A 72,089-nucleotide genomic window follows, 5' to 3' on the forward strand; every position below is an offset into this window, starting at 1 on the left:
TTTAATTTTGAAAATTTGTCTCATCATTTTTAAAATTTTGTATGCTTGCCGGATTCACACAATTTTGTCTAAAACATGCATACAACAATAATATCACATATTATATAGGATGATCGATTCCATTTCTAATCGACCCGTGGTTGCCAATCACGAGTCTTAGTCCAATCCTAGGTAATATGCAGTATGCAATGCAATCCTATTACATTGTGCTTCCAATTTACATTTCTTCTGTCTTTATTGTCTGCTGGGCCCACCTCCGTCTTCAAAACTTCATCTCCCACTAAATCTAATGTATTTACAATAAATAACAATGACAAGTAGGAGATACATTTTTAAGGGGTGGGAACGGGCCATAAACCAAGCCCACTTTTATTACATATGACAATTCATATTGGGCCATAAATCAGGCCCATTAATAAATCCAACAACAATAAAAACAAATGTAAATTCCTAACATACACCTACAAAATTGGTCATGGCAATCGATCATCCTTATCCAATAACATTTAATTCAAAATTAATTTATTGGATAACATGCAATGGCAATTTAAATTTAAAAGGATAAAATCATATTTCATATATAAAATCTTATTTTACATACAAAATCATATTTTATCTTTTTATCAAATAAAATCATATTTTATCTATAAAATCCAATTTTATACATAAAATCATATTTTACTCAATATATCCATAAGATCATATCTTATCATCAATTGTACCAAAAATAATTAATTTCAAAATTCAATTTAACGGATAAAATATTTAAATTTTCCAAAAATTCAAATTTATCCAAAAATCAATTTTAAAATTTTCGGACTCGAACAATTCAATCCGACGCCTCGTGGACCAATCAAAAAAAATTTTCGATCGGACCAAAAATAGAATTTTAACATATTAAAATTTTAATTTAAAAATTAAAAATAATTTTTCGCGGGCCGCCCGGGACACTCCCGGGCTGCCCGCGCCCCAAAGGGCTCGGGCCGGGCAGATCGCTGCCCGGGTTTTGCCCGAAATTTTTTTTTTTTTATTTTAAAATATTTATTTTGTTTCAAAAACCGAGGCTTAAAAATTTTTGTACAATCGATTAATTTAATCGCTTGATCTGAGCAACCTGGCTCTGATACCACTGTTGGAGAACACGGCGATCAGATCAATAAGAATTGATACCCGGTGCAGCGGAAGTTTAAAAATTTTATATGGAACGATTTCATAATGGGTATCAAAACTTAACGATTAAATTGTGTGTGTAAAAATTAAATAACAATTTTAAATTTTTACCTCCAATCTCGAAGCGAGATTATGGACACCAACAGATTGCTCTCCTCTTGTTGTATATCCCTGGAACTGATGGACGAACTGTTCTTCAATCAGGTCCACGAACGGATAATTAATCCCTCTGATAGATTGCACTAGAAAATCTATCAGAAGTTTCTACAAAGAGAATTAACGAATTTGATTCGTTAAACCAGACTGTAATTCAAAATTCACAGACTGGATTTTCCGAGCAGAGGGGAGGGGGGCGGCCACTGTCAGAGAAAAATACTAGGTTTTTTCGATAATTTGTGACCTGTTGTATGTAATTTCTGTACTGCAATAACTTATTTATAATTTAGGCCACTAACAGCTTAGGGCCCATTAGTCATAAGTTCAAGCCCGACAAGCAAAGCCCGCATGTTCAGAAATTAATATAAAATTTATCATGACTCCGATTGATAAACCGATTTCACCAATGTGTACAGAAACCATTTCTGCACCTTTTAAAGTCAAGATAAATTTTTCTGAATCCGAATTCAGTGATTTCCAAAAATGCCCATCCCTATGTCATTTTAGGAAATCTTACTCCTCTACTCTTAAATAAGAAGTCCAACTTCTTTGTTCATTAAATTTAACTCTTTAAATTTAACTATCTCAACGGGGATTAAAAATCCATTACTCTGTGTGACCCTCAATGGTTCAGGGATACAGCTAGCCATGGGCTCACAACTCCTTGTGACTCGGAACAACAATTTCCGACTTGCCCATCGAATCATGGTAAGAGCGCCTAGCAACATCGCCCCATGATTCCCTAGGTATCACTGATAGTGCCTGCAAGAACCAATAGATTTTGGTTAGCGTACAGTACGGTCCCTTCATCCATATATCCCGATCGAATCAACAACCATTGGTAAATCAAGAGTCGTTCGAGATTCGATAACTATGCAATGCATCTTGAAGATCAAATAGTGACATCGCATGTGTTACTAAGAAACCATTTCTTAAAACACATCATGTACTCTGGCCAGAGATTCGTCACACTAATATCTCCTCAGATTGCATAGGATATCCACACTAGAAAGTATGTGGTGAATCCTTGACAACAAAACATCGACTCCTATATGTGTCGTAACTGCACCCAATCCCGACACCTGATGACCCCAATAAAGTCGGTAAACGAGTCAAAGTACAGTACTAGCATATAGAGTCTCAATGATGTTTCAAGTAGTAAGGACTAATGGTGTACAACCAAAACCGCGGACTTTATCCACTCGATAAGTGATAACCACTTGGAAAGTCCGGATAGGGTAGTTCGATCATTCATCGTATGAATATCCATTTGCATACTTTGAACATCTCTATGTTCCATACCAATGAAACATGGTACTCGGCATCGCAAATGCTAGTCTCAATCTCGAGCGATCCTTATCCTTATTATCGGACGGCTCAATCGACTAGGAACAGTTTAGAATATACAGTGACTATAAAATGTGTTTCATGATAGACATCTCCATGTTCTACCACATCTTACATACACTATAGTATATTCAAGGTCTTTATTAAAACAACAATAGTATATCACAATATAACAATATGAAGAAAGATAAAGTCATTGCCATTAATAAAAGTGTAAATTATATTAAACAAAAGATTTTTTATACAAAGAGTCATCAAAGCCCTTAGCCACAAGTTGGCTCACCGGGCACCTACTCTTTCAATAAGGATCGCTCGAGATTGAGACTAGCATTTGCGATGCCGAGTACCACGTTTCATTGGTATGGAACATAGAGATGTTCAAAGTATGCAAATGGATATTCATACGATGAATGATCGAACTACCCTATCCGGACTTTTCAAGTGGTTATCACTTATCGAGTGGATAAAGTCCGCGGTTTTGGTTGTACACCATTAGTCCTTACTACTTGAAACATCATTGAGACTCTATATGCTAGTACTGTACTTTGACTCGTTTACCGACTTTATTGGGGTCATCAGGTGTCGGGATTGGGTGCAGTTACGACACATATAGGAGTCGATGCTTTGTTGTCAAGGATTCACCACATACTTTCTAGTGTGGATATCCTATGCAATCTGAGGAGATATTAGTGTGACGAATATCTGGCCAGAGTACATGATGTGTTTTAAGAAATGGTTTCTTAGTAGCACATGCGATGTCACTATTTGATCTTCAAGATGCATTGCATAGTTATCGAATCTCGAACGACTCTCGATTTACCAATGGTTGTTGATTCGATCGGGATATATGGATGAAGGGACCGTACTGTACGCTAACCAAAATCTATTGGTTCTTGCAGGCACTATCAGTGATACCTAGGGAATCATGGGGCGATGTTGCTAGGCGCTCTTACCATGATTCGATGGGCAAGTCGGAAATTGTTGTTCCGAGTCACAAGGAGTTGTGAGCCCACGACTAGCTGTATCCCTGAACCATTGAGGGTCACACAAGTAATGGATTTTTAATCCCCGTTGAGATAGTTAAATTTAAAGAGTTAAATTTAATGAACAAAGAAGTTGGACTTCTTATTTAAGAGTAGAGGGAGTAAGATTTCCTAAAATGACATAGGGATGGGCATTTTTGGAAATCACTGAATTCGGATTCAGAAAATTTATCTTGACTTTAAAAGATGCAGAAATGGTTTCTGTGCACATTGGTGAAATTGGTTTCTCAATCTGAGTCACGATGAATTTTATATTAATTTCTGAACATGCGGGCTTTGCTTGTCAGGCTTGAACTTATGACTAATGGGCCCTAAGCTGTTAGCAGCCCACATTATAAATAAGTTATTGCAGTACAGAAATTACACAACAGAGGTCACAATTTTTGAATACCCTAGCTGTGTTTTTTTAAAAGTGGCCGGCCCCCCCTTCTCCTCTCTCTGCTCGAAAATTCCAGCCTGTGAATTTTGAATTTGCAGTCTGGTTTAACGGATCAAATTCGTTAATTCTCTTCGTAGAAACTTCTGATAGATTTTCTAGTGCAATCTATCAGAGGGATTAAACTTCTGTTCATGGACCTGATTGAAGAATTGTTCGTCCATCAGTTCCTGGGATATACAACAAGAGCAGAGTAATCTGTTGGTGTCCATAATCTCGTTTCGAGATTTCAAGGTAAAAATTTATAATTGTTATTTAATTTTTACACGCACAATTTAATCGTAAAGTTTTGATACCCATGATATGGAATTGTTCCATATAAAATTTTTAAAAACTTCCGCTGCACCGGGTATCAATTCTGATTGATCTGATCACCGTTTTCCAACAGCTGCTATGGCAATAAGAATTCTTATGGACTTGAACATTGCGACTGGTGAAAAAGTTTCATCATAGTCAACTCCTTGTCTTTGAGTATAACCTTTTTCCACCAATCGTGCCTTGTAGGTCAGTACCTTTCCATCAGGCCCAAGTTTTCTCTTATAGATCCATTTACACCCTATTGGAACAATTCCATCGGGAGGATCTACTAAAGTCCAAACTTGGTTTGTATGCATCGAATCTATTTCCGACTACATAGCTTCAAGCCATAAATTCGAATCTGCATCAGAAATTGCTTCCTTGAAGTTTCTTGGATCACATCCAATGTCGGGTTCACTTTGATCCCCTTCAAGAAGAAAACCATATCTAATAGGAGGCCTAGAAGTCCTCTCAGATCTTCTAGTAATAGGCGTGTCAATCAATGGTTCCTGAGGTGTAGGATCATTATTTTGTATCTTGGGTTCTTCTCGAATTTCTTCGAGTTCCATCATCTTGCCTTTCTTATCCAATAAGAACTCCTTCTCCAAGAAGGTGACATTCCTTGAAACAAACACTTTTGTTTCAGTAGGATGATAGAAATAATATCCGATTGAATTCTTCGGATACCCTACAAAATAACATAAGGTGGATCGACTATCCAACTTATCTCCCACTGTCTGCTTCACGTAAGCAGGACATCCCCAAATCCTCAAGTACGAATACTTAGGAGCTTTGCCATTCCATAACTCGTATGGTGTTTTGTTCACTGCTTTAGTGTGAACGTTGTTCAACAACAATACCGCCGTTTCAAGAGCATAGCCCCAAAACGAAGGTGGAAGCTCAGTGAAGCTCATCATGGATCGAACCATGTCCAACAAAGTTCGATTGCGACGCTCCGAAACACCATTAAGCTGAGGTTTCATAGGAGGAGTCCACTGAGAGAGAATCCCATTCTCTTTTAGATAGCTCAAAAACTCGGTACTCAAGTATTTTCCACCTCGATCTGATCGAAGTGCTTTAATCCTCTTACCTAGTTTGTTTTCTACTTTAGCTTTGAATTCTTTGAACTTTTCAAATGATTCAGACTTATATTTCATCAAATATAAGTACCCATACCTAGAATAATCATCAGTAAAGGTAATGAAGTAGGTGTGACCAAATTTTGTACCAATACTAAATGGTCCGCAAACATCCGTATGGATCAAATCCAATAGATTTTGACTACTCTCAGGTTTTCCTTTGAAAGGAGATTTAGTCATTTTTCCTTTCAGGCAGGACTCACAAGTAGGTAGAGAGTTAATATCAGACATATCAAACATGCCCTCTCCCACTAGCTTGTTCATCCTCCTTGATGAAATATGACCCAGCCTAGCATGCCAAAGGTTTGCCGGGTTTTGACTATCGATTTTCCTTTTGTTTGTTGTTATCGGTTTATCAACATAATTTATTGGAACGTCTTTTAATTTTAAGTTATATAGATCGTTTTCAAGTTGTCCATTTCCAATCAAACATTCATTCTTGTAAATATTGCAAATCCCATTCACAAAATTGCAAGAAAAACCATCTCTATCAAGCATAGAAACAGAAATAATGTTTTTAATCAAGTCTGGAACAAATAAAACATCTCTCCAAAGTAACTTAAAATCGTTCTGCAAAATTAAATAAGCGTCTCCCACAGCTTTGGCTTCAACTCTAGAACCATTTCCGAGCCTCAGCTGGGTCTCACCCATTCTAAGCTTGCGACTTCTTGTCATCACCTGCAAATCATTGCAAATGTGAGATCCACATCCGGTATCCAATACCCAAGAAGTAGTATTAAGTGAAACATTTATTTCAATATAAAACATACCCTTCGCAGTTCGCAACTGCTCTAGATATTCCTTGCAGTTACGTTTCCAATGACCGGGTTTATTGCAGTGATGGCAAACATCCTTGGACTTTTCCATGTTTGAAGCCTTTGTCTTGTTCTTCTTCTCGGGTCCGGTTTTCTTGGATGGGGCAGAACGTTTCTTACCCTTTGTACTTGGCCCCTTCTTAGCAGAAGAAGAGGAGCCCACCAAGAGAACCGGTTTATCCTTCTTTAAAGTGGCTTCATAAGTTACAAGCATATTGACCATCTCTTCAAGGGAGGCCTCTATCTTGTTCATATTGAAATTCACCACAAAACCGTCAAACGATGAAGGAGGAGAGAGAAGTAATAAGTTCACATTGAGTTCATGCTCCAATACCAAATCAAGCGTTACCAACTTCTGAATGAGCCAAATCACGCGTACCCCATGATCACGGACCGAAGTCCCTTCACGCATGCGACACGTCATTAATCTTTTACAGTAGCGAACCTTTCAGCTCTCGATTGAGCCCCAAAAAGTTCCTTGAGTTGTACGTGAATGTCAGCAGCATTCACGGTATCCTCAAATCGCCTCTGGAGTTCATCAGACATCGAAGCTTGCATATAGCATTTGGCCTTGATATCATGGTCCCACCATTTATCAAGTTTGGTCAACTCTTTCGGACTTATATCAGCTGGTGCTTCCTTCGGAGGAGATTTTTCTAACACGTAGAACATCTTCTCCGAGGTCAAGACAATCTTCAACTTACGGAACCATTCCGTATAGTTTGCGCCAGTCAGTTTATTTTGTTCGAGAATAGAGAATAGTGGATTGCGCGAATTCATCTTAATGAAATACTGAAAAGAAACAGACAATAATCAGTGATTGTTTAATTAATTTACTAAGACATAAAATAGGCGAAATTTATTTTATGAATCTCACTCCCACTATTTTAACGATTTCACTACCCTCTAGTGAAAACGAGAAACATTTTCTTTAGTGGGAACATGGAGTCCAATTGACAAACTATAGTCCCGAATAATATCAGCCAACCATAATTTTCAAAAGGTAGAGCCCAATTGCTTCCAAAGCAACCTCCATGTTTTTACCTCATGTCCAATAAGGGCCCAATAATATGACGCCGTTTATTGTGACATGTCAAGATGACCCATCAATATCAAGTTGTGATGGACGGTCGCCATGTGGATCCCCAATAATATGAGCCAATCCCATGGGAGTTCCATCCAACTTACAACATGTGTCGATCCAATGTACAGCTTTCCGACGAACGGGCCCCCCAATAATATGAGCCGGACCGTATCCGCGGGTTGCATCTCATACATTGATCGTTGATGGAAGGTAGGAACATTTAAACAATATTTAAATTTCCTTTATTTATCTTGATATCAATTTTAAATCATATTTAAAATGAGGGATTTTAATTTTGAAAATTTGTCTCATCATTTAAAATTTGTATGCTTGCGGGATTCATACAATTTAGTCTAAACATGCATACAACGATAATATCATATATTATATTTTAGGATGATCGATTCCATTACTAATCGACCCGTGGTTGCCAATCACGAGTCTAAGTCCAATCCTAGGTGATATGCAAGTATGCAATGCAATCCTATTACATTGTGCTTCCAATTTACATTTCTTCAGTCTTTATCATTGCTTGCTGGTCCCACCTCCATCTTCAAAAACTCCCACTATTTCTAGTGAATTTACAATAAATTACTATGACAAATAAAGGGATACATTGTAGGGGTGGGAACGGGCCATAAACCAGACCCACTTTTATTACAAATGATAAGATCAAATTTGGGCCATAAACCAGGCCCATTAATAAAACCCAACAATCAATAATAAAGTCAAATGTAAACAACCTAACATACACCTATAATATTGGTCATGACAATCGATCATCCTTATCCAATAATATTTAATTCAAAAATTAATTTATTGGATATCATGCAATGACAATAAATATAAATAGATAAAATCATATTTCATACATAAAATCTTATTTTATATATAAAATCATATTTTATCTAGTTTATCCATAAAATCATATTTTACATATAAAATCCAATTTTATACATAAAATCATATTTTATTATCAATTGTACCAAAATTAATAATTAAAGATTTAATTTATGGAATTAAATTTACAAATTTCCAAAATTCAAAATTTATCCAAAAATTAATTTTCTTAAAAATTTTGGGCTCAAACAATTTAGACTCATTGCCTCGTGGACCAACTGAAACAATTTTCAATCGGGCCAAAAACTGGGCCCAAAACCATTTTGGGCTAGAATTCATAATTCACGAAAAAATTTAATTTTTAATAAAAAAAATTTCTGGGCAGCCCGGGACAATCCCGGGCTGCCCGCCCGTCGCTGGGCTGGACTCGTCCAGCCCAGCCGCTGGGCCGCTCCATGCGGCCCAGCTGCGCGGGCTAGGGCAACGCTTGCCCTAGCTCGCGCAGGGCTGCTGCGTGCAGCCCATCTGCGCGCAGCTGCACGCGGCGCTGCTCGCTGCCTTCGGGCAGCGGGCAGCCCCGAAATATTTTTTTTTTCTTTTCCGTTTTATTTTTCTGAAAAATCGAGGCTTTGTACAATCGATAAATTTTAATCGTAAAATCCGAGAACAGCCTAGCTCTGATACCACTGTTGGAACACGGTCGTTCTTCGGATTAAAAAAATTGATACCCCGTGCAGCGGAAGTTTTAAAATTTTATATGGAACGATTCCATATGGGTATCAAATTCCTACGATTAAAATTGATAATATAAAATTTAAACAATATAAATTTTACCTTAAAATCTCGAAACGAGATTATGGACACCAACAGATTAAACTGCTCTTGTTGTATATCCCAGGAACTGATGAACGAACAATTCTTCAATCAGGTCCACGAACAGAAGTTTAATCCCTCTGATAGACTGCACTAGAAAGTCTATCAGAAGTTTCTGCGAAGAGATAGAACATATATCATCTGCTAATTCAGACTGCAAATTCGAAATTCGCAGACTGAAAATTCTCTAAGACAGAGAGAGGGGGGCGGCCGAAATTCCTAGACTGGAGGCTAGGGTTTTCGAAAATTTGAGTGTAAGTTGTGTGTGATTTCTGTACTGCAATAACTTATTTATAATGTGGGCTGCTAACAGCTTAGGGCCCATTAGTCCTAAGTTCAAGCCTGACAAGCAAAGCCCGCATGTTCAGAAATTAATATAAAATTCATCGTGACTCAGATTGATAAACCAATTTCACCAATGTGCACAGAAACCATTTCTGCATCTTTTAAAGTCAAGATAAATTTTCTGAATCCGAATTCAGTGGTTTCCAAAAATGTCCATCACTATGTCAATTTAGGAAATCTTACTCCCTCTACTCTTAAATAAGAAGTCCCACTTCTTTATTCACTAAATTTAACTCTTTAAATTTAATTATCTCAACGGGGATTAAAAATCCATTACTTGTGTGACCCTCAATGGTTCAGGGATACAGCTAGCCGTGGGCTCACAACTCCTTGTGACTCGGAACAACAATTTCCGACTTGCCCATCGAATCATGGTAAGAGCGCCTAGCAACATCGCCCCATGATTCCCTAGGTATCACTGATAGTGCCTGCAAGAACCAATAGATTTTGGTTAGCGTACAGTACAGTCCCTTCATCCATATATCCCGATCGAATCAACAACTATTGGTAAATCGAGAGTCGTTCGAGATTCGATAACTATGCAATGCATCTTGAAGATCAAATAGTGACATCGCATGTGCTACTAAGAAACCATTTCTTAAAACACATCATGTACTCTGGCCAGAGATTCGTCACACTAATATCTCCTCAGATTGCATAGGATATCCACACTAGCAAGTATGTGGTGAATCCTTGACAACAAATCATCGACTCCTATATGTGTCGTAACTGTACCCAATCCCGACACCTGATGACCCCAATAGAGTCGGTAAACGAGTCAAAGTACAGTACTAGCATATAGAGTCTCAATGATGTTTCAAGTAGTAAGAACTAATGGTGTACAACCAAAACCGCGGACTTTATCCACTCGATAAGTGATAACCACTTGGAAAGTCCGGATAGGGTAGTTCGATCATTCATCGTATGAATATCCATTTGCATGCTTTGAACATCTCTATGTTCCATACCAATGAAACGTGGTACTCGGCATCGCAAATGCTAGTCTCAATCTTGAGCGATCCTTATCCTTATTAACGGACGACTCAATCGATTAGGAACTATTTAGAATATATAGTGACTATAAGATGTGTTTCATGATAGCCATCCCCATGTGCCACCACATCTTACATACACTATAGTATATTCAAGGTCTTCATCTAAACATCTTATAGTATGTCACAACATAATAATATGATAAAAGATAAAGTAAATGCCATTATAAAAGTGTAAATTATATTAAACAAAAGATTGTTTATACATAGAGTCATAAAAGCCCTTAGCCACAAGTTGGCTCACCGGGCACCCACTCTTTCATGTTTTATATGTCTGATATTAACTCTCTACCTACTTGTGAGTCCTGCCTGAAAGGAAAAATGACTAAATCTCCTTTTAAGGGGAAACCTGAGCGTAGTCAAAATCTGTTGGATTTGATCCATACAGATGTTTGTGGTCCATTTAGAGTTGGTACTCAATATGGCCACACCTACTTCATTATCTTTACTGATGATTATTCTAGGTATGGGTATTTATATTTAATGAAATATAAGTCTGAAGCATTTGAAAAGTTCAAAGAATTCAAGGCTGAAGTAGAAAACAAGCTAGGTAAAAGTATTAAAGCACTTCGATCGGATCGAGGTGGAGAATACTTGAGTACCGAGTTTTTGGACTATCTGAAAGAGAATGGGATTCTCTCTCAGTGGACTCCTCCTATGACACCTCAGCTTAATGGTGTTTCGGAGCGTCGCAATCGAACTTTGTTGGACATGGTTCGATCCATGATGAGCTTCACTGAGCTCCCACCTTCGTTTTGGGGCTATGCTCTTGAAACGGCGGTATTGTTGTTGAACAACGTTCACACTAAAGCAGTGAACAAAACACCATACGAGTTATGGAATGGCAAAGCTCCTAAGTATTCGTACTTGAGGATTTGGGGATGTCCTGCTTACGTGAAGCAGACAGTGGGAGATAAGTTGGATAGTCGATCCACCTTATGTTATTTTGTAGGGTATCCGAAGAATTCAATCGGATATTATTTCTATCATCCTACTGAAACAAAAGTGTTTGTTTCAAGGAATGCCACCTTCTTGGAGAAGGAGTTCTTATTGGATAAGAAAGGCAAGATGATGGAACTCGAAGAAATTCGAGAAGAACCCAAGATACAAAATAATGATCCTACACCTCAGGAACCATTGATTGACATGCCTATTACTAGAAGATCCGAGAAGACTTCTAGGCCTCCTATTAGATATGGTTTTCTTCTTGAAGGGGATCAAAGTGAGCCCGACATTGGATGTGATCCAAGAAACTTCAAGGAAGCAATTTCTGATGCAGATTCGAATTTATGGCTTGAAGCTATGCAGTCGGAAATAGATTCGATGCATACAAACCAAGTTTGGACTTTAGTAGATCCTCCCGATGGAATTGTTCCAATAGGGTGTAAATGGATCTATAAGAGAAAACTTGGGCCTGATGGAAAGGTACTGACCTACAAGGTACGATTGGTGGCAAAAGGTTATACTCAAAGACAAGGAGTTGACTATGATGAAACTTTTTCACCAGTCGCAATGTTCAAGTCCATAAGAATTCTTATTGCCGTAGCAGCATGGTATGACTATGAGATATGACAAATGGATGTGAAGACTGCATTTCTTAATGGAAATATTAAGGAAGAAATCTATATGATGCAGCCCGAGGGATTCACATCCATGGGAAGCGAGCATAAGGTATGCAAGCTTCAGAGATCGATCTATGGTCTCAAACAAGCATCAAGAAGTTGGAACCAGAAATTTGATGAAACAATAAAGGATTTTGGTTTCATCAAGAACCCGGAGGAACCGTGCGTGTACAAGAAAGTAGTTAAGGATGCTGTGACATTCTTAGTACTTTATGTTGATGACATCTTACTCATTGGGAATGATGTAGGGATGTTGCAGTCAACAAAGATATGGTTATCAGGTAGATTCTCGATGAAGGATTTGGGTGAGGCGTCCTATATTCTAGGGATACAGATCTATAGAGATAGATCTAAGAGAATGATAGGACTTACTCAAGCTACCAACATTGACACTATATTGAAAAGGTTTTCAATGGATGAGTCCAAGATAGGACATCTATCTATGTGTCATGGAGTCTCTCTATCCAAGTCTATGTGTCCCAAGACTGACGAAGAGATAGAGAAAATGACACACATACCATATGCGTCAGCCATAGGGAGTATCATGTATGGGATGATATCCACCAGACCGGATGTGGCATTTGCTCTGAGTGTCACGAGCAGATATCAAGCCAATCCCGGTCAAATGCATTGGAAAGCCGTGAAGGATATTCTTAAGTACTTGAGAAGAACTAAGAATGTATTCATGGTTTATGGAGGAAGAGAACTGAAATTGGAAGGCTATACCGACTCTAGCTTCCAAAGTGACGTGGATGACTCGAAGTCAACCTCTGGATTTGTTTTCATGCTCAATGGCGGTGCTGTCTCTTGGAAGAGTTCCAAGCAGGACACCACAGCGGATTCCACCACTGAGGCAGAATACATTGCGGCATCAGCTGCTGCTAAAGAGGCCGTTTGGATGAGGAATTTCGTCCAAGAGTTGGGCGTTATTCCTGAAGCTGTTGGTCCAGTCCCGGTGTACTGTGACAACACGGGTGCCGTTGCTCAGGAAAAGAAACCAAGGTCTCATCAAAGATCCAAACACGTACTGAGGAAATACCACATCATCCGGGAGATCATGGAAAGAGGAGACATCACTGTCGAGAGAGTGACCTCTGCAGACAATATCGCTGATCCACTTACTAAGCCCTTGCCAGGACCATTATTTGATAAACATCGCGAAGCAATGGGACTACGTAGTATGACTAGTTGGCTTTAGGGCAAGTGGGAGATTGAAAGAGTGGGTGCCCGGTGAGCCAACTTGTGGCTAAGGGCTTTTATGACTCTATGTATAAACAATCTTTTGTTTAATATAATTTACACTTTTATAATGGCATTTACTTTATCTTTTATCATATTGTGACATACTATAAGATGTTTAGATGAAGACCTTGAATATACTATAGTGTATGTAAGATGTGGTGGCACATGGGGATGGCTATCATGAAACACATCTTATAGTCACTGTATATTCTAAACAGTTCCTAGTCGATTGAGCCGTCCGTTAATAAGGATAAGGATCGCTCGAGATTGAGACTAGCATTTGCGATGCCGAGTACCACGTTTCATTGGTATGGAACATAGAGATGTTCAAAGCATGCAAATGGATATTCATACGATGAATGATCGAACTACCCTATCCGGACTTTCCAAGTGGTTATCACTTATCGAGTGGATAAAGTCCGCGGTTTTGGTTGTACACCATTAGTCCTTACTACTTGAAACATCATTGAGACTCTATATGCTAGTGCTGTACTTTGACTCGTTTACCGACTCTATTGGGGTCATCAGGTGTCGGGATTGGGTACAGTTACGACACATATAGGAGTCGATGCTTTGTTATCAAGGATTCACCACATACTTGTGAGTGTGGATATCCTATGCAATCTGAGGAGATATTAGTGTGACGAATCTCTGGCCAGAGTACATGATGTGTTTTAAGAAATGGTTTCTTAGTAGCACATGCGATGTCACTATTTGATCTTCAAGATGCATTTCATAGTTATCGAATCTCGAACGAATCTCGATTTACCAATGGTTGTTGATTCGATCGGGATATATGGATGAAGGGACCGTACTGTACGCTAACCAAAATCTATTGGTTCTTGCAGGCACTATCAGTGATACCTAGGGAATCATGGGGCGATGTTGCTAGGCGCTCTTACCATGATTCGATGGGCAAGTCGGAAATTGTTGTTCCGAGTCACAAGGAGTTGTGAGCCCACGGCTAGCTATATCCCTGAACCATTGAGGGTCACACAAGTAATGGATTTTTAATCCCCGTTGAGATAATTAAATTTAAAGAGTTAAATTTAGTGAATAAAGAAGTGGGACTTCTTATTTAAGAGTAGAGGGAGTAAGATTTCCTAAAATGACATAGTGATGGACATTTTTGGAAACCACTGAATTCGAATTCAGAAAATTTATCTTGACTTTAAAAGATGCAGAAATGGTTTCTGTGCACATTGGTGAAATTGGTTTATCAATCTGAGTCACGATGAATTTTATATTAATTTCTGAACATGCGGGCTTTGCTTGTCAGGCTTGAACTTAGGACTAATGGGCCCTAAGCTGTTAGCAGCCCACATTATAAATAAGTTATTGCAGTACAAAAATTACATACAACTTACACTCAGATTTTCGAAAACCCTAGCCTCCAGTCTAGGAATTTCGGCCGCCCCCCTCTCTCTGTCTTAGAGAATTTTCAGTCTGCGAATTTTGAATTTGCAGTCTGAATTAGCAGATCATATCTGTTCTATCTCTTCGTAGAAACTTCTGATAGACTTTTTAGTGCAGTCTATCAGAGGGATTAAACTTCTGTTCGTGGACCAGATTGAAGAATTGTTCGTTCATCAGTTCCTGGGATATACAACAAGAGCAGTTTAATCTGTTGGTGTCCATAATCTCGCTTCGAGATTTTAAGGTAAAATTTACATTGTTTAAATTTTATGTTATCAATTTTAATCGTAGGAATTTGATACCCATATGGAATCGTTCCATATAAAATTTTAAAACTTCCGCTGCACCGGGTATCACTTTCTTTTTCGATCCGGAGAACGACCGTGTTCCAACATCACAACCACGATTAGATCGAGGTAGGTGTGTCACGAAATCCATAGTAATGTGTTCCCAATTCCACTGTGGTACTTCAAGACTAAGTAACATACCACCTGGTCTCATTCTTTCAGCCTTAACTTGTTGACACATCAGACACTTAGCCACAAAGTCAGAAATATCATTCTTCATACCTTCCCACTAGTAATGGGCTTTCAAAATATGATACATCTTTCGAATTCCAGGATGTACACTATGTCGACTACAATGAGCTTCTCGTAGTATATCTTCTTTCAAATCTATCAAATTCGGAACCACAAGTCTACCATTATAACGCAAACATCCATCATAAGCAACAGGGAATTTCCCTGACTGACCAGCTGGAGTTAATTCTTTCAAGTGATGAATATATGGATCAGTCTTTTGTGCTGCTTTGATTTTTGAAATTATTCGTGGTTCAACTTGAATAGATGAAACTATGAAATGATTATCTTTAGCTCGATAAGTCCATCCTGAAGTTCCCAAATGCTCATGAGCTTTAGAAATAGTTAAAGATGCCAACATCTTAGTATGAACTTTTCTGCTCAAAGCATCTGCAACTTGATTCACATTTCCTGGCTGGTATTGAATATCACAGTCAAAATCCTTAAGCAGTTCTAACCATCGACGTTGTCTCATATTCAAATCAGACTGTGTGAATAAATATTTCAGACTCTTATGATCAGAATAAATCAAAAACTGTTCACCGTACAGATAATGACGCCATATTTTCAATGCATGCACAATGGCAGCCAATTCTAAATCATGAACTGGATAACGAGTCTCATGTGGTTTCAATTGATGAGATGCATACGCAATTACGCGTCTATTTTGCATCAAAACACAACCCAGTTCATTCAAAGAAGCATCTGTACAAACAACAAATCCACCTGAGCCTGAAGGTAATGCTAGTACTGGAGCCGTAGTCAATTTCTCTTTCAAAGTCTGGAAACTAGCTTCACATTCTTCAGTCCACACAAAACGTCGATCTTTTTGCGTCAATATAGTCATAGGCCTAGCAATTTCAGAAAATCCCTTGATGAAACGCCTATAATATCCAGCCAAACCCAAAAAGCTACGAATCTCAGAGACATTGGCTGGTCTAGACCAATTAAGAACAACTTCAATTTTACTAGGATCGACAGATACTCCTTGTGCTGATATCACATGTCCTAGAAATAATACTCTGTCCAACCAAAATTCACAATTCGAAAACTTAGCATATAATTGTGATGTTCTGAGTTTCTCAAGTACTAATATCAAATGTTCTTTATGCTCCTTTCTTGACTTAGAATAAATCAAAATGTCATCAATGAACACGATAACAAATCGATCTATAAACTCCCGAAACACACGATTCATTAAATCCATAAAAACTGCTGGAGCATTAGTCAACCCAAAAGGCACAACTAAAAATTCATAATGTTTGTAACGTGTTCGAAATGCTGTCTTGGAAACATCTTCCTCTCGAACTCGAAGTTGATGATATCCGGAACGAAGATCAATTTTAGAATATACAGATGTACCCTGCAACTGATCAAACAAGTCATCAATTCGTGGCAAATGATACTTATTCTTCACAGTAGCCTGGTTCAATTGCCGATAATCGATGCACATTCTCATCGTTCCGTCTTTCTTCTTCACAAATAAGACTGGAGCACCCCAAGGTGACACACTTGGTCTAATATATCCTTTTTCTAGCAAATCTTGCAATTGCGTCTTAAGTTCTTTCAATTCTGCTGGAGCTAATCGATATGGGGCTCGAAAAATTGGACTTGTCCCTGGCATCAACTCAATGCTAAGATCTATTTCCCTCTGAGGCGAAAAACCCGGAATCTCATAAGGAAATACATCAGGAAAATCCTTGACGACAGGAATATCTGAAACTTTCAATTTCTCTTCCTTCGTCGCATCAAGAGCATAAATCATAAATCCTTCATTTCCTATCGACAATAATCTAAACATTTCCATTGCCGATACTAATGGAATGCGAGATTGTGAATCAGTACCATAAAAATTCCACTTATTGCCATAATACGGTCTAAATCTCACAATGCCATGGAAACAATCAACAGTAGCTCTATAATTCATCAGTGTATCCATACCCAGAATACAATCAAAATCAGACATAGCTAGTTTGATTAGATTGGTTATCATGATCTTATCCTCAAATCTAATCACACAATTCAAAACTATCTCATTAGACATCAAGAAAACACCAGCAGGAGTAGCTACAGACACAGTATCCAACAACGGAGTAAAAGCAATCTCATGCTCATCAGCAAATGTAACAGATAAAAATGAATGAGATGCTCCTGTGTCTATCAAGATACGTGCAGGATACTAAAAAATGTAACAAATACCTGCAATAACTCCCCCAGGTGCATCTTGTGCCTGATCCTAAGTCATAGCATGCACTTGAGCCTGCTGTGGACCTAGAAAACGCTGCTGACTCTGAGGAGATGGATACCTAGGCTGCTGCGTTGGCTGTACCGGAACATAAGGCTGTGTTGGAGAAAACTGCGGTACAGGTGCAGATGGCCTGAACGATGGTCGCCGAGGAAACTGGCCAAAATGTTGTGGTTGCACTTGTTGTCTTCCAGCATTTGGACATACTCTAGACGAATGTCCAGCCTGCCCACAAGTATAACAAATTCCTGGAAATTCTGTACAATGTGCACTCAAATTATTACCACCACATCTATCACAGTACACTCTACTAGTCGATCCAACTGAACTTCCACCACGACTACCACTGGAACTCGATGAACTGGACTGCTGTTTCTTTTTAAATTGTTTTCCTCGCAGTTTAAACCAAGGCTTCTTCGCTTGCTGAGAAGACTGAGTAGGCTGGTATGGAGGTAAACCCATTGGTGTCTGTGAACTACTTCCAGCTCCTTGAGGAACAGATGCTGGGATTGATTGTGGTTCACCCCTGAGTAGACTCGCTTCAATCTTCTTTGCATTTTCTACCGCTTTCATATAAGTCGATGGAGTTCCAGTAGTCACCAAAGTATGGATCGTTCGTGTAAGCCCCTTCAGAAAATGTGAAAGCTTTGACCGATCATTCTTTGCAACATGTGGGACATAAGGCAAAAGAGCAGAAAACTGAGAAGCATAGTCAGCAACAGATTTATTGCCTTGCGCCAACAGATTAAATTCATCTTCTTTAGCAGAATAATAAGATGGTGGTGCATATTCTTGTGCAAATTGAGTACAAAATACTTTCCATGTAATCTTTTCACCAGAATCAGAAAGTGTTTCTGCTGTCGTTTCCCACCAAAGTTGCGCTCGGTCTTTAAGTTAAAAAGGAACTAACTTCAGTCGAATTTCATCATGATATTCTAGTCCATTAAACATATTGTTGAGAATTTTCAACCAACTAGCAGCTTTCTCACTTCCTTCATTGCCAAAGAATTTTTGCGGACGCAACTCTTGAAATTGAGAAATTATTAATCGAATTCCTCCCATTTTCTCTGTCAATTGGGCTACTGGATTAGACTCAGCCTGAATCGCTTTTCCTTTGTCAGGATTTACCCGTGGTTGTTGTTCCACCTCTAAATCCACATCTTTCGGAGGATGGACAGCTGGTCGACCACGTCTTTCCCTGACAATATCATCAAGATTTCTAATATTTTCTGCTGCAGACTCTTCTACAACTTCCTTCCCTTTTCTACCTCTTCCTCCTGGTGCTATTCTACAAGACACAAGGATTTAAATAAAGGCAGAAATAACGTAACGAACAGAAAACTATGATAGGAACTCAGAGTTCTAATAAGAATTCATGAACTAAGGTAGAAAGCCAAGAACTACTGAGTTAAGTTCAAATAATAAACACAACAAACAAGTCACGTAATAACAAGTAGTCACACACATACGCAACCATTTTGTTAGTGTCTAAACTCAAGTGTCCTAGACTCTAATTCGAGCATATCCCAGTATACGCTCTGATACCAAATGAAAGGGCCCGTGTTCTGATTTAATATTTAATGATCAAACAACCAGAATTAATTAATGTAAATAGCGAAAACGAGTTAAAAATTTGCGTTTGGGCCTACAGAAATTTTGGCATGACCTATTCGTAAATAGGACATCCCAAAAACCTGTACAACACAACCAGCAATATATACTCGAAAATAGAGTCACAACTCCAATTTACAAACCTATAGCCGCACTGGCCAGGACTAAACACATGCAGAGCTGGCAAGACTCGATCACACAAATAACAATCCAAAACAAAGTCCAAAACTATCGATACAGATACACAGGGCATCACCTCAGCAAATATAAAACTCGCTAAACTAATATATACATATATCTGGGAACTCGACTCCACGCTCGTCTCACTGGGTACCACTAGATGACGCTCCACCAGATGCATCAAATCCTCCTGGATAACCTGCTATTGAATCACAAACAACCACATCATAAAAAGAAAACAGGGGTCGGACCCCAGTACGACGAACTATAAAAAATTACGACAAATATAACTGACATGAATAAAATCAAGTACAATGCAATGTAATGCGTGACAGGTATCAATAGAATAATGGATACCAAATGGAGTCCAAACGAAACGTATCACAATAATCTCAGTGGCCACCCGTGCCAGGAACGCAGCAGACCTCGAATCATCACTGCTAATCCATACACGTAGCATCGGAGGGTGACAGGAGCGACCCGTCCAGCCTCATGCTGTCATCAGGAGTGTCGTACGTAGCATCGGAGGGCGACAGGAGCTACCTGTCCATGCCTCATGCTATCTCAGGAGTGCACTAAACAATGTCACTCGCTCCATGATGACTCAATACATCTCAAGAGATCAATATCAATAGTAATCAAAGGAGTCAAGGCTCAACGTGCTATGAAAAATTGTAAATGAATGAATACAATCATATAATCCACATAAGCACATAAAGCACTTTATCACTCATTACAAAATACTTAATATCATTACATGTTATTATAGACGTCGTAATATAAACAGCTCATACGTACCTCAACCAACACTTAATTTACCACAGAAATATCTCAAGTAATTCTCGAATAGTACAATCCTGTGGAAAACCATTGATATCATATTAATTCCTGTTTCCGTTTACAAATCTGAAAATTATCGGAACTAATTCTAAAAATCAAACTAACATTTCCTTAACTTCACATCTCATAATAAATCATCCTATCAATGTCCAAATATCAAATAAATAACTCGAAAAGTCGAAATACCCAACACTGCATATCTGAATTTTCAAGAAAAATTGTTCAAAAATCCTGAAATTAATCTATAACAATTCTAACACATCTAAACATCCAAAAAAACGATTTAAACATCTCTATAATTTGAAAATCCAACATAATATAATCTGAAATTTTGAAATAATTTCCAAATCTATTCTGAAAAATAACCATACCTCAATTCAACTGAAATATAACACCTACAATCAAGAATTAAACAAATATCAATCACTAGAATTCAAATTAACCAAACAAAGCCCCAAAATTCGAAACCTAATCTCGAAATCTACCTCTGGAAGTTCCGGAATTTTGTGCAAAGCTTCGAGTTTAAGCTCTAAACAACCTAAACCAAGGTTATTTTTCCGAATTCCGGTGAACACGAGCGGCGACAGCAGCAACTGGTCGGACGGAGTTTTTGAGACAACGATGAAACCTTGCGAAATGGGTATCAAAAGAAAGCTTACGTCGCGAGGAATCCAGAACTATACTTATTTTCGAAAATCGATAACCGACGGAAAAGTTACGGCGATTTGAAGCAACGAAGAAACTTTAAAACAAAAGAACAGAGAATGGAACGCGACTTGAGGAGAGAGAGAGCAAGGTAAGGATACGTATCATATATCTATATATCTATATATTGATATATATCCATTAAAATATATTCCAATTTAATTGTGTGTTCTATTTTATTTATTCGGGGTTAAAATTTGACCTGGTTTGAGTTATTTCAACTCTTGTGTGCTCTATAAATTAAATATGCATTTTAATATCGTCTATAAACCGATATTTAGTAATACATATTTTTAACACACGAATTAATTAATATAGTAAAATCGGGTCCTTACACGCCCAGTGCTCGATTTGCGGGGAAAGTCATATTTTTACTTAAAAACACGACGGGTTAGGGTTTTACACTCATTTTCTCTCATAAAATTCGAAAAACAGAAAAACGAAAGATAGGACTGTCCAATTCTCTCCCTCAAATCACCTACAAACATCCATCTCTATCTCTGGTTGAAGGCATAATCGAGTTCTCCATTGAATTTGCAACCTAGATATGTAAGTTTTTTCTCAATTCATAAGTTCTTCCCATGTAAACCAGGAAATATGAATAATTTCGATTTATAGCTTGACAATGATGATATTGATTGAGGTTATTACGTATTTGACATCTAATAACCAAGAAAACTGAGTCAACCATTGTTCTTAAGTTTAGAGTGTAAGTTGGGCTTATCCTTGATGCAATACATAAGTGTAGTATATTGTTTTCATGGTTTCAACGAGATGCTCATTGTTCATGAATGATATATGTAACTATCATATGCATTTCTTGATGATTCATAAACCAAGTATTGTCGTCAATGATACGTATTCATGAATGTTGTAGTCTAGTAAGAGATTAGATTTTTATATGTTTTCAACAAGACATGAGTTATCGAAGGTGTATTCTACAGGTATTTTTGTTAATAGAAGTTAAAATCTTCTTGTGGATTAGATTAGTGATCAATCAGCAGCTTTGTGAATCTTGTTGAGTGTACATTCTCAGGGTTGACTAAGACCTGATTTCAGGGACCAAATCTCTAAAGATGGAGAGAATGTAGTAACTTGATTTCCAAAATAAGCAATTAAATGTTTAAGAATGTTTAGAATGATTAAAACATGATTAAGAAATTCTCGGATGATATTAATAAGTAGAAAATCGGATTCAAGACGTTCAAAAATGGTCCGGAGGGTTCTTAGTGTTTGAACAGTTTGGAAGATCCTAACTTGAGCTAGGATAGATCGGTGGTTCCAATCCATTCGGAACCAAGAATGGAGTTTTGTAGTTCTGAGCAGATCGGAAGTTCCGATCGTGTGACAGTCAGACAGAGTATGGGTTTTGATTGGGTGATTGTATTTGAGAGAGTTCGGAAGTTCCGAACTAGAGATTGGTAGTTCCGAACTGCTGTCGGCAACCGAGTTGTCCAATCAGAGACACTTGTTCGATAGAAGAAGTTCGAAAGGACGATCAGAAGTTCCAAAGTGTGTTCGGTAGTTCCGAACTAGGGATTGGAAGCTCCGATCGTTGTCTATAAATAGGAGGTCGAGGGATTTATTTTATTTTCTAATTTATCTCTTCTCTCTCGTCCCTAGGTGTTTCTAATGAGCTTTTATGCAATTCTGAGTTTCATTTTTGAGGCCGGACGATAGCGAGACGCTAATTGGATTATAGCAAAATTGTGCCTAGGTTTTGAGGTCATCGCCATCAAAGGGCTAACGACGGATGCATGTAAATTACTAGACTCCGATTAGCTTATGTGAATAACTATTAGTCTAGTTAAGACTTTTAGTAAGTTAAAAGTGATATAGTGATTATCTGCTTATAGGCTTGGACTTCAGTACCCGAATGACTAGGTTGCTTGAGTCACTGGATTTGAGGTATGAACGTACTACTGAGATACCCTGGTTGATTATTCGTGTTCTATGTTTGCATTATTTATATGACATTATTTTATGTTCATTGATTATGTCACATATATTATGCTGCATGCATGATCACATTGAGCCTACACCTTGTTATAACCTGTAGAGGGATCACTCAGTCCCATTATATTTTGTGGATGGATGTCATGGTTTTTGATTTGAATAAGTCCACGGTTTATGGTATGTGAGCCACCTCCTGATGCGATGGCCTAGCGTGCTATATACCATGACGCCTTTGATTGAGTAGTGATATTGATAGGTTTTTCGGTACCTTTCATTTGCATGTGCATTCATAGAATGTGTATATTCGTACCTTCGTGCTGAGTGTTGCATCGTTCACGCCCGTGTATTTTCATTGGACACCCATTCGACGGGAAGTTGAAGGTTTTCCAGGTTCGGGGCTCAGTGGGTAGTTTTGGTGACCGAAGAGTTGGGAACTCAGTTGGTGCCAGCAGTTAGGTTTGAGCCTTTTTGTACTTAGGATTTTGATTGGGTTGTATTATAATTTTGGGTTGCAGTTATTTATCGGTTGTATTTTGTCGGGTTAGCATTTGGTTTAAGTTTTCGCAGTTTTTTCTGATTATTGTTATTTAATTATTAATTGCATTCTTAAGGTTTACTAATTAGTGATTCTGGGATGGATCACTACAACATGTATCTCAATGCCCATTAATGACTAGCTAACGTTTTATGATATGTTCAAGTTATGTCACTGCATTAAGTTTCAAGGTTTATATACGAGTTATGTATGCATATTCTTGCTGATCTTTAGACTTACTATAACTGAATGTTGCAGGTAATGATACTCTAGATGAGTTTATCGACAACAAGTATGGAGTCGAACTTGAAGAGGAGCAATCGGTCGGCCGGACAGAAGATGCATGAGCGCGTTTTCGAGAGAAACGTTTTACTGTGCATGTTTTTATGTTATTTGAAAGAAAAACAAGTTTTACTTAATTTAATGTTGGTTTATGTTGGCATTGATGTCGATAATTATTTCACTATACTTGTGGGTGCACATTTTTCCCTTTCAAATATATATTTTATTTCCGCAAATTTTCCCAAAAGTTTAGAGTATGTATGTTAGTAGTGTCCTTGTGTTTTGGGACGTTACAGAAATAAGTTGAGATTCGAGAAGAGTCGGGATTTCGAGAATTTTTTCCACCCCTAAGATTCCTCATTAATGAATCCAGATATGGTTGAGTGCTGCTGAAGGACAAACCTCATCTGCCCTCATTTAATGTATCAGAACCCGTTTTGATTTGAGAAGTTAGAGGATAAAAGTATTATTTTTTTTAAAAAATATTTTTCTTAAAATTGTTGTGTTTGGTTACAAAAGCCATTTTTAAAAAGCACTTAAAAATTTAATTTTTTAAAAACTATAATTTCTAGTTTTTTTTTTGGGTTTTTGCTTCTAAATATTTAAAAATTTAAATAAAAATAGTTTTTTTAATATTTATCCAAACATCAAAATCGCTTATGTAATTTCTTAGTTTATGTATGAATATGCCTCTTATAAAGTAATATGATTATGCAACAAAATTATATTTCCAATGAAAAATGATATTTGTTCATAAACTATATATATTTATATTATTATTATTTACAATCTTAGAATAATATCTTTTTCTAAAAAAATTATAATTTTATAATTTTTAATTAAATTTTAATTTTAACATGTTTAAATATATAAGATGTCAGTTGTTTCCCAACTAAACAAAATATATCCATGTTTGAAACAATTTTTTTAAAAGGAAAAAAAACTTTCTAGAATTTATTATTTACTGAAAAAAATATCATTTCAAAAATCAAAATAGGAAAATTAAAGATTTAAAATAATTGTGACATAAAATTTATTTTAAAATATTATATATTCGACATATTTCAATTTTTATAAAAAATAAAATCAAAATAAAAAAATATGCTTAGTATACTAAGTGATCTAGATCAAATCAAAATGCAACAACCAAAATACAAATTTAAATTTGTTCAAAAAATAAATTAAAATTTATGTGGCATAAAAAATTATCATGTATTTTAAATTATTATAGTTAAATAATGAAGTTATTAGATAAAAAGAAATACAATTAAATGTCATGGTTAATTATGATAGTAGTTAATGTAAAAAAGGAATGGATGGTGTGTTTTGAAAATCAACTAAAAATTAGGAGGTCAACAACTAGATAAAATAATAAGTTGGAGGGTGGGAGGGCAAATAACAATCCCCGATTAAATATCGATCATTCATCAAATCCATAGAGTATATATACATCCTTGTATCAACCTTCGGAATCTGTGCAATGGATGCGGAGACGCCATTGTTGTCGAGCATGCAAGAACCCGCAGAAACGTTGTTGAAGCAATCAAAAGAGTAGATATTCAATCAACACACTGCGATGTGATTTCTTGTCCAAATTGCCCCCACAAGGTCAAGTCGGGCCTTGATCCTGATTCATCGACTTCTCCAAAACACCCGCCTTAGCTCAAGGTACCCACAATCAAAGAAAATTATTTCTTTCTTTGTGGGTTCTTTTGAATTCGTTGAAAAATGGGAATTCTTTCTGTCTGAGATAAATTTGAGCTACATAGCCGGTAAGTTTTCCGCTGGGAAATTGAGAGTTCAACCAGTAGGCATTATCATCTTAATTTGCTGCTATAATGGTCGATCGACTCTTGGTGGGTATATACAGAGGTGTTCTTTTAAGCATTTATGGCTTCATATTTGTGCAGAGGAACCTATATATATATATCGAGTGTTAAGCTTTTTCATAATTTTTTCAGGATTTCAGGTACTGATGCAGGCTTTAGAACAGCTGATTCAAGACAAGCCTACAGAAAAGATGAGTTCAAATCAACTGGTCTGGCTGTATGTCATCATGATTACTGCTACTGGAGTTAATAGGGAGGATTGGTAATAGTAATATGGGTATCCAAATTAGTGAAATAGATAATAATGAAATCATATCCACCTATTTAATTTTGCTTTAAATAGGGTATCCAAATTGGTGAATGCTAATTGATATGCGACGACCTTGAAACATGAAAAGCATCTCATGAACCTTCGATTTTACTAAGTTACACTCAAGATCCATATATAAGGCATGTGTACTTGCAAATAATTGAGATCCCTTCATATAATTGAGATCCCTTGTGTGCGGCAAGTAGCAACCAGAACTTCAGATTTTTTCATTCCATCATTTTTTTTTATTATATATTATTTATGTTGATAACTAACGCTTATTTATTACATTGTATAAAAATTTATTTTAAGTAACATATTTGTCAGTTTATATTATTGGTGTATAAATTTGTAATAAGGTGCTACGTAGAACACATAAATTTCGTGAAAAATCCCGGTTTATTCCTAAATGTTTGGACATATTCTCGATTCACTCTTAAATATTTTTATGTTCTCGGTTTCGTCCCAAATATTTTCCAAAATTTCTCGGTTTAGTCCTAAATATTTTTACATTCTCGGTTTAATCTCAAATGTTTCTCAAAAGTTTCCGTTTCAGTCCTAAATATTTTTACGTTCTCGATTTCGTCCCAAATATTTCCCAAAAGTTCTTGGTTTGGTCCTTCCATCTACTCGTGGGTTAAAACTAACAGAATACATCCCCTGTCATTCACACGTTGTAAAAGCCCCCAAACCCCAAGATTGAAATCCCTGAATTTCGTTTCACTTGTTTTATAGTTTTGTTTCTCACTCTGTTCACAATTCTCTGTGTCATGGTTGTCTTTCTGGCTCCTTCTATACCGCAAATGGCTATCACATGGACATGGTCATCATTCAAAGAATTTCTTCCTCGACCTGTCTTTTAGATTCAAACTCCATAGATGGTTTGTCATAGATGGACACCATGGATGATGGAGGGGCGGGACAAGCATAAACGATGGAATTCCGGTCCATCTTTTCGGAGTTTTTCAATGCCATGTGCAATCTTCTTGGCATTCTTGGCCACCGATTACCGCAAGATTATACTCCAAATCTTAAGATCATCGTACCCTCGCAAGATCCCATGGCCTCCTCGAGCTTCAGAATTCCTTCATTTGACCAATCGACGACAGCATTCGTAGCTCTATCCGCACAAAGCCGAGCCTCTTCAAGCCTTTGATCCATATCATGCCTTTCTCTATCCAAATAACGGATTTTATCTTGCAGTCCTTGAATGTTGTCTTCGAGGGACCACCAATAACCAATATGGCACTTGACGGAAGGCCAAAGGCCATATGTAACCAAAGATTTTTCGACTTCTTTGAGAAAGAAACAAAACTATGAAACAAGCAAAACGAAAGTCAGAGATTTCAATATGGATTTTTGGGGATTTTAAAACGTGTGAATGACATGTGATGTATTATGTTAGTTTTAACCCACAAGTAGATGGAAGAATCAAATCAGAAACTTTTGAGAAACGTTTGGGACGAAAAAGGGAACGCAAAAACATTTAGGATTGAACTGGGAACTTTTGGAAAATATTTGAGATGAAATCGGGAACGTAAAAATATTTAAAACTGAACCGAGAACTTTTGGAAAATATTTGGGATGAAACCAGGAACGTCAAAACATTTAGGATTGAACGATTCACTAGTAGAAAATTTGCAATTTACTTCGCCAGTTTTTACTTCGGCGATCCATATTGCCGAAATAATACATATCTATTTACTGCGGTAATAAAATTAGTAAAGTAAAATGTATTTTAGACTTCATCAATTAGAAAACACGGGCTTCACTTAAATTTTTAAGTCACATTTTAGTTCGGTTTATGAATTTGACGAAGTGAAAAGGGAAAAAATAAAATTCTAATTTTTAATTGGTGAAGTAAAATGGGTAGGACCGGCTTTATTTTTTTCTCTCCCTCCATCGATAACTCTGTTCTCTTTGTAATGTGTATCTTCATTCTCTCGTTAGCTAGGGCTTTCTCTCAATCTCCATTCTCAATCTCTGCTTCCGCCTCTACGTCATCAATTCTACTTTATATGATCCTGAAACTCCCAGGTCCTCTCTGTATTTGGCGCTTCGTCGGAGGATCAAGCATGCCGCTGATAGGAGGTTTTTGGAGCACTCCAATATTCTGAAGAGAAGCAAGTCAGAGCAATCTTCACTGGTAAATCGGAGTGTATTTTATGAATTCTGCAGAATGGTAAGCAATCTTCACTTACCCTATCGATAATATTGAGATTTCGAGGTGTTTTGGTGTAAATCCAGCTTATTTTTGTGGCCAAATGCTTGTAGTTATCCTTTTCTCTTTGTACAGAGTCATCCAACTCATCTTGTGAGTTTTTGATCTGGCTTTCGACATTTTTTCCAAGAATTCGTTCTTGCGAGTTCTTCTGAATTGTTATTGCTTACATACAAGTCGTCAAAGATGGTGAGAACAAGGTGTTCAGTCCTGAGGAGATCAGTGCCATGGTTTTGACAAAGATGAATGAGATGGCGGAAGCTTATCTTGGCAAGAAAGTTAAGGATGATGTTATCACCGTACCTGGTAAGCTTTGGTCTTTGAAGTCTTGTAATGTTAGACGATGGATAACTAGGCATTGTGTCTTTACTGAAATTATTCTACCTTCTTGCAGCTTACTTTAATGATGCCCAGAGACAGGCATTAAAGATGCTGGAACGATTTCCAGATTGAATGTTTTAAGGATTATTAATGAACCAACAGCTGCAGCAATGACATATGGTTTGGGCCAGAAAGGTGAAGAAATATAGTTGTTATTCAAACCCTAATGTGAGTGCTGTTTTGTGTCTTTCTCTTTTGATTTATACAACTAGGTTGAAATATAAACTGAAGTCTCTTATAAACGCATGGTTTGGTTTACAAAAATACATAACATGAGTGATTTTTGAATTTATGTGTTTATATGTTGGAAATTTTGTTTTTAGTGTGAAAATACAACAATACATTTGAAAAAAAAAAATTCCCCTCCCTTCAAATTTTATATTTATGGGTTTATTTCTCTCTCAACTCGTGTTAATTCTATTTTCGTTTTTATGTATTTGCTGAATTTGTCTTGTTTAGAGTAAATATCGAATGTTGTAAATTTTATTGGTTCTTGACTAAATTTGGCAGCTTATAAACGCATGGTTTGGTTTACAAGAATACATAGCATGAGTGATTTTTGAATTTATGTGTTTATATGTTGGAAATTTTGTTTTTAGTGTGAAAATACAACAATACATTTGAAAAATAAATAAATTCCCCTCCCTTCAAATTTTATATTTATGGGTTTATTTCTCTCTCAACTCGTGTTAATTCTATTTCAGTTTTTATGTATTTGCTGAATTTGTCTTGTTTAGAGTAAACACCGAATGTTGTTAATTTATTGGTTCTTGACTAAATTTGACAACTTATGAATCATTGTCTGGTGGGTTAACACTTGTGGAGCAACACGCTCCTGTTATCAAGGTAGAGGCCTTTTGTTTTAGTTATGAATTAATATTGATACCATTTGATTTATTTAATCTTTAAATTTGATTAATCTATGCAAGTGGGTTGTTGATTAAGAATGATCTATTGCATTAATTCTGGAATTTTTTGGACATAACTGTATCCAATGACTTGTCCGACAGGGTTTGGTGATTGAGTACGCGAAGAACCTGGCAAGATTTGCTGCTTCTAATGGAAAGAAGCATGTTATCATACACTTCAACTTGGACTTTGGGAGGTGGAAAAGCATTGACATGTCAAGGTATATACTGTAATTCATTTTTTTCTTTAACATGGCGGTGGATCCTAGCTAGAAGTTAACTTTACAGTCCATAACCGATCTGTACTCTGTATTTTTGTCTTGATTATCTTGAATCATGTTAACTCTATTTTTTCTTGCTGAGGAAATGACCTTGAAAATGCTGTTAAACAAATGTAAATGGCAATGGCATGGTGAATTCCAGTGTTTTGAGAAACCATAGAACACATAGAGGATATATAGTTTTGTGATGGTCATAGTATTTTCGGTGTAACTTAGATAAAATTTATGTGAACAATTTGATGTATTATGTAGATATGATGTTTTGATTTTATTTAAACATGATGATCAAACTTGAAAGAGGACGGCGAGACTCAAAAACTATTGAAACTATTTAACAAAATGTATAGTATTTAAAAATTTTAGCTAAAAGTTTTGTGTTCAGCCTTGATTTATTAAATGACGCAATATTATGTATTCAAAGATGCTGAGTTGGAAATAAGATCAGCTTCATTATTTTAAAGTTCAAATTTCAGGAGGACCCACCTTTTAATGATTTACTGCAAGTGAAGTCATGGTTGGTTTACCTGCTTCATAACCTATTCATGTGGCTATGATGGATCTTTAGATTACATAATTTCCATAAAATTTGGTTTATGTTCCAGCTTTTCCTTTGTAATTGAATTTTACATCATGTCTATGAAATATTGATTTGTAGGCCAAAAAGTTCAGCATGTACTGTTTCTGATTAAAACTTGGTGATACCTAGAATTGCATAAATATGTGATGTTGCTCAACAAAACAATGATGCACAGAATTTTGAATAATAATTAGTTTCATGAACCTTCATAACCTAATTGAAATTTATATATGTGTCGGGAGTCTCTATTTTGTGATATATGTCTTTAAATTTTGGGGGAAGTAACTCTGGATCTGCTGGATTGATTAGGAACTTGATCTGAATGTCAGCACTTGTATCCACTCTCTATTTTCCTTATGTGTTTCGAAGCACTTCTATTGTAGTAAGAATTAAAGATTATCGATGGGACTTTAGCATGTGTTGTGTCTAGTCTTTCTTGAGTTGTCTCTAGTAAGAATGCAAGATTATTTGTTGTTCTAGAAATTTGCTCTTTTAAATTTAGAGTGGTATATTTGTCGTTATGTTTTTGGACTGGAATTGAATTCACATTTTTCATTTTCTTTGGTTTGAATATAGAATTGGTATTTGAAAATGGATGTGCAAGCGACGAGGAAAGCCTTGTTTCGAGCCAAACTGAATGCACAGAAGCAAGAGAGCAGGAGAAACAGAGCATTGATTCTCCTCTCATTAGGTAATTGTTGTGAAAATTGCTCGCAAGCGTACGAGTGTTAAGTTTTAATATAGTGATAAAATCAGATATCGATCCCACAGGGAGTAAAATGAAAATATTCAGTGATTGTAATTAAAATAGTTCAAACTTTATATAAAAAATTAATATTTGAGAATTTTTCAGAATAAAATAATCAATGATTTTTTAATAGCACGCGCACAACTTTCAGATAAAAATCAATCAGAGAAAAAATGGTCTAGAGGTTCAGATTTCACCTGGTTTCAACAACAATCAATTCTAATTAATTAATCTTCATGAATTCCAGTCAATTAATAGCCAAGAACACTTAAGTTTATTATTTCCCTCTCCCGAGCAACAAATAATTTTTATCAACTACAATTCAATTTCAATATCCCTATTAAGAATTTATCGCAGTGATCTATCACAAAACAATGTTCTTTTCAAAAGCTCTGTTAAAATTATACACTCTTCCGAGCTATATAAATAATTAACAGTGTATTTTCTAATGGTCCTATTCAAAATCTCCTCTCCCGAGTGCCAGATTTCAAATAAATATAACAAATCAATTATTGATCAGATAATTGAAAAGACAATCAATTCTAGAAAAAAACAATTAATCTAGAAGAAACTCAATTCAATAAAATCAAAAATTTATGAAAGCGTCTACACCAGGTTCTATCCGACCTCTAGACTCTAAAAAATTAGTTCATAATAAAATTCTAAATAAAACAAAACATGTTCAGAAAATTTAACATAAATTCAGAATTAAATAAAAAGTAAGAAACAAATCCGTCGATGCGACGCCGTGTCCGAACTATCGATCTCCGTATTTGTTCTTCAAGTTAAGCTCCAGAATTTCCTTTAGAAATTTCACACGTTCAAACCCAGAAATCTCTTCTCTGATATATCGTATAATTATTGTGGCGGCTCTCTCCTCTCAAGTCTGATAAAAATCCCTTTTATAACGTACACAAAAGCCCACAAAATCAAGCCCATAAAAATTGCCCGAAATAATTAAAATCTAAGATTACGATCGGGGCAGGCACTCCAAGGACACCGCGCGAGCGCGCTTTTATCTCGCAAATCAATCTTCCACTCTTCTCCAGAGAACAAGCGCGATAGCTCTTCTCTCAGCGCTAAGCTTTAGCGCCAACAAGAGGCCCAATTTGAAAGCCCAATATAGTTTCGATTATTTTCTTCTGACTTCTCTTCTTTTCTTTTCCTTTATTCTTTTTAATTTCTTTCTCCATTTTCTCTTTAACTCTCATTTTTCTTTTCTTCTTCACAATAAATTCAATACTTCACTGTAAGCACAAAAACAACAAAACACAGCATAAATCTGCTCGAAACAAACATTTAACAATTAAAATCATATATAAATTAAGTGTATAAAATACACTTATCAGTAATGCAAATTTCCTGGCAACATATATAATTCCATTGTTAAAGTTGCAGTAATTTTGCCTGTTCAAAACTTACTAATCTGGATTCACAATATGGGTTATGTAAGTGGCGTTTTTCTGTTAGCTTCACAGGAGGTGACACCGGCATTGCGATTTCAAAGAAAGCCGGAATGGTTCCTTTGCAGATGGAGCTAGGCTGAAAAGATGCTTGCATTGTGCTTGAGGATGCTGATGTAGATTTGGTTGCTGCTAACATTGTAAAAGGAGGCTTCTCTTATAGGTATAATAATGAAATAAACTTTCTGCCATTAAGATTTATTAAAAAAATGTAATTTTCTCTCTGTTTTTTTTTTTTTGAGTGGATTTATGTTAAGTTATTTTTTTGAGTGAATTTTTGTTAAGTTCTCTCTTACAGGCTAACTTGGAAAGTGGTGGATCCGATATGACTTATTTATGTTTGAGTATAAATTGGAAGCAATGACATTTGTGATCTTATTCTGACAGTTTCTATAAGGCCCTGAAATTAATTACTTTTCGTGATTATTGGAATTGATTATTATTTATTTTGGAGATTCTTGAGCCGGGATTGAATCGAATTAAATTGGGAGTTTTAGGGACTGGAATGCAAAATTGGATTTATTTATATTATAAGATGCAAGTTGGCCAATCATTCACCATCTCCTTCCTCCCTACCCTCCCTCTCTCGATCTCTCTATCTTCTCCCGGAAGTCATAGCCAACGATTCCTCAAGCTTTTCTTCCGTCTGATTCGCACGATCCGACCGTCAGATTTTGATTCCGAGTTGAGTTTCATGATCACTGCAACGAGGGCTTCGTTCTGACGTAAGTTTTGCTACGATTTTCGAACTTTGATTTTTGTTGGGTTGTCATAATTTGATAATCTTCGAGTATGTTGTTATTGAGTTATCTTAGATCGTGTATTCGAATTCGATTTGAAAAAAGAACGAAGTTTGGATTTTATATGATTTTTGAGGCATATTTCGAAAATGGGGTGTTGGATTTTGGTTGGATTTTGATTGATTTGTTGGTTGAGAAGTTAATATGGATGGTATAGCATGGTTTGATGATGTTGATGATTTTGGTTTGATCGATTTTAGCCGTTATGCCGTCGAAATCGAGTTTTGGTTTATCGGTTGTTTGTTTGGTTCAATTCCGGGTTTGTTTGAGTTGTTGGATTGACACCGAATCCGTATAATCTTCATTTTCATATTTGGATTGGAGTTTCGGGTTTGGATCGAACTTGGGAGTTGATCGAATTGAGAATCGAAGACGGTATATTGATTGAGTTTTCCTTGTTTCGCTTTATTGTGATTCGATTGATTATTTATTTGATTTCGTTGTTATTTTCAGATTTGAATCCTCGACGGACTTGAAAGATAAAAGATGACATTGATTCGAATGGGGTTGAATACTCGAGTTCGATTGATTCTCGAGCCCCGAAAATCACATACTTCATGTTTATTTGCTTGTGTGAATTTGATTGATCAGTTTATTTACACTTGCATCCATATTGAACCGATTTCTCGATTCGTTTTGAAATTAAACGATTTAGGGAGCTATATTGAAGTGGTCTTGGATTTCAAGTTTTTCCAAGTGCCAGAATACTTCTTATAGTTGCTCTGAAGTCTAGGGGTTGAGTTGAACGACTCCACCCCGAATGGGTGTGTCGGTGAGTTGTTGTGAAGACTTGGCCCCGGGATCCCAACAAAATACCGATTGATATTCCGATTATCTGATTTGATAGTCCCGAGTTTTGAAGTCATGCACACATTCATTCTCATTTTGATTTGTTATTGATTATTGCATTTCAATCTGAGGTGTTTATCTGTTATTGCATGCCTGTCTCTTTTACTTAGAAATTATATTTCTAACCGGTTTATCCGGCTGTTGTCTTTGTTTGTATGTGTACTTGGCAACAGGAGGATCAGGAGTTGGACCGAGTCGTCTTGGTTAGCTTGTGGTGAGATTGATAGAAGTGAGACTCCGTGTCGTAAGGTCGAGCCCGTTGAACTTGTATTAGTTTTGTTGAGTCTTTTGAACTATATTCTAGAACTCGACTTTTGGTTGTATTTGTTGGGCAGAACTTAGAACCCGTTGTATGCTCTATATATCGTTTTATATGCGTGCTTGAGTTTGGTTTTGAATCGGGCTACCTTTGGAGCGTTTTTGGTTTAGCCCTGAACCCTGCTGCCCTTTTGGCCTGCGCGCAAGCGAGGCTCGCCCTCGCGCGCGCGCGAGAAGGCTTGGGGTGCTCAAGTTTGGTTGCCCGCGCGCGCGCGAGCCTAGCACCTCGCGCGGGCGTGAGTTTTGTTGAGGGCTCGGGAAGTTTTGCCCGCGCGCGCACGAGCTCTCCCCTCGCGCGAGCGCGAGCCTTTCCGCGAGCCCTCTGGCCGCGTAGCCTGCGCGCGCACGAGATGATGATCTCGCGCGGGCGCAAGGCTCTTTAAAAAAAAAAAAATTGATTCGTTTTTTCGCGGCTATTCGTGTTTGATTTTGATTAATTATTCGAGTTTAGAAGTTTAGAAACGGGGTCTCATATTAAGTGGTATCAGAGCGATAAGATTCTTGGATTTGAACTAGAGTGAGCGGGGTAGATCGAGTCCGCATGAATTGAATTCTCGCATGTGATTGATTTATTTAAATGATTATTTTAAATACGTGCGAGCATGCTTTATTGATTCTTGAATTAATTGAATTACATGATTTGCGATTTAATTTATAAAGCATGAATTACGTGATATATATCTGTAAATGTGCTATTATCTGTCATTGGATATCTTTGAGATTCATGAGTACTCAGAGCAGAGTTTGGACACCGAGGTTTTGAGATTGAGATTGAGTTTGAGATATTTTGTCCTAACTTTTGATATCAGATGACACCTCGTCGATCTTTGAGAAGGAATCCACCACCTTTGACTCCTCCTTCTACTGAGAATCCCCCGCCAGTTATAACTCCTCCGAATGATCAGGATAGTACTGGAGTGGATCAGTTTGATGCAACTGCGACCCCGATGGAGACTCTATTGAAGAGATTTCGATATTTTTAACCGCCTACCTTGACTGGCACCGAGAACTCCATTGATTGTGAGAGTTGGTTAGAGGACATCGATCAGCTCTTTGATTCTCTCGACTATACCGATGACCGCAGAATCAGGTTAGTCATTCACCAGCTTCAGGGTGTTGCCAAGAATTTGTGGACCACAACCAAGAGGGCAAATGAGAATCGAGGCACCATTGTTACTTGGAATTTATTCAAGACTGAGTTCTACAAGCGGTTCTTTTCTGTCTCGTATCGTAAGGAAAAGGGTGCCGAATTTGCGAATTTGAAGCAAGGAAATCTGAGTATCGAGGAGTACGTGAGCAAGTTTGACAGTCTCTTGAGGTTTGCACCTCACATTGCAGATCACGAGGAAGCCAAAGCCGATCATTTCATCAATGGCTTGAATCCTGAGATCTTTACCTTGGTCAATATCGGGAGACCCAACAACTTTGCAGATGCTATGGATCAGGCAAAGGGAGCCGAAGCGGGACTTTTGATGCAACGAGGAAATCAGATAGCTCCTCAGCAGCAGCAGATATCTTTTCAGAATCAGCCTGTTCAGTTTCAGCCTCAGCAATCCCAGTATCAGTACCAACCTTCTCAGTATTCGAATCAGTCTCAGAGGGTTGAGGGAGGCAACAGTGGCAGAAACAGGCAAGATCAGTATAGACCGAAAAGGAAACAGTTCAAGAAGTCTGGGAGCAGTTCATCGAGCTCCAGTGGCTCTAGGCAGTTCAGTTCCGGACAGAATTCTGGGTTTTCAGGAGCATCGTGTAGCAAGTGTGGAGGACGTCACCCAAGTGATCAGTGTCGAGACGTGTTTGGTAGTTGCAATATCTGCCAGCAGCCGGGTCACTTTGTTAGAGTCTGTCCTCAGCGAGGATCCGATAGAGCTCAGAGTGGCAGTTCTTCTAGACCGCCAGCTCAGCCAGAGAGATCAGCTTCTGCATTCCATTCTTTTTAGCCACAGCAGCAGTCTCATCGGGGAGGTAACCAGAATCAGAACCAACCTCCTCGACAGCAGGCGAGGGTGTTTGCCTTGACAAAGGATCAGGCCAATGCAGCTCCGAATGACGTGATAGCAGGTAACTATTCGATCTTTGGTTATCCTGCATTTGTTTTGATTGATACAGGTGCTTCTCACTGTTTTATTTCTGAAAGATTTGTCGTGATGCATGATTTATTTGCTGAGCCATTATCTGATGTCGTTTCTATCACTTCACCTTTGGTGGAGGAATTATTTCGGTGAGAATGGTCCGAAACTGTGTGTTAGAATCCGAGGGGAATTCAATTGAGATTGACTGCATTGTACTTGGATTATCTGATTTTGACTGTATTGTCGGGATTGATGCTCTGACCAAGTATAGGGCAACAGTAGATTGCTTTCAGAAAGTGGTTCGTTTCAGACCTGAGATGGCAGATGATTGGAAGTTTTTCGGTAAAGGTTTTCGATCTAGGATTCCTTTGATTTCTGTGTTGTCCATGTCTCGTTTGCTTCGAGAGGAGCAGAAGGATTCCTGATTTATGCAGTAGATGTGCAAAGGTCTAGTTCTGAGTTGACTGAGATACCGGTGGTTAGCGAGTTTCCGGATGTTTTTCCAAACGAGATTCCTGGTTTGCCGCCGATTCGAGAGATCGAATTCATCATCGAACTTGCACCAGGTACTCAGCCCATTTCGAAAGCACCTTATCGAATGGCTCCGTTAGAATTGAAGGAGTTGAAGGAGCAATTAGAAGATTTGATTGCCAAGGGATACATCCGACCTAGCGTATCACCTTGGGGTGCTCCAGTGCTCTTTGTGAGGAAGAAAGACGGTTCTATGCGACTCTGCATCGACTATCGCCAGTTGAATCAAGCGACGGTCAAGAACAAGTATCCTCTACCTAGGATCGACGATCTTTTTGATCAACTGCAAGGTTCTTCAGTGTATTCGAAGATAGATCTGAGATCAGGGTATCATCAGCTGAGAGTTCGCGACGAAGATGTGACTAAGACAGCTTTCAGAACCAGATATGGGCATTTTGAGTTCGTAGTCATGCCGTTTGGTTTGACAAATGCTCCAGCGGTTTTTATGGATCTGATGAATCGTATCTTTCAGCGGTATTTGGATGAGTTCGTCATTATCTTTATTGACGATATTTTGATCTATTCGAAGAATCTTTCAGATCATGCAGAGCATTTGAGGATTGTATTGCAGGTTTTGCAAGCCGAACAGTTGTATGCTAAGCTATCAAAGTGCGAGTTTTGGTTGGACCGAGTTATTTTTCTAGGCCACATTGTATCAGGAGATGGAATTTCTGTTGACCCCAGTAAGATCGAGGCAGTTATGAATTGGCCGAGACCGACATCAGTGCCAGAAATCCGAAGCTTCATGGGTTTGGCGGGGTATTATCAACGATTTATCGAGGGATTTTCTTCCATTGCAAAGCCGATTATCCAGTTGACCCAGAGGAATGCACCGTTTGTTTGGTCCGAGGAGTGCGAGGCCAGATTCATTGAACTGAAGAAGAGATTGACCAGCGCTCCGATCTTGTCTATTTCATCAGGTTTGGGAGGTTATTCCATTTACTGTGATGCTTATCACCGTGGTCTTGGATGCATTCTTATTCAGAGGAAGCATGTCATAGCTTATGCTTCGAGGCAACTGAAGCCGCACGAGACTCGTTATCCGATCCATGACCTTGAGCTTGCGGCGATTGTGTTTGCTTTGAAGACCTGGCGCCATTATCTTTATGGCGAGTCGTTTGAAATATTTTCGGACCATAAGAGCCTGAAGTACTTGTTTTCCCAGTCTGAGCTTAACATGAGACAGAGGAGATGGATGGATTTGCTTAAGGACTTCGACTGTAAGATCAAGTATTACCCTGGAAAGTCGAATGCAGCTGCAGAAGCTCTTAGTCGGAAGCTTTGTTCATTATCTCTTTCTACGATTGGTGTCTCTCAATTGATTGAAGACTGTTGTACTTCTGGTTTGGAGTTTGAGACCGATAGAAGATCCATCAGAGTATTTGCGATTCAGGCAGAGCCAGAGTTGTTTCAGTCGATCAGAGAGGCTCAGAAATCCGATCCGAGAAGTCGGAGTTTGATTGAGAAGGTTAGATCAGGTCATCAGTCAGAGTTTCAGGTCAGGGATTATATGCTATTCGTGAATAACCGTATTGTTGTGCCCGATGTTTCTGAGTTGAGACAGCATATTCTTCGAGAGGCGCATTGCAGTTGGTTCAGTGTTCATTCAGGAGGCCGGAAGATGTATAACGACTTGAAGACTCAGTTCTGATGGAAGCAGTTGAAAGGAGATATCACGAGGTTTGTATCCCGTTGTCTGAATTGTCAACTAGTGAAAGCCGAGAGGAAGAAACCAGGTGGATTATTGCACAGTTTACCTGTCCCGGAATGGAAGTGGGATCATATCTCTATGGATTTTGTCACGAAGCTATCGCGTTCAGTCAGAGGTTGTGATGTGATAAGTGCATTTTATGCACTTAATTTATATATGATTTGACTTGGATTTTGTGATGTATCGAGTGAATATTATGCGTATTTGTTGTTGTTTTTGTGAGTTGCAAGGATTTGAAGAAAAGTAGCAAGAAGAAGCGGAAAGCAGAATTACAGGACAGCAAACTTCAGAAAATTACTGGAAATGTTACAGAAATCTAAATCCGATCTGCACCGTTCAAATTAAATTTTAGGATGTTTTAAAGTTGCTGTCAAAATTTCAGCTCGATCCGACGTCTAGAACTTAAGTTATGATTTTTACAAAAATGCTGCGCATATGGTGAAATGGAAGAACAAGTAGCGCCCCAGCTCTAGTTTTCCAGCGCTCCAGCGCCCGTAAATTCATGTCCAGAGCGCCCCAGCGCCGTCTTTTGAGCGCTCCAGCGCTATACATCCGTCATTGAAAAATAAAATACGAAACTTGAGCGCCCCAGCACCGAATTAGTAGCGCTCCAGCGCTGCGCAGTCTCCAAAAATATGGAAAGTCTTTAATCAAATTTAAAAGGGTTTTGATAGCTTATTTTTTAGGGATACGAGGGTTTAGAGAGTATTCAGAGTTTTTGAAGGCTAGAGACGGCTAAAGACCAAGGAAAAGAGAGAAGAAGCATTCTTGGCACGAAGACGGACGAAGCGACTACCGGAGACGGAGTGATATGAATTCTTAATGTATGAAAGGCAAACACGACTATATTAAAATCGTACCCTCAATCCAATAACAAAAGAAATCAAGAAATTGTCCGATCTTGAAAACAAGTAAAAAGTTTTGGATTAACCACCTCTAGCTTACAACGAAACTAGCAACAGTAATCACGAAGAAAACAATTGATCACAACAGGACCTTCAGAAAACCTGTTTCTGACAACCCACGAGGATAATCAATCGACAAACGCCACAAAGTTGAAAACTTTGATAAGTTTGATTTTTGGGTAAGCAAAAGCTTAATAAAATTCTAGAGAGAATTTTGTATTGAATAATCAATAATCTGAAATCTTAATTGTTCTCTTTAATAATGAATGTATATGTTGTATTTATAATACAACTACAAAATAATAAAAGATATCGCAAAATAATTCAAAATATAGCTAAAGATATCAAAGATATCTCCTACAAGTTTCCTAGTAGAAATAAAACTCTCAAAAATAGAAAAGAATATCATAAATACTCATAAATTCGAAAATACACACTACACGCCGTACTGTGTGTAAGTGCGGTAGCGCTGGAGCGCTAGGACGTCAGCGCTGGAGCGCTCCGTACAGAGCTGGAGCTCCGATGGACTAGCGCTGGGGCGCTTCAAAATACGAAGGTTTGGCGCTGGAGCGCCTCTTTTGAAGCGCTGGAGCGCTGTCCTGTCGTGAAAATCCTTCATTTTCTTGATCTTTTTGGCCTTCAATAGCATTATAACATCTTCCAAATTGATCTTCAAGTACTCCAACTTGATTGCCATGAATTCCAAACCCTTCAACTCTCGAATGTAAATCATGGAGCAAATCTTGGAACAATATGAATCTTTGAGCGCCTTCTAGATTCATATCAGACTTCCCTTCTTCAAAAAGATTTGTCCTCAAATCTTGCCCTTTATCTACAAAAACCACGCAAGAATTAGAAACTTTAAAATTATTTTTCACATGCATTAATGTACCTTGCATACTCATAACCATATCAAATAACACAAAATTCTTCATGCTTAAAATAAACACCCTATAACCACTAACACACATAAACATAATTAAAATTCCATTAAGTAGGACAAATATAAAATTCCTCCCTTTCTTAGTCCTAGTTAACCCCAATACAAAGTTCATAGTTAAGTACAACCATTGAGTTCTATAAATAAGAAACACTTCACATGCAATATGACACTTACAACTCCACTCGACATATCTCTTCATGTGTAACCATAACAAATATTCATGCAACTTATTCATCAACTTTATACTACATGCTCCCACAACAAGTAACTTATTCAATGACGACGATGGAATAAAAGTTCTATTCATCTTAAACAAACACTTATTGCTCACATAGAATTTCTGAAGAGTTTCATGCAAACATAACTCAAACACATCTTTCAAAACATTATCCAATGCATATAACTCATTAAAATTCTCAATCCATAAAAACTTTGTAACCAAAATAGATAAGAACTCATACCTTGGTGATAGTGTAGTAACTACCACATATTTCTTACCTTGTTGGTATGTAATCAACGCTTCACCAACAACTCTAAATCCATGAGAACTTAAACCAAAATCAAAAAGTTCTCTTGCACGAAGTACACTCAACTTTCTATCATGATCACGAATAAAAAACTTCATATCCAACATGATTAACACAACTCTATAATGTTCAACATGCACTTTAAAAATTTTGCTATATACTAAGATAAAATCAAAGTATATCACAACAAAGTTACTCATAGATGCATGCAAAACACAACTCATCAATCCCATGAAAGTATTACGCACATTAACTAACTCAAAAGTTAATACTAACCACTCAAGCAAATATGACTTTCCACCTATGCTATTCATGCAACACTCGCACACAACAACATAAACCAAATCACTTAATCTCATAACATACAACGATTCAAACACCTTGAGATAAAAAAAGTGACTTCAACAAATCAATATGATCCAAATCAATCACTCTTGTAGTATGCAAAATTTCAAGAGACTTAAAATCACAATTTGAAATTAAAGCATATTTCATAGATATCATAGTCACAAATCTCTCAACAAAATCATTAAATCCCAACAATTGAGAATTGAGATCATACCTTTGAAAGTAGACATTTGATTGGTATTCAACATTTAAAGTTAAATCATACCTCTCGAATGGAACAACTATCAAATCCCTAACCTCTCCAAGGACGTGACCAACCTCATATGGAACCAACATGTGAAAACTTTTAGTATGACTTCTCCTTTGCTTCTTCATCAATGCATCACCAAAATCCTGCAAAGAAGAACAAACAATGCTCGGAATTGAACCGGCTAAATCATGACAATGAGATAAAACCTCTTTGTACAAAAGTACTTTAGGAATTTTATTCATTTGAACAAAATTTTCATCCTCACAATTTTGGACCATAATATTTTTTTTTTCTTGGTCTCTTTCCTCTCTTTTCTTTCCTCTCTTTTTTTCTCTCAAAGGTCATCTCACTTTTTTGAACACTCATTTTTTCGGCCTCTTCTTTTTCTTTTTCCTTTTCAATGGCTATCTTACTTTTTTCATCACTCATTTTTTTAGCCATATCACTCAAATTTTCAAATCCTAATTGATCCTCAAGAAATTCTTTTGGATTCAATTGAATTGTAAAATTACAAGACTCGTCCAACAACAAATTACTAGTCTCACTATGAACATCAAAAAGACTCTCATCTACTACAAGAACATTAGATGAATCTTCAACACATACAAAATCATCTACCACTTCACATTCTCCAACACTTAAATCACTATCAACCACACCATGCACAATAGAAGATTTTTCATCAATCCATTCACCTTCCATCGCACAAATTTCGACACTCACATCATCAATCAATAAAGTTTCATCCTCAATTATCGACTCAACTTCAACTTTTGATTCAACCTCTACGACACCATCATTCACAATCATTATTTTTTTGTTAGGACACTAACTAGCAATATGACCAAGACCTTGACATCTAAAGCATTTAATATCCCTAGAACGATTATTGGGAGTTTCAAATTTACCTTGCACTCCTTTCTTTGGTATTTCTTGCTTGGTGTCAACTTTTGGTTTGGACACCGGCTTGAAATCCTCTCGTTTGCCAACGTTTGGACGCCAAGGTGTAGTAGTTCCTCCCCCCGAGGACACTCGACCAATGCCTCTTATTTTAAGCTGTAGCTCCACTTTCATAGCTAATTGTACCATCTCTTCAAGATCCACACAATGTCGTAGCTCCACTTGGTCGTGAATATCTCTATTCAAACCACAAAAAAATCGAGCCACTATTGCCTCACTATCCTTCTCAATGTTAGCCCGGATCATAGTAATCTCCAACTCCTTGTAGTAGTCTTCTACACTTCTTGAGCCTTGCTTCAAATTCTGCAATCTCTTAAACATATCACGATAATAGTAATTAGGAACAAACCTTTTCTTCATTATTTGCTTCATCTCCTCCCATGTTTCAATAGGCCTCTCACGATTTCTCCTCCTATATGTAGTCAGTTGATCCCACCAAATTAGAGCATAATCCACAAACTCAACAACCGCTAACTTTATTTTTTTCGAATCGTTGTAGTTGTGGCAGTCAAACACCGACTCCACTCTCATCTCCCACTCCAAATAAGCCTCTGGATCAGATTTCCCATTAAACAATGGAATTTTCATCTTAATCCCATTAATATTCCCATCTTCTCTATCCCCTTCAGTATACCTCCTTCGCATTGCTCCTCTTCTATTTCTTCCATCCTCTTGACCTCGCCTATTCCTACCCGAATTCTCATCAAAACTCTCATCATCCTCACTAACTTCAAGTTTACTTATCCTTTCATGCATTGTTTCCAACTCCGCTCTCATTGCTTCCCTTATCATTGTACTCAAATCTTCCTTTGAAAAATTTTGACTATTTGAACTCATCGTACCTGCAAGAAAAAAGTTAGTAATAAAATTCCTCACACAAGTTCTCACAAGTCCCTCCAAACGAATTCACTCAATCACTCTTTTTTTTTTTCACTCAAAGTTTATGTAGGCTTTTGCTTGGTAAAAGTGAATCAAACTCTCAAGCTCACAACTTGTAGACACTTGAAGATTGACTCTCGAAGACTGACAAAAACAAGATGAATATATTTATGAACACTCGAATTTTGACTTGAACCCAAGGATGAACAATTGACAAAAAGTTATCTTGCTTCTTCAATATTTCTCTTTTTTTTTTTTGTTTTTTTGAAGCTTTCGATCCTTTTTATTTTTTTTTTGATCGATTTTTTTTTTATAACTTGTAGCACAAGACACGAGACTTGGATAACAAGTTTGAAAGAAACTACACAAAAATTCGACGAAGGAAATATTCCAACGAAGAACGATGAAGAACGGGTAAGAAGAACGCGAAGAACAGAGATAGATGAAGATAGTACTTACTTGATTCAAAACCTTTGCTTTGATACCAAATGATATGAATTCTTAATGTATGGAAGGCAAACACGACTATATTAAAATCGTACCCTCAATCCAATAACAAAAGAAATCAAGAAATTGCCCGATCTTGAAAACAAGTAAAAAGTTTTGGATTAACCACCTCTAGCTTACAACGAAACTAGCAACAGTAATCACGAAGAAAACAATTGATCACAACGGGACCTTCAGAAAACCTGTTTCTGACAATCCACGAGGATAATCAATCGACAAACGCCACAAAGTTGAAAACTTTGATAAGTTTGATTTTTGGGTAAGCAAAAGCTTAATAAAATTCTAGAGAATTTTGTATTGAATAATCAATAATCTGAAATCTTAATTGTTCTCTTTAATAATGAATGTATATGTTGTATTTATAATACAACTACAAAATAATAAAAGATATAGCAAAATAATTCAAAATATAACTAAATATATCAAAGATATCTCCTACAAGTTTCCTAGTAGGAATAAAACTCTCAAAAATAGAAAAGAATATCATAAATACTCATAAATCCGAAAACACACACTACACGCCATACTATGTGTAAGTGCGGTAGCGCTGGAGCGCTCCGTACAGAGCTGGAGCTCCGATGGACTAGCGCTGGGGCGCTTCAAAATACGAAGGTTTGGCGCTGGAGCGCCTGTTTTGAAGCGCTGGAGCGCTGTCCTGTCGTGAAAATCCTTCATTTTCTTGATCTTTTTGGCCTTCAATAGCATTATAACATCTTCCAAATTGATCTTCAAGTACTCCAACTTGATTGCCATGAATTCCAAACCCTTCAACTCTCGAATGTAAATCATGGAGAAAATCTTGGAACAATATGAATCTTTGAGCGCCTTCTAGATTCATATCACGGAGAAGCATCATCTACCTTCATTTTTATTTCATTCTTTATTCTAATTTTTGAATGATGTTCAAGAACATGCTTTGTTTGATTTTTATTTTCATTATGAACTAATTTCTTTGTCTAGAGGAACGACGTAGCTTGACTTGAAACCATGTTTTTGATATTTTGATTGATATATTAGAATTATTCATTCGGTTTATTTGTGTTTTCCTGAATTGATTGCGTTCAATTAACTGATCATTACTTGAATTGTTAAATTTATTTGAAATCTAGCACTCAAGAGAGGCGATTTTGAATAAGACCGTAGGAAAATACATCATTGGTGTTTATAGAGTTCGAGAGGCCTATAACTCCATTGAAGCCTTTGTAAGAATTATTGTGCTATTTACCGAATTTAATAGTTGAACTTAGATAGAGATATTGAGTTTGCTATTGAATACGAATTTCTGCTTGACACTCGAGAGAGGTAGTAGAAAATAATAGGGATTCTTGGTTAGTAAACTAGAAGAATTTATGATATAGATTTCTCTATGAATTAAACTGGTGGATGGTCAAGTGAAGTCGAACCTCTAGAATTCATCGCTTATTGAATTTTTGTCTCGTGAACTCGTGGTTATTTAATTTTATTTCTTGCAAATTTTAGTTTTATAAAAATCAAACCACTTTCATAGCTCTACATAGAATTAGGATTTTATTAGTTGCAAATATTTGATATAATATCATTTATTCATTCTCCGTGGGATCAACTTGGACTTAATTCCTATATTATAACTTGACATCGTGCGCTTGTGAGCGAAAAACACGCAACATGATGCGATTTGGGTAGTGATTGACCGGTTGACGAAATTTGCTTGTTTCATTCCATACCGTATGACATACCATTACGATCAGATGACCGAGTTGTACGTCAGAGAGGTTGTGAGATTGCACGGCGTGCCGAAGTCGATAGTATCAGACAGAGATCCGAGGTTTACTTCTCACTTTTGGCACAGTCTACAGGGGGCATTGGGTACTCGTTTGCACTTGAGCACAGCGTATCACCCTCAGACCGACGGTCAGTCCGAGATTACGATCCAGACTTTGGAGGATATGCTTCGCGCAGTAGTGCTTGATTTTGGCTCAGGTTGGCAGGAGTCTTTACCTCTAGTGGAGTTTTCGTACAATAACAGCTTCCAGGCGAGTATTGGAATGGCACCTTTCGAAGCCTTGTACGGGAAGAAGTGCAGATCTCCGTTATTTTGGGATGAGATTTCAGAATCACCTAAGTTGGGTCCAGATACGATTCGTGATATGGCCGAGCAAGTGAAGTTGATTCGGATCAGGATGAAGACAGCCCAAGATCGACAGGCCAAGTATGCGAATGTCAGACGCAGACCACTGTCTTATGATCAGGAAGACCGTGTGTTTCTGAAGATTTCTACGTTCAGAGGCACTGTCAAATTCGGGAAAAGAGGAAAGTTGCCTCCGAGATTCCTTGGTTCGTATGAGATTCTGGAGAAGATAGACGATCTTGCCTATAGGATTGCTCTTCCTCCGTCTCTTTCAGGCATCCACGATGTGTTTCACATTTCGATGTTGCGGAAATATCATCCGGATCCGTCGCATGTTCTTCAGCCAGACGAGGCCGAACTTGATGAGACTCTGAGTTACTTCGAGCGATCGATTCAGATTCTTGACAGAAAAGAGAAGCAACTCAGAAACAAGTCGATTCCGTTGGTGAAGATTCAGTGGAGTCGTCACGGAGTTGAGGAAGCAACTTGGGAGACCGAATCTGATATGAGGCAGCGATTTTCAGAATTGTTCGATTGAGGTGAGTTCGTCTTCAGTGTGATTCTTTCTTGTTCAGTCTGTGATCTGTCAGATTTCGAGGACGAAATCGAATCTTAGAGGGGGAGAATTGTAAGGCCCTGAAATTAATTACTTTTAGTTATTATTGGAAATGATTATTATTTATTTTGAAGATTCTTTGAGCCGGGATTGAATCGAATTAAATTGGGAGTTTCAGGGACCGGAATGCAAAATTATATTTATTTATATTATAAGATGCAAGTTGGCCAATCATTCACCATCTCCTTCCTCCCTACCCTCCCTCTCTCGATCTCTCTCTCTTCTCCCGGAAGCCATAGCCAACGATTCCTCAAGTTTTTCTTCCATCTGATTCGCACGATCCGACCGTCAAATTTTGATTTCGAGTTGAGTTTCACGATCACTGCAACGAGGGCTTCGTTTTGACGTAAGTTTTTCTGCGATCTTCGAACTTTGATTTTTGTTGGGTTGTCAGAATTTGATAATCTTCGAGTATGTTGTTATTGAGTTAGCTTAGATCGTGTATTCGAAATCGGTTTGGAAAAAGAACGAAGTTTGGATTTTATATGATTTTTGATGCATATTTAAAAAAATGGGGTGTTGGATTTTGGTTGGATTTTGATTGATTTGTTGGTTGAGAAGTTGATATGGATGGTATAGCATGGTTTGATGATGTTGATGATTTTGGTTTGATCGATTTTAGTCGTTATGCCGTCGAAATCGAGTTTTGGTTTATCGGTTGTTTGTTTGATTCGATTTCGGGTTTGTTTGAGTTGTTGGATTGACACCGAATCCGTATAATATTCATTTTCAGATTTGGATTGAAGTTTTGGGTTTGGATCGAACTTGGGAGTTGATCGAATTGAGAATCGAAGACGGTATATTGATTGAGTTTTCCTTGTTTCGATTTATTGTGATTCGATTGATTATTTATTTGAGTTCATTGTTATTTTCAGATTTGAATCCTCGACAGACTGAAAAGTAAAAGATGACATTGATTCGAATGGGGTTGAATACTCGAGTTCGATTGATTCTCGAGCCCCGAAAATCACATACTGCATGTTTATTTGCTTGTGTGAATTTGATTGATCATTTTATTTACACTTGCATCCATATTGAACCGATTTCTCGATTCGTTTTGAAATTAGACGATTTAGGGAGCTATATTGAAGTGGTCTTGGATTTCGAGTTTTTCCAAGTGCCAGAATACTTCTTATAGTTGCTCTGAAGTCTAGGGGTTGAGTTGAACGACATCCACCCCGAATGGGTGTGTCGGTGAGTTGTTGTGAAGACTTGGCCCCGGGATCCCAACCAAATACCGAATGATATTCTGATTATCTGATTTGATAGTCCCGAGTTTTGAAGTCATGCACACATATTGATTATTGCATTTCAATCTGAGGTGTTTATCTGTTATTGCATGTCTGTCTCTTTTACTTAGAAATTATATTTCTAACCGGTTTATCCGGCTGTTGTCTTTGTTTGTATGTGTACTTGGCAACAGGAGGATCAGGAGCTGGACCGAGTCGTCTTGGTTAGCTTGGGGTGAGATTGATAGAAGTGAGACTCCGTGTCATAGGGTCGAGCCCGTTGAACTTGTATTAGTTTTGTTGAGTCTTTTGAACTCTATTCTAGAACTCGACATTTGGTTGTATTTGTTGGGCAGAACTTAGAACCCGTTGTATGCTCTATATATCGTTTTATATGCGTGCTTGAGTTTGGTTTTGAATCGGGCTACCTTTGGAGCGTTTTTGGTTTAGCCCTGCACCCTGCTGCCCTTTTGGCCTGCGCACGAGCGAGGCTCGCCCTCGCGCGTGCGCGAGAAGGCCTGGGGTGCTCGGGTTTGGTTGCCCGCCCGCGCGCGAGCCTAGTACCTCGCGCGGGCATGAGTTTTCTTGAGGGCTCGGGAAGTTTTGCCCACGCGCGCGCGAGATGATGATCTCGCGCGGGCGCGAGGCTTTTTTTTTAAAAAATAAATAAATTTTTTTGATTCATTTTTTCGCGGCTATTCGTGTTCGATTTTGATTAATTATTCGAGTTTAGAAGTTTAGAAACAGGGTCTCACAGTTTCTTTACTTGTTTGCTTCCTAAAGTTACTTAATTTTTTACCGAGTTGAATTATTTAAACCAATTCTTTGATTTTATTGGGAAGAATCAATGTTTAATTTGCTAAGAATGATAGTTGGACTTATAGTTTCTCAGTGAAAAAAGAAATGACTTCTTGCCGCTGCACTTGTTTCTTTAGATTTTTATGATCAAGTAGGCCTTATCGAATATCGGTATCCAACATTGGTTGCATACAACATTGAGTGATTCTCTCTACGTCAGTACTATGCACACTATGGAATTGATTCTTGAAGATTTGTATAGTTGTTAATTTTTTGTGATTGGATTGAGGACCAGTGTAATAATTCATGACACATACGAGTATCAAAATGATTGCTGATGTTTCTTATATTCACTCAAGGATACTTTATTTCCTTTTCCCTTGTAGTAACCCAGATTCCATTTTAAGATAATAATATGTTAAACATGATTAAGGGTTAGTAATTTCTGAGTGTTATTGGACTTCGGAAGAGAATATGGGCTTTTGAGTTTGGGCCGGATCGGAAGCTCCGAACCCAGATCGGAAGTTCCGATCCTAGCCACTTCGGAAGCTCATCGGAAGCACAGAGATCGGAAGCTCCGATCCTGGAACGGAAGTTCCGATCTCCGGCTGCCAGCTTTGCTCGATGACTCAGCCGCGAGTTTTGACAAGTGTTGGACGTAGAGCATATCGGAAGCTCCGATCGGGCGATCGGAAGTTCCGATCCTGGCGTGTCTTGCATGCACGTAATGAGCTGGATCGGAAGCTCCGATCCCGAAATCGGAAGTTCCGATCCTGGCTGGGAATTTTGGCTATAAATAGGGCTTCGCAGATTCATTTCTGAATAACAAATTCCCGAGTTTCTTTCTTCAGTTATATAGTGTGAGATATACACTTGAGGGCCCTATCGGTTATAATAGAGGTTCTGGAATGACCAAGGTGTGGTTATAGTCATCCGGGACTAGCGACTCCAAAGGGCTAACTACGGACGAAGGTATGGTCCGGGATTTTATTTAAGTTTTGGAGTACTTATTAGCTTAGTTAAGGCTTATAGAGTTTATGTAGTGATACGGTGAACTTTTGAATATAGGCTTGGAACCTAGGATCCTACTTTACTTGAACTAACCTAGAGGTACGTACACATTGATTGAGATTGCCAGCGAGTATACATGTTTATATGTTGCATTTATTTGGAATTATTATATGGCATGATGTATGCTTTACCGTGTTCTATACTCATATGTCATGTGCATATACACGTTGAGCCTATACCTTGTTATACCTGACTATAGAGCCGCTCAGCTCTATACTCGATAGTCTGTCACTGAGAGTACCGCGACGGCGGGGGCATTTATGTATGTCTACTCTGGTGTACTGGACGAGTGTGGTTGCACCCAGAGGTTGATCCGTGCGGTGGCAGCACTCATGTGGCGCCGGTTCTGAGCATGACTTTTCAGATGACCCTATACCAGTCATCATGTTGCATGCATTATATACATATGTTTACTCATGTCTATGTACTGGGCATTAGCACTCACGTCCTAGTTGTTATCTTGGACACCCTATTTCATGGGGCAGGTCGCAGGATGGATGGAGCTGGTAGTTTAAGGCAGGACTAGGGAGCAGGAGCCTTGAGGATTTTATTATACAGGATTCGATATAGCTGTATAATGTTTAAGTTTTCGATTTGGTTGTATCACTACAGTATTAAGCCTGGATTATTTACTAAGCTGATATGTAAATTATGGATTATGTTTCTGCACGTTTTTACTCTGTTCCATATATTGTTGTATTAAGTTTAATGCATACTATTAGTTGCCAGTTAGTAGGTGATTCTATGCAGGGTCACTACATTTTTGGTATCAGAGCATGCTTAGATTTTGGGATTAGTACTTGGGATTTAGTTTAGTCTTGAGTAATTCTTGCGCATTTGGGATTTTAATGTGCAATTCTTTTCAGGATATGGCTGAAGAGAGTCATGGTAGTGTTGGCCAGGGAGGTGGTCATCATCATCGTCATCATCGCCATCATGGTGATCAACATCGTAATCATGAGGGTAGACGTCGCTACTCTATTAATAAGTTCATGCAAGTAGGACCGAAACCTTTGGTGAGAGGCGAGAATCCTGAACAGGCGAGGAGTTGGATGTCTAAACTCGAGAGTACTTTTCGTGCTTTCGATTGTACTGAGGATCAGAAATTGGAAGTTCTAGAATTCGTTCTAGAGGATCGAGCACGTTTTTGGTGGGATGCCAAAGCTGCTCAGGCACGTACTGAGAGAGGACAGGTGACTTGGGGGGATTTCTGTCGGGAGTTCCAGAAATTGTATTTTCCTCCGGCTGTTCGCCAAGCACGATCTATGGAGTTGCTTACTTTGAGGCAAGGATCAATGACTATTGATCAATATCAGCAACGATTTCTTGATCTGCTACCTTTCAGTCCTCATATTAATGAGAGTGATGCATCGAAGTATGATATCTTTCTACAAGGTTTGAACCAAGATATCTACTCTCAGGTTGTCGTCTGTGATGACCCGGTATCTTTTGAGACTTTAGTGAACCGTTTCCGTCTTGTGGAGACCAGCAACAGACGAGCACAGTTGATGATGCCAGCACAGCCTAGTGGATCTTTTGAGCCTCGAGCTCAATCTGTTGTGCAATCTGGACCTATGTCTTCTTCTTCTACTCCTACTACTTCATCTGGATCTCGTGGTTCACGAGGTATGTTCTGTTTTGGGAAGAAGAAGAAGAAGGAGGAGGAGTTTTGTAGCCATTGTGGAGGGAAGCATCCTACAGCTTCATGTCGGAGAGCTACTGGTGCTTGTTATATTTGCGGTCAGCAGGGACACCTGCGGAGAGATTGTCCTCAGCGCATGGGTTCTGCTATTGGATCGGGATCACAGGTTGGATCTCAGGCTTCTATTGTTCCACGTCAGCAGTCAGCACCACAGAGTTCTTCTGGTTATCGTCCACAGACTCAAGGGCAGGTGTTTGCTCTGTCTCAGGAGCAGGCTACAGAGGGAAGCGATCGCATGTTGGCAGGTACCTTTCTGTTATGTGGTATTCCTGCACTTGTATTAATTGATACTGGAGCATCGCATTCCTTTATTTCTAGTTGCTTTGTTAAGAGACATAGATTACCTTATGTATCATTAGATATGGATTTAGTTGTATCTACTCCGTTGGAGCAAGAGATAGTAACTAAGCGTCTAGTGATGGGTTGTCTTCTGGAGTTTGAGGGTAATGTGTTAATAGCTAATTTGATGATATTAGCGATGGCAGATTTTGACTGTATCTTGGGAATAGATATGCTGACTTTGTATCACGCTACTGTGAATTGTTATCAGTGTCTGGTACAGTTTCATCCGGATGAGGGTGATAGCTGGTATTTTTATGGTGAGGGTGCGCGACCTCCGATGCCACTTGTTTCGGCTCTGAAGGCATGTCATGTCTTGGAGTCAGGTGGGGAGGGCTACCTCATCTATGCAGTTGATATGTCCACGAGTAGTACGGGTATTGATCAGTTACTAGTTGTCAGCGAGTTTCCTGATGTATTCCCTGATGAGATTCCTGGTTTTTCTCCGGTGCGAGAGGTTGAATTTGGTATTGATTTAGTACCAGGAACTACGCCTATATCCCGAGCACCTTATCATCTGGCATCGTCCGAGATGAGGGAATTGAAACAGCAGTTACAGGATCTTCTTGATAAGGGATATATTCGTCCGAGTGTTTCTCCGTGGGGAGCACCTGTTTTATTTGTCAAGAAGAAGGATGGATCGATGCGATTGTGTATTGATTATAGGCAATTGAATCGTGTCACCATCAAGAATAAGTATCCTTTGCCGCGGATTGATGATCTGTTCGATCAACTACAGGGTACTTCTGTTTATTCAAAGATAGATCTGAGATCTGGATACCACCAGATGCGGGTACGAGACTCAGATATATCTACGACTGCTTTCAGAACCAGATACGGGCATTATGAATTTCTGGTGATGCCATTCGGTTTGACGAATGCACCGGCAGTCTTTATGAATCTGATGAATCAGATATTTCGAGAATATCTGGATAGATTTGTCATCGTCTTCATTGATGATATTCTTGTCTATTCTCATGACAAGGATGAGCATGCACAGCATCTAAGGATTGTTTTACAGACGTTACGAGATAAGCAGTTGTATGCGAAATTGAGCAAGTGTGAATTCTGGCTTGATCGAGTAGTGTTGACCAGTTCATGTGATTTCTAATGAAGGGATATCTGTTGATCCTACTAAGATAGAGGCAGTGCTGAACTGGTCTCGACCGACGAAGGTTGCTGAGATTCGTAGTTTCTTGGGTCTAGCTGGATATTACCGTCGGTTTATCGAGAATTTTGCACAATTGGCAAGGCCTTTGACTCAGCTTACACGGAAAGATGTTGCCTTCATTTGGTCCTCGGATTGTGAGGAGTCATTTCACGAGCTGCGTAGACGTCTTACTACTGCACCTGTGCTAGCTCTACCTTCTGGATCAGGAGGTTATGTTGTCTATACTGATGCCTCTGGTCAGGGGTTAGGATGTGTTTTGACACAGCATGGACATGTTATTGCCTATGCTTCTCGACAGTTGAAGACGCATGAGAGTAATTATCCAGTGCATGATCTCGAGTTAGCCGCCATTGTATTTGCGCTCAAGATTTGGAGGCATTATCTTTATGGCGAGAAATTTGAGATATTCACGGATCATAAGAGTTTGAAGTATTTATTCACTCAGGCGGAGTTGAATATGCGACAGAGACGCTGGATGGATCTTCTGAAGGATTATGATTGTGAAATCAAATATCATCCAGGTTCTGTTAATCTGACTGCTGATGCCTTGAGTCGGCATGTGAGACTTTCTGCACTTCAGACTAGTGAAATATCTCATATGATTCAAGAGTGTTGTTCATTAAGTTTTACGCTCAAGCACAAGAAAGGGAGGAATGGGATTCGTTTGTATACTATTCTATCTGAGCCAGCATTGTATTCTCGGATCAGAGATGCTCAGATATCTGATGTTAAGACTCAGCGTTTGGCACGTCTAGCCAATGGAGTTAATACATCTGGATTCCATTTTCAGGCAGATGGTTTATTGTGCCTATCTAATCGAGTGGTTGTACCTAATGATGCGGAGCTCAGGAACGATATTCTTTCTCAAGCTCACAGGAGTCGATTATCAGTCCATCCTGGAAGCATGAAAATGTATAAGGATTTGCGAACTAGATTCTGGTGGAAAGGGATGAAGAGGAGTGTGTATCAATTTATTTCGAGATGTTTGGTTTGTCAACAGGTCAAGGCTGAACATCGACGACCAGGTGGGTTACTGCAGAATCTTGAGATTCCCGAATGGAAGTGGAAGCATGTGACTATGGACTTTGTTACCCACTTGCCTATGACGTCACGTCAGTGTGATGCTATCTGGGTTGTCGTTGACCGTTTGACAAAATCAGCACACTTTATTCCTTATAACCGGGAATATTCTTATGATCGCATGGCACGTTTATATATCCAGGAAATAGTGCGATTACATGGGATTCCAGTGAGCATAGTCAGTGACAGAGACCCGCGATTTACCTCACGATTTTGGGGTAGTTTTTAGGAGGCGTTGGGTACCACTCTGAGTTTGAGCACTGCATATCATCCGAAGACTGATGGACAGTCAGAGCGGACGATTCGTACGCTGGAGGATATGCTACGTTCTTCTGTCATGGATTTTGGCTTATCTTGGCAGGATCAGTTACCCTTGATCGAATTTGTCTACAATAACAATTATCATCGTAGTATTGATATGGCACCTTTCGAGGCATTGTACGGTCGATGGTGTCGTACTCCGTTATTCTGGGATGAAGTCGGGGAACGACAAGTCGAGGGTCCTGAATTGGTGCAGCAGATTGTAGACAAGGTAGATCTGATCAAGCATAGGATCAAAGTTGCTCAAGATAGACAAGCCAGTTATGCTAATATTCGCCGCAGGCCACTTCAGTTTGAGCCTGGTGAATATGTATTTCTCCGAGTATCACCTTTCAGAAAGGTGATGAGATTCGGCGTGAAAGGCAAGTTGTCTCCTCGTTTCATTGGGCCTTTCCAGATACTGGAGAAGATCGGAGATGTTGCATATCGTTTGGCTTTACCGCCAAATCTTTCCAGTATACACAATGTTTTTCATGTGTCGATGCTTCGACAGTATATAGCTGATGAATCTCATGTGATTCAGTCTACTGATATTCAGCTAGAGCCAGATCTTTCTTTTGTTGAACGACCAATCCATATCCTAGACAGGAAGGAGAAGGTTCTTCGGAACAAGACTATACCACTTGTGATGGTACAGTGGCAGCGCCGAGGCGTTTAAGAAGCAACTTGGGAAACTGAAAGTCGTATGCAAGCGGAATATCCTGAGTTATTTGCTTTGTACTTTTGATTTACCATGTAAGATGTAATTACAGATGTTGTAATAAAACATGGTTTAATGTTTCATATTGTTATCTTGATTTTGTCTTTAGATGTTATTTCGCGGACGAAATATCTAAAGGTGGGGAGAATGTAGTAACTCAGATTCTATTTTAAGATAATAATATGTTAAACATGATTAAGGGTTAGTAATTTCGGAGTGTTATTGGACTTCGGAAGAGAATATGGGCTTTTGAGTTTGGGCCGGATCGGAAGCTCCGAACCCAGATCGGAAGTTCCGATCCTAGCCACTTCGAAAGCTCATCGGAAGCACAGAGATCGGAATCTCCGATCCTGGAACGGAAGTTCCGATCTCCGGCTGCCAGCTTTGCTCGATGACTCAGCCGCGAGTTTTGACAAGTGTTGGACGTAGAGCATATCGGAAGCTCCGATCGGGTGATCGGAAGTTCCGATCCTGGCGTGTCCTGCATGCACGTAATGAGCTGGATCGGAAGCTCCGATCCCGAAATCGAAAGTTTCGATCCTGGCCGGGAATTTTGGCTATAAATAGGGCTTCGCAGATTCATTTCTGAATAACGAATTCCCGAGTTTCTTTCTTCAGTTATAGAGTGTGAGATATACACTTGAGGGCCCTATCGGTTATAATAGAGGTTCTGGAATAACCAAGGTGTGGTTATAGTCATCCGGGACTAGCGACTCCAAAGGGATAACTACGGACGAAGGTATGGTCCGGGAATCTATTTAAGTTTTGGAGTACTTATTAGCTTAGTTAAGGCTTATAGAATTTATGTAGTGATACGGTGAACTTTTGAATATAGGCTTGGAACCTAGGATCCTACTTTACTTGAACTAGCCTAGAGGTACGTACACATTGACTGAGATTGCCAGCGAGTATACATGTTTATATGTTGCATTTATTTGACATTATTATATGGCATGATGTATGCTTTACCGTCTTCTATACTCATATGTCATGTGCATATACACGTTGAGCCTATACCTTGTTATACCTGACTATAGAGCCGCTCAGCTCTATACTCGATAGTCTGTCACTGAGAGTACCGCGACGGCGGGGGCATTTATGTCTGTCTACTCTGGTGTACTGGACGAGTGTGGTTGCACCCAGAGGTTGATCCGTGCGGTGGCAGCACTCATGTGGCGCCGGTTCTGAGCATGACTTTTCAGATGACCCTATACCAGTCATCATGTTGCATGCATTATATACATATGTTTACTCATGTCTATGTACTGGTCATTAGCGCTCACGTCCTAGTTATTATCTTGGACACCCTATTTCATGAGGCAGGTCGCAGGATGGACGGAGCTGGTAGTTCAAGGCAGGACTAGGGAGCAGGAGCCTTGAGGATTTTATTATACAGGATTCGATATAGCTGTATAATGTTTAAGTTTTCGATTTGGTTGTATCACTACAGTATTAAGCCTGGATTATTTACTAAGCTGATATGTAAATTATGGATTATGTTTCCGCACGTTTTTACTCTGTTCCATATATTGTTGTATTAAGTTTAATGCATGCTATTAGTTGCCAGTTAGTAGGTGATTCTATGCAGGGTCACTACATCCCTCGTATTTTTCACGGTTGTCTCTTTTATTTCCTTGGGTGATGTTGTTGTTCCACAGAGACTCTTTCCTCTTACGTCGCCTTCTGATGGATGTTCTAACCTAGTTTTTCAGCAAATGATTGCTGATGTTTCTTATATTCACTCAAGGATACTCTATTCTCTTTCCCCTCGTATTTTTCACGGTTGTCTCTTTTATTTCTTTGGGTGATTGTTGTTGTTCCACGGAGACTCTTTCCTCTTACGTCGCCTTCTGATGGATGTTCTAACCTAGTTTTTCAACAAAGAATGGGTTGTTTCAGCTGTTGCAAGGAAGATGACATGTATAGAGCTATTGATGATGGGCCATGAATGACAACCCATTCGGCAGGTAAGTGTTCTTTCCGGTCAGTTTTCAACGTTTAACGAAGTAGTTGCCACATTTTTTTTTATACGTTGAATGAAGGGAAATTGAAAAATAAACTTATCTTTATGATGCATAGTACTCCTTGCACCTGTACACCATGTCAAGTACTTTCAAACACAGATACTTGATGAAACATATCAAATACTTGCATTAGATTCTACTGAAGTACCTATCAATTAAAATGAAAAGGGAAACCGAGAATGCTGCTCGTGTAAAGACAAGATATTCTGCCATGAATGTGTCTAGCTTAATGGTAATAAACTAATAATTAATAATTTAAAAAAGGTTCATTGTTATTTGTTAAATAGCAGTTATAAATTCTTAAGAAAACTAAAAAATAAAAGTAATAATCTAGATACTGTATTTGAATTCATATATGACATAATGTTAAAAACTACAAATCTCTTTTTTATTAGATTGCTGGTGTAAACCTAGGTGACTATAATTTTTAATAAATTTAGACAATTAACTCTTCATTGTGAAATAATACGCTAATTGGTTGTATTTAATAATGTTGTATTTTCTATTCTCGCATTTTTATCTTGTTTGCAACTCGTGGTTTCAGATTTTTTTTATTTTGCTCGATAATGTCCATTGCTAATAGACTACCACATTCATATGGTCTTGTATCCATGTCATAATATCTGTTTCAGTGCAACAAAGCATGTTATTTAAATAGGTGATTAAATTTAGTGATTTGCTGGTCTGTGACTCTGTTGCTTCATCACTTATCTTTCGCTTAATTGAATAAATATCCAAGAAAAGGAACATAACACCTTCGGTATATACTTATTAGTATGAGATCTGTGTAATATTGTTGTTATTGTCGTTTGGATATACCTAAATTAATGAATTCCATATAGAGGTCAAACATTGTTTCAGCGTATTGTTTTCTGTTTGTGAAGAGTCTTCTCCTTATGCTAATGAATCAGATTAAAGTCTGTCATTGTTATTAATTCTTTTTTCAGGACCTAAATATAGGTGTAACAAGTGAAAAAGACTAAAATTCGCATTTATTATCCGTTGTCTTTGTCATTTTAAAACTGTTGTAATTTTCGGTGTTGTTAAAAGTTCGATATACAACGGAAAAAAACCGTTGTCTTTTCAAGGCAACGAAAACGGATAAAATCCGTTGTCTTTGAAAATCAACGACAACGGATAGGAAATACTTTTGACAACACCCAAAAGTACAAAGGTTTTGAGACTCATACGACAACGAATTTTATCCGTTGTCGTTTAACGTTTTGTTGTAGTGCACGTGCACACCACCTTGCCAATTTGAGTTTTTCTGGTATGCTTGTTGCTCTGGTTATGAACGACAAACGTTCTACAGTTTTAATAAGTTCTTGATTGTAGATTAACTTTCACTCTATTACATGTTGGATTTAAGAAATCAATAAGTTTGTAGTGATTTTTTTTTTCTGCCTTGTCTTTTTTGCCAGCTCAATGATGTGAACTCTCACAGGATATAAGATTCTACTAATACTTTGTTTTCGTCTGCTGTCTTCCATGTATTCTGGAGTCTGCAGAAAATTCTTGATATTTCATGTCATTTGTTGTGTTTCACTTGCAAACTCTGCCTAGGTGCATGGTCTGAACACGGTGAAAGAACTGGAGGAGTTTATTAATGCAAGGAGTGGTGAGTTTATAAATTTGTTACTTCCTCATGTGTTTCTAACAGCTTTTTCTTCATTTCATGTCTCTATTAAATTTATTTACCTGAGCACAATTTGTATGAAAGTTGCAACCTTTTTCATTTATGTTAATGGTGTTCTATGTTTATAAATTAGGATAGTGCAAGCCACATTATAAGCATGTATCATCTTATGTATCAAGCCTGTAGTCTCATAAATGTTTTACATTAAAGTGACTTCACCAAAAAAACAATAGATGTTTACTTGTTTCCTGAAGATGATGGTGTTCCTATTGACATTGAGCAATCTTTTTTTACATTTCAGTTTGCAGGATCCATCAAGAACCAATATCACAACCAAGATCAATTTGATGAAGTTAGAAGTGAATTCATCTACTCCTATGTAGGTGCATAAATGTGTCATGCACGTTGGGATAATACTTTTTTTGTCTATGTGGATACACTTTTAGTTTTGTGGAAAGACTTGTGGATACATGCATATTTTTGGGTTATTTTGGTGGATATACTTGTATATTTATGGATGTTTGTCGTTTTGGGATGAATAATTTATTAATCTTATTATTCTATTTTAAGTTTCAAAAATATATTTATATTGTGGCATTAAATTTTAATGTAGTGAAACATATGTTTTTACTTCACTAAAATTAAATGGTGAAGTTAAATAAATAATTTACTTCACCATAAATTCGTAACAACGAAGTCGTTCGAAGTATTTACTTCATCACTCAATGTAAGTATTGAAGTCATATGTCTTCTATTACTTCGGCAATTTCATTAATCGACGAAGCAAAAAAATGTCTTTTACTTCGTCAATTAATGAAATTGTCGAAGTACAAGACATTCTTTTGCTTCGTCGATTAATGAAATTGTTGAATTAAAAGACTTTCTTCTATTTCGTCAATTAGTGTCATTGCCGAAGTAAAAACATTTTTTTTACTTCGGTAATTTCATTAATCGACGAAGTACAAACATATCTTTGACTTGGGGAATTTATGAAATTAACGAAGTAGACGACTTTCTTTAACTTCGTTAATTAATAAAATTGCCGAAGTAAAATATATGATTTTACTTCGGCAACGACCCAATCCTGAACCGGTTTTGGCTCCATGAACCGACCAAAGACTTCGGTAATTTCAGGGCTACGACTTCGGTTATAACACGAAGTAAAATAGTACCATATTACTTCACGTGACACTACTTCGGTAATTATCTACCTACGACTTCAGTTAATAACCGAAGTCTTTTGCGATTTTTCTACTAGTGATTTTGCCCAATAATTTCTAATTAGATTTCTATCTCACGATATTTTACGAGCAAAATACATTAATGAGTATTTTTTTATTTATAAAATTATATATATATATATATATATATATATATATATTGAGTTTTTTTATGGTGCCCAACAACTATGCCCAACTCCATGCCCACCATGTACAATAGGTGAGTTGACCAGCACAATTGGTGAGTTGACTTATACATGGTGGGCATGGAGTTGGGCATAGTTGTTGGGCACCATAAAAAAACTCATATATATATATATATATATATATATACATGCATTCATGCTATGGGCGGACGAGTGACTCGCATCTCAATTGGATATAAGATTTCGAGTTCGAAACTGTAAATTGTAACTTATAACTTATTAACCTTTTATATATACTAGCATAATTGCACACACGCGTTGCGTGTGTATAAAATCATATAATATATTTAATATTATATGTTATGTATAAATATTATTTTTTCGATAATATTTAAATTTATTTTTTTCATTTATCAAAATTGTTGGGCAATTTAAAACTTCTCTATATATATATATATAAATATATATTTATTTATATCACGTCTCGCCAGTGGCACGAATATACGACTGGAGTACTAGACGATTGAAATTATCAAGAGACTCAAGATTGAATATAGCAGCGTTTTTGAAGACTAAAGACTGCGACTAAACTCAGCACCTTGACTGAACTATGATCGGAAGATCTTTCCAACTAGTCAAAGATGCTAGTGTAGACAATTAAATTTGTCAACCTTCAAATATGGCAAGTACGAAGTAATTAAATATCAATAAAATAATTAGCTATTTTTGTAAAGATTAAATTCCTAAAAAATAAATAGTTAATTAATTGATATTTTAATATATTTTGTGATCAAATCAAGATTTTTAAATCAAGATTGCATCTTGCACAAACTGGAAGAGAATACTAATATTTTTAGTATTTGAAATCAAATCTTGCATCAAATAGAAAAAAATACTAATATTTTTAGTATTTAAAATCAAATCTTGTGATTAATGGAAGATAATCACCAAATAAATCAGGAGGAGCCAATCAAATTGCGACACCTCATCAAATAAAAATGGTAGGAATCTGCATCCTTCAGCTATAAATAGGGGGCAGATGACCAACAAGAAAACACAACAAAGAAAACTGAAGCAAATAAGTAGAAAAATTCAAGATTTTTCTCTCAAGTCATATTCAAGAAGTTCAAGGCGCAATTCAAGGCGTTTTTCTTCAAAATCATCAAATTCGAGAAGATCAAGGCGTGATTCAAGGGATTAATTGCGTTCTTCTTCAAATATACTTAAATTCATTCAAATTCAAGAAGATCGTGTTCTTCATCAAATTCAAGAAGTTAGTGTTCTTCATCAAATAAATCAAATTCAAGAAGATTGTGTCCTTCATCAAATTCAAGAAGTTCATGTTCTTCAACAAATAAATCAAATTCAAGAAGATCGTGTTCTTCATCAAATTCAAAAAGCTCGCATTCTTCATCAAATAAATAAATCAATCAAATTCAAGAAGATTGTGTCCTTCATCAAATTCAAGAAGTTCATGTTCTTCAACAAATAAATCAAATTCAAAAAATCGTGTTTTTCATAAAATTCAAAATGATGGTATTCTTCATCAAATTCAAGATAACAAATTTCAAGGCGCGATTCAAGGATTTCATCGCGTTCTTCCCAAATTTTGAAGTTTAATTCAATATCAAGGTGTTAACCCATCGAATTAACTTTATCAAGACATCAAATCAAATCTCAAGACATCAAATCTTCTTCTAGAAGATCAAATACTTAAGAAATTGTCATTGAAGAGGAAAATCAAGGGATTATTTAGAGATTGCATCCACTAATCTTTATTTAATTTCTCAAATTCACTTTGTATCAATTTTCTATTTCTTAATTTCAAGAAATAAAGAATTTTGCGCTACAGCTAGACTGAAGTTTAGGATGACTGACAATTTTCAAGGATATTACAGATCAGTCTGAGTTCCTAAACATTCCCAACACCATCATAGCTCTTCACAATTGGTTTTTAATTTTTATGGAAAAGGACAAAAGTATATTGTAGTCGCTGCAATAGTTGTAGTGCGCAAAAGCATACTATTTATCAATGTATTGAGAGGAACGGATAATTTTATAAACATTTATGACCGTTGCAAGATCATTCCAATAAATAAACTTGATGATTTTTAAAAATTCTCTCCAATACTCTACACATTTAATATCTTTGTTATCAAGATTTCAGTCGCATATTCAAAGTCATAAGCTTAATTACAACAACTGAAAATTCATAAGCTTAATTACAACAACTGATACAACAGACTCTTTCAAATTACATATTTGATCATTTAGGATCACATTGTGCAAAGTTTTTTAAAGTGTAAAGTTCATATTTGTAAAACCAGTCGAGGACCATGTATTGTATTGAGTTAAGTGTTGGAGTTTCAATCATAGCAGTGTTAAGTCCTTAACTGAATCGGGGTTTTACAAACAGTTGTATTACTCAAATCTTACGGTAAATCTTTTCCAAATGAAGAAGGGATGACTTAAGAGTCTTTATCTCCAAATATCTAGAAACATATTTTGTGTTATTCACATTCAGTCGAACTTTCACTTTTGTGTTTTATCTATAAGTTGATCTTTTTTCGTACATATATACTTGTTGGTTGATTATATCGACAATAAAAAAAATAGTGGTTCAGTTATTTGCACGACTGAACTAATCTTTTGAAGGGTTTAGTCTATGCCAGCACATGGGCATTGCCATGTGCTGCATCTAAGGGCTCAATTTTTTTTTGCATTTAAGATGTTCACAAATGCAAAAAAATATGAATCGTTGGATCGTCATTAATTCGGACAGTGTCCGAATAGAGTAGCATAGACTAAACCCTTTTGAAGAAGTATAAAATTGATATCTGCCTAGCCGTAGTGGATGCACACCTGTTGGTGCCAACTTGGGTAGGGGTGAAATCGGGTCGGGACCCGTCCTGTAACCCCCTTACTCGATTTCCGTCCCGATAGGAATTGAGATTTTTTTTTCTCCCGATCCCGCACCCGAGAAGTGTCAGGACCCGAATGTTCGGGATCCCGAACATTCGGGATCCCGTCGGGTCGGGAGAGGGTAATCCCGAATAATATTTTTTTTTTAAAAAAATTCTATGAAAATATTTTTTAAAAAAAATTTATGAAAAAAATCAAACAATTTTTTTAATACATTACAAATAAATTAAAATTTATTTATATATAATCATTAAAAAACTAAAACATTTTTTTAGTACATTACAAATAAACTAAAACAACTACTTAATTAATAAAAAAACATATAACTATTCATAATAATAAAAAAACAAAATAAAAATTTTTAACTCAATGTTAATATTAAAAAAGATAAATATAAAAAAAATTATATGGTATATAATTATATAAAAATTAATATTAAAACATAAAATTTAAAAAAATTATTTTTTTAATTACAAAAAAAATATTATTAAAAAAATATTATTTTTATATTCGGGTTGGGTCGGAAATCCCGTCGGGAAGAGTAGCCTATCCCGATCCCGATCCCGAAATTAATCGGGTCGGGAAAAATCCCGACCACTCGGGTCGGAAAAATTTCGGGTTGAAAAAATTTCGGGACGGGATCGAGTTGGGCACGCGGAGTGCTGGAACTTGGAAGGGGTTTTTTTTTTTTTTTTTCCCCTTTTCGTTTTAGGAAAATGTGGAATCATTAAAGATATTGATTGAAAAAGAGGAAGCACTACTTAACAAATATTCGGGAACGAATATATTTGTCTTTAGAAATGTCAGATTTTATTTATGTTTATAAATTTCCATAAACATAGGGAAATGCCTGGACACAAATTTGCGTCCAGAGACATTTCCAATTTGGACAAAAAATTTTGTCGTCAAAGTTAGTACAAATATTTTCATTCCTTTCCTCCTTGTAAATCAGTGCTTTCCTATTCATCAATCTAATATCTTTATTGGTTCCACTCAATGTACAATACCACCAATTAAATGAGGTTACCAAGCTAATAGTATTTCTAACATATTTAGTGATCTGTCTGAATAATATATTCATATTTAATCTTAATTACTGAAAAACTCAAGTGAAATATTAGATAAAACAGTACACATATTTTTATATCTTTCGTATCAAACAACATGTGTGATGCGCCTATATTGAATTTCTTGAGTTATGGTACCTATCGACACATTCAAAGAATTAAAAACAATTGCCAACTAGCCTTGCAATCTGCAACATATATGCAGATTACTTGGGAACCTTTAAATGAAATATCAGATTACCTAGCCTTGCAATCTGCAACATATATGCAAAAAGAATCATATCCATTAAATTTAAAAACACCCAAAACCCAACATTTGAGTAGAAAAACGAGAACATACTTTGTAGTGTTTTCGGGATCGCTGAAGAGAAATTTAGAGACGAGATTCAAATTACCGAATCCATTCTTCTCCTTAGGTTTGGGTGATGGCGGCGGGATTGTTGGGATAAGAAGAACAAGAGAATAGACCCGTTTTTTACCCGGTTTTTTTTTCCGAAAAATATCAAAAACACCTCATAATTATTTTTTAAAAACTATATTTAAAAAACACTTTTTAAAAAAATAATTTAAAGAACTATTTACCAAAATGTTACAAAAACACATATTTTAAGTTTTCTAACTTATAAAACACTAATGTATTGTTTGGGAGAGCTTCTAAGAAGCACTTCTCAGTTTTTCCTTGGGAAAACTGCAATTTTCGTCATGTATATTTGTCACTTTGCGATTTTGGTCCTCTATGTTTTCATATTTCAGTTTTAGTCCTACATGTTTTAATTTTTGGCAATTTCAGTCTTTTTTCTTCGAAAATGCTTACGTGACACTGTACACTTCAGCTCCATGTCAGCACTGCATCGGTGCCACATCAGCGCCACATCAGAAAAATGACTAAAACTGCCAAAAAAATAAAGATAGTGGACTAAAACTGAAATCTGAAAATATAGAGGACCGAAATCGCAAAGTGACAAACATACCTGACCAAAAAATCAATTTTTCCGTTTTTCCTTCTTAGAAGCTCTTTCAAACACTGTCGAAACACGTTTTTAAAAAAACATGTCCAATGTAATATTTTGCAAGGATAATGCTGAGTGTAAATAGAGATTACATAGAGAGTTACACGCCTTATAAATTAAGAAAATATATCAAAATCCTTTTAAAATATCTTTATTTTCAATTGTTTGTCTTGTTAAAAAATGTAGTGACCCGTGATCACCTACTAATCAGAAGCTTAACCATGTATTTAACTTAATTAAACATAATAAGAGAAATAACAGCGGAAACTATAAAAGATATACAACCCCAAAATAATTAAATCTTAAATACAACCAAATCGAATAAATACCAGTTAAAATCTTAATCTAAAACTCTTCTAAAAACTCCTGCTACCAAGCCCTGGTCATCGACCAACTACATCTCTCGCTCCTGATCCACCTGCAAACCTGCCCCGTCGAATGAGATGTCCGAGATAAAAAAAGGGACGTGAGCGCTAACGCCCAGTACGTAAAGTATTGAATATACATGTCTATATGATACATGCAACATGAACTATGAATGCTCTGGGTAAACTGAGATCAATTCTGTAAAATCATGTTGAGTACACAAGCGCCTCCAATATGTGCACGCTGCTCCGAAGATCCAGTGGGTGCCACACATACTGAACCCGATCTTGGACTATCACCGTCCTGGGTAAACCGCACACGCTGCCCCGTCGGTCCAGTGGGTGTCACACGATACCCGATCGTATAATAACAACAACCTTAGGGCTGAGCGACCCTAGAACAACTGGCTATCTCAAAAGGATAACAGGCTCAACATGGTATGCAAATGACGCATACAAATCATGAACAGTAAATCATGCATATCATGACAGATAATAATGCAACACATAATTATGCAACACATAAACATGTATATTCCGCTGGCTATCTCAGTTTGTACTTACGCACCTTAGTTCTACTAGGCAAGTTATACCAGCACTATGTCAAAGCCTACAGTCCGCACTACAATGCAAAATACTCATGCATTATTACTTTATTTTAAAAGCCTTAACTACGCTATAGCATACTCCTTATTTACTATAAGGAGCCAGAGCTATACCTGCGTCCGTCGTTAGCCCGCTGATGACGAATGCCCCAGAACTTGAGCACCGCTCCGCTGCAACCCCGGAGCACCTGGCCAACCTCTAGACCAAGCCTAGGAAGGTTGGAAACACCCCTAAACCCCTAAAACCAAGCTGGAACCGAGAGAGAGAGAGTGAAATTGTGTGAGAAATGAGGCCCTCAGATGACCTATTTATAGGCGGAGTTCGGACGGTCTGAACTGGGTTCGGATGGTCCGAACTGCCACTTGTCCGAGTCATTTTGACACCTGGGCTCTGCTGAGTTCGGAGGGCCCGAAGTGGTTCGGAGGGCCCGAACTGGTCTGTATGCTCCGAACTGTTTTGGTCCTTCTTAACTCATTTTTGGACCCCCGGAACCTATCCTACCATTTTTGGACGTTCTGGATCTGATTTTCTACTTATTTTAACCAAATAAGGACTCCTTAAACATGTTTTGACACTTTTAAAATTATACGTCATTTTCTAACATGTTTAAAATCACTTAATCTTGTAAAATGGAACCAGGCTACTACAAAAAAAATCTTAACGAAAACATTATTATTATTTATTTTATTATTTATTGTGCAGTTTTAGGGGTGTCAAAATTGAACCCGACCAGAGTTGACCAGAAAATTATCGGATTAAGGTTAAGGTTTTGGGGTTTGGGTTGGACCTGAAATATTTGATTTTTTTTTAACTAAATAATTAAATACACATAATAATAATCAATATATTTCGATTTAAATACATAATAACAAATCTCACTTTTATAGTTATATATAATTTAAATTTGAAAATTTAATTGTAAGAAATGTAAAATATACTTACTACACAAAATAAAAATTATTTTTAAAAATCAAAGTTTTACAAAATAATTATTACATGTTGAAAATCTATGATACAATATACAATAATTGTTTTTCAAACATAAAATATATAAAAATACAGTAAATATTTCTTAATGCTATAAATAAGTACAGAAACATTTTAAAATTTCTCAAACTAAACCCGAATAAATCAATAGCGACCGACCCGAACTCGACTAACCCGATCAACACAAACCTACATGATTTGATTTTTTATTTTGTTTTTTTAAAATATTAATTACTACATATAATAATAATAAATATATTTTAATTTAAATACATAATAATAAAATCTCGTTTATATATGATTTAAATTTGAAAGTTTAATTTTAAAAAAATAAAATAAATTTAGTTATTTACTATAAAAAAAAATTAAAAAATTATTATTTTTGTTGAACTCAGTAAAAAATTATTTTTATAATTATTTTTTAAAATTTTATAAAATAATGACTTTTGTTGAACTCGGTAAAATTAATTCTATAAGTAAGTAATAAAATTTAAAATAATATTTTAGTGAAAAGATTTTTGAGCAAGACAAAAAATTGTAGGTTGAAAATTAAGAAAGAAATTTTAAAAGAATTTTAAGATACTTTCATAATTTAATAGGGTGTGTAAACCCTCTATATATGTAAGACTCTATGTACACATAGTATTAGGGCTAGGATACCGAACAGAAATACCGAAATTTCGGCATACCGCAACGAAATTTTTTTGATATATAGACATTTTTTGGGTATAACAAGTTTTTTTTCGATACCTATACGGTTTCAATATGGATTTTTTTCATACTTAAATTTCAGAATTTCGATATTGGTACCAGTGTGAATTTTTTTCATACGGATATTTTTGTTACGGTATACCGAAAACCCACCCTACGTAGCATTATCCATTTTGCTATATTTTGAAACAAAATGTTGACTTTTCACCAGCAAAGTAATATAAGCCTTTAATATAGTTTATTTATGGTAAAATGTCAATTTTATTCATGTATGTATTTATGTGTGATATTTTTAGTATGTTTATTTGAATAAATTATATTCCTGTAATTATGTTCGTTTGATCAATTTTAGTTATTTCGAATGATTAGTATTATTCTTAAATTTTTGTAAGCACTTGGTTTTAAAAGTTTCTCGAGATATACTTGTCTTTGATAATGTAATTATAAATTTTGACAATAATATTTGTCATTTAGTTACATGATTTTGACGAGAAGGACTAGTAAATTAAATTGATTTTTTTAAAAAAACATATATGCATATAGTTACAGGATTATAATTGATTCAACAAAATATACAAGACTAAAAATATCATACACCAATTATGTATATCGAACTAAAATTGACATTTTTTCCTTTATTTATTAAGGATAGTATTATCTTGGATATATCGTCGACTCGGTATTAAAGTACTCTAATTTTAATTTTAATTTTAATTTCTAACTATATAATATAAGAATGATGATAAAGGCAAATCTGAGATGTAATTTAAAATTTACTCAGAGTGATTCATATAATTAAATTATGCATGATACATGCATGTAGTTATGACAATTTATATATTCCCCGTAATACTTATTTCTCAATCCAAGGGTAAAAAAAGAATTAAAAGGTATAAACAGTTTCAATTTGAATAAATAATAACCAAATTTTATGTATGTATATCAGTATATATAATTTTATTTCTTACTAACAACTTTTTTCTCTAATTTTAATAAATTCCTCATCAAATTTTTTCAAAAAAAAAAAAAAATCGAGCTAGATCGCCTCGGCCCATAAAACTTTAAATAAAAATTTTTAGATAACAACAAACACTAAAAGAATTGAAAAGGAACCTAAAAGTGATGTTTGGGTCTATCGTTTCACATCATAAACCAAATATATATCACTGCTTAAATACTTCACATTCCACACTCAAATATACCACCAACCAAATAGTTATGCGCCTCAGTGTTCACTTTATTACTATTCATTTATTTTTTCATTTAAATAAAATAATTAATTTATATATATATATATATTAAGTTTATAATCTTTAAATTAATTTATATATATATATATCATTTAATATTGAATGTATGTATATAGTTGACTATTAATTAAATTTATTTTATATTTTTTTTTCTGCTTCATCTCCCTCTCCTTAATTTTTTTATGGGAGAGAGTTTTTTCTCATTAGCATGCAAAACTTGTATTTGAGAGCACCTAGATATTACAAGCTTCTCGTCGAAAAATTAATTTAATATTAAAATTTTATTCAACAAGAAATGATAGCACGCACAACAATTCAAATAATACGAATGTTCGAAAAATTAGAAATTGTGCAACGGATTAACTAGCCATTCTAGCATGAGTGCATGACAGCCTCCCATTTCATTCGGTGAAATTTTATCAAGCAACGATCATTTTTATCAAATCAAGCAAATTTTGATTATTAAAAAAAGAAAAGAAAAGCGAGCTAGCATGAGGCAGCCAAGCGCGCGGTGAGCTGCTCAGATTTGTGTCCGGACATTTGCACGTGAGCAAGAACATGCTTCCCTTAGAATGCAGGGACGTATCTTCCCTAATCCTTAGGGCTATAGCCTAGCCCATTTTTTTTATTACCTAAATATGTTGGGGGTCCTAAATAATTAATAATGCTGTAAAATTCTTGTTTATGCATGCATCTTGTTTCTCTAAAATTTCTCTTTAAAATTTAGCCTCATGACTTCCGCCTCTCAAATCTCAACAAGTAGACACACAAAATCATTTTTATTTCAAATTAATTTGTAAATATTACAATCGTTGTATGTTGTGAATATATTAAAAAAGTGAGATTTTTTAGAGATTAATAAAATCGGAATGGTTGAATAATGAAAATTTAATTTGTTTGTTTTGATCAATTATTTGATATTGGATCAAACTAAATTTATCGTCGTATTACTCTAAATTCGTGAAATTCTCAAGCGAATTTTTAAAAACTGTATATAAACAATTTAAATTGCTTTTTTGGTTATTGCTTGAATATTTGTTGATGAACCATTGATTTTTTAATCTTGATTATTTGATGTTGAGCCATTGATTGAATATTAGTTGTTTATTTGTTTGATTGTTATTTAATTTATTATTTGTTTAGAATATAACTTCATGAACTATTTCAAAATGAAACATCAATCTGCTGCAAAGAAGCTAAAGACATAATTATTTGTCGTTGAACTTCTATCATAATATAATGAATTATTTTATATATATACATATGTATATACTTATATATAAATTTTATTATATTAAATTCAAGTCCCTCTCAACTTTAATTCCTGAATCCGTAATCCCTGCACATAGAATGCATGTGATTCCCAATTGTCCGGACAAATTTGTTATGCGGTTTAGAATGCATGTGATTCCCTTACGAATCGAATTAATTCTTACGTCAGAATATTGCATGTGATTCCTAATTGTCTATGTCTAGCTAACTAGAAATCTTGTTCTGTAATAAAAGAACATGCTTTGCACTTTCTAATTTCATACGTACTTTTTTTCTTTCATGCTGCTATGGTAGCTGACCAAGCCCAGCCTCTTGTCGGTAGTTTCCTACCAATTTTATCACAACGAGTATTCTATTTCTACAAGGTAACTAACCCCTTTCGCTTCTATAATTACCAGATTTTTTTTTTATGATTACATACCTTCACTTTAATTTTATTCACGCACACACTCACTTAGTCACTTCTATTATCCTGCTCTCTCAACTTTATTATGTATTTCAATCTGAGCACGGATTTAGGCATTGGAGAGGTCACGCCGAATACACCTTCGACACCTCATAACCCTATTTCTATATGTGTAGAGTCATATTTGCCCGGTCCGACCCTTATATCGAAAGATTGGAAGATCCGCTCTACCAGACCGAACTCGAGATAATTGATTGCATGCATCACATATATTATTTAGTGTTCTTGTATATATTTCTTTCACTAAATTATTCGAAAATTCACTTCACACCTTATATATATATTTTTAACATAAATTATCAAATTATTAGATTAATTTATGAGAATATATGTTTATGTTAAGATCCAATGTGTGTAAATTGTCAGAATAAATTCCCCCTAAACCAACTATATATTCAAACCCTAACTCCACTTATTTCTCCACTGTTGCTCAACTTTTTCCCCTTCTATAAATATCACAGCATTTGTCCACCACTCTCATCTTCTCAATATCTTACATTCTTCAATGGCTGCAAACCAAAGACAAAACCCTGATATCAGATTCCCTCAACCAGTTGACCATTCTCGGCAAATAACCCTGAACCTCGAAGAAAACCAAGAAGTCGACTACTCAAAGCGGTCCCAGTGGCTGCGCTCCTCTATTAATTTAGGCGCCAATGATGGCCTTGTCTCTACAACATCATTAATGATGGGCGTGGGAGCTGTCAAACAAGACATCAAAGCCATGATTCTGACAGGTTTTTCTGGGCAGGTTGCCGGTGCATGGGATTCGGCAGACTCTAGCTCATTTCTTTCACCATCAACTTCTTGTATCCGTTTACTCACAGCTTGATATAGAACTGGCTAAACTGAAGAGAGTCAGGAAAAGGGACGCGGCTGGTGTGGCGCAAGAAGTTGATGGCGAAAGCAACGAGAGTCTGCCGAATCCAATGCAGGCTGCCGCAGCATTACACCAATCCTCACCCAATACTCCTTTATGAAAGAAGCAGCAAGCTGTGGGACCATCGCCCCAACCGAAAACGCCAAAGCTGATGCTGCGGCAGTCTGCATTGGATTCGGCAGACTCTCGTTGCTTTCACCATCAACTTCTTGCGCCACACCAGCCGCGGTCCTTTTTCCTAACTCTCTTCATTTAATTTAGCCAGT

At 36.8% G+C, this 72,089-nt stretch overlaps 2 protein-coding genes across 10 annotated transcripts; both read left to right on the plus strand.

Moving 5' to 3' along the window:
• The first annotated feature begins 25,275 nt into the window (after positions 1-25,275).
• Positions 25,276-44,003, plus strand: LOC140865316 (uncharacterized). 9 transcript variants are annotated; one of them, XR_012144552.1, is made up of 10 exons: positions 25,276-25,681; positions 25,771-25,900; positions 27,986-28,130; positions 28,245-28,475; positions 28,564-28,685; positions 29,561-29,679; positions 30,893-31,007; positions 32,535-32,690; positions 33,025-33,252; positions 34,350-34,512. XR_012144552.1 is itself a non-coding variant. In XM_073269915.1 (6 exons), exons 4-6 carry the CDS (start codon positions 29,610-29,612, stop codon positions 32,608-32,610), a joined length of 261 nt encoding a protein of 86 aa, XP_073126016.1. In that variant the 5' UTR covers positions 25,276-25,581; positions 25,771-28,475; positions 28,564-28,685; positions 29,561-29,609; the 3' UTR covers positions 32,611-32,839. The 9 variants fall into 9 exon arrangements, 1 of the variants encoding a protein (XP_073126016.1); XR_012144556.1 differs by having other exon boundaries at positions 25,276-25,665; positions 25,771-25,855; positions 27,986-28,475; XR_012144555.1 differs by having other exon boundaries at positions 25,276-25,581; positions 25,771-25,855; positions 27,986-28,475.
• Positions 44,004-71,448: 27,445 nt separating this feature from the next.
• On the plus strand, positions 71,449-71,923 carry LOC140861857 (vacuolar iron transporter homolog 1-like). Its single transcript, XM_073264856.1, has 2 exons — positions 71,449-71,694; positions 71,771-71,923. Exons 1-2 carry the CDS (start codon positions 71,449-71,451, stop codon positions 71,921-71,923), a joined length of 399 nt encoding a protein of 132 aa, XP_073120957.1.
• Positions 71,924-72,089: the final 166 nt, after the last annotated feature.

Source organism: Henckelia pumila, chromosome 4, assembly GCF_033568475.1.
Source record: "Henckelia pumila isolate YLH828 chromosome 4, ASM3356847v2, whole genome shotgun sequence".
Classification (NCBI taxonomy): Eukaryota; Viridiplantae; Streptophyta; class Magnoliopsida; order Lamiales; family Gesneriaceae; genus Henckelia; species Henckelia pumila.

Excerpts from the sequence above, each read along its gene's own strand:
- LOC140865316 (XM_073269915.1), top strand. The coding sequence starts at position 29,610 with ATGGAAAGAAGCATGTTATCATACACTTCAACTTGGACTTTGGGAGGT. Across the intron at positions 29,680-30,892 it reads AAAAGCATTGACATGTCAAG|AATTGGTATTTGAAAATGGA; the intron begins GTATATACTGTA and ends GTTTGAATATAG. Across the intron at positions 31,008-32,534 it reads ATTGATTCTCCTCTCATTAG|CTTCACAGGAGGTGACACCG; the intron begins GTAATTGTTGTG and ends TTTTTCTGTTAG.
- LOC140861857 (XM_073264856.1), top strand. The coding sequence starts at position 71,449 with ATGGCTGCAAACCAAAGACAAAACCCTGATATCAGATTCCCTCAACCA. Across the intron at positions 71,695-71,770 it reads TGACAGGTTTTTCTGGGCAG|CTTGATATAGAACTGGCTAA; the intron begins GTTGCCGGTGCA and ends GTTTACTCACAG.